This window comes from Cibotium barometz, chromosome 59 (assembly GCF_041138505.1).
Source record: "Cibotium barometz isolate CiBa-2024 chromosome 59, ASM4113850v1, whole genome shotgun sequence".
Taxonomy (NCBI): Eukaryota; Viridiplantae; Streptophyta; class Polypodiopsida; order Cyatheales; family Cibotiaceae; genus Cibotium; species Cibotium barometz.
This window is the reverse complement of record NC_141104.1, coordinates 11096593-11168681: the sequence shown is the minus strand read 5'-3', so window position 1 is coordinate 11168681 and position 72089 is coordinate 11096593. Positions and strand designations below refer to the sequence as shown.

Genomic DNA, 72089 nt, shown 5'->3' with positions numbered 1-72089 from the left:
TAGAAATTTGAAATAAATTCTCCAATGTGCATTAGGAATCAATTAAAAATGATAAAAGGGATCTTAGTCTAAGGGTCTAGATTTTCAGAAATTTCTAGATTCTAGTCCAATTAAGGTTCGTATGGACCAATAGGATTAATCCAAGTGTTGGGATGAGATAAATCCAATGAATAAAAGAAAATACCCAAAAATGAGTAAATGATCACATAAGATGAAGAGTTGACTGAGTACAAGGTTTATTAGTTAAAAATTAAGAGATATTACTTAAAAAAATGAGATATTTTGGAGAAATGATGAATTTTTGACACCTTGGTAAGGAGAGGGGACCTTTGAGGTAGGCGCCTCCTTCACATGTGTGGAAGGGTTTTTTAGTTCAAAAAAATTGTGATATTTTTATCTCTTCTCTCTCCTAGATCAAACTAAATAAAAAAGGGAGCCAAACTAGTCCAAATCTTGTCCAAATTCAATCAAACTGAAGCTGGAAAATTCTGGAACCTAGTTGGACTTAGTTAGTGACCTCTCTCACCTATAATTAGACCCTCATTCTTTTGTATTCTCATCTGTGAGCTATACCATGCCAATATTACATTAAAATAATCATATTTTCTATTATCCCTTAAAAATCCTCTACTTTTGGGGAGCTTGGAGCTTCTCTCTCTCTTCAACAACTCTTGGAGCTCTCTTCTCCACTTGCTAAACCAATTGATTAGTTGGGGGATTCAAAAGAAGCAAGCTCATCCTTGAGGTAAGAATGAATTTTATGGTTTTTTGTTAATATTCGCAAATGACTCCTCTTCTCAACCCCTCTCAAGCTTGAGAAATTTCTAATTGGTTGTTTTAAATTCAAATCAAGCTTTCCCTAAGACTTTTAATGTGTAATCAAGAAAAAGTTAATCTTTATGCTTATTTAGAATGCTTTCTTATGTATATCTCTCTCTCCAAAAAGAATAATCATTCCTATGGCTAATTCTTTTGCAAAAGAATTCTTCTCATTGATAAATTCTTAATTCAAAATCAAACTCTAAGCTTGTTAAGCTAGAGAATAAGAAAATGGTATTTCTATGCTTTTATGTTAACAAAATAATGGTAAATTCTTTTAGATTATTTATAAGTAGTTAAAAACTACTTTAATTGATTCTAAATGGGAAAGAGATAATCCTATCAATTTGGGAAAAGAGGAATAATAGAAATAGCTTAATCTAGTAGAATAATCATAATTAAGTTTATGATTATGGTTAAAATTATGATTTAAATTCATAGTTTAGATTTAAGTTTAAGAATAGATCTTCTATCATATTTGTACTACAATGTTTTATTCTTCTAAAGAAAATTAAAAATTATCAGTAATAGCAGAGAAGCTATGGTAAAATTTTCAGAAAATAATACATATCTTTTTTTTAATGCATAATGCTAAAAGAGGACTTCCTACCATATTCTAGGATTGGACATCCTATGCAAAATGAATTATTTTCATCATATTCATGGGAAATCAATTTTTAGTATTTATGCATAAATATTTATTTAAAAGAAAAGAGAAGTTTTTGGTAAATTTTTTTTATGTGAAAAGAGGAATTCCCATGATAATTGAGATCCAAGTAATTAAATAGCAAAAGAGGATTTTTGGCATATTTAAAACAATAGATAGTTTTATTTAATTTAAAAAAGAGAAATTTTAGATAAATTTATTTTATGCATAAGAAATTTTATAAATGATAAAAGAGGAATTCCCATGACATTTGGAATTAAATCATTTAAATGCAAAAAGAGGGATTTTAAGCATATTCAAAAAAATGAAAATTTATATTTAATTTAAAAGAAGAATTTTTATGATATTTTAAGTAGAGAAAGGTTTAAATTAAATTTTGGTGACAAAAGAGGAATTTTCACCATAAATCCAGGTAGAAAATTAGGGTTGATAATTAAATTGGTAGAAAGAATATTCTAAGATATTCTATGTGGATAAATCACCAAATTGATATTGACCCAAAATTAGATTAATGGAAGAAGAGTATTTTTATAAAAATCCAATATTCTCATATAGAACCATTTCTTTATCTATTACGGTTAGGAAGGAATGAAATTCATAAAGTTGGAATTTTTCTTACCGTTAGAAGTTGAGAAGATTTTTATTTGAAGAAAATCCTTAAGAATCAAAGTTAGAAGTAAACCGAATAATTTTGGTTAGACCACGACTGTGAGAATGGTGGCCAGTAAACTACTTGCCCATCTCTCGAATCTGAATCAAGCAAAAAACTCGTGACCAATTCCAGTTCTTGACACAAAGAATAGACTACCGTTGAATTAGCATAGTTTTCCCTTAACCGAAATCACCAAGAATCTAGTTGAAAATTCATTGAAATGATGGATAGATTACCTTGATGAGAGATCAATGATTCTCATTAAGAAAATATGGAAAAAGGGTTTTGTGGAACCAATCTCGAATCGGGAATTCTACTTGCATAGAACCTCTGTTTTCTTTTAAAGGATTGTTTTATACCAGAATAGTGGTGTGGAGGAAGCATTTGGTATGTGATTAACTAAGGAGAGACTCGTTGTTTGCAATAGCTAAGCGGGGAGTCGTCCAGGGACATCGCTCGCGGCAAAGCCTACTGAGGTCTTGACCAGCCTTGGTATGATTAAAATGGTACACTTTCGGTACGATGGGCGAGGGCTGATGAAGCGGTCTCCCTAAGTGAAGTGCTAGGACACCTAAGTAGGATCCTAGAGGGTTTTGACCAGGTGATGCACGGGCTCGTGGTTGCTAGGACACCCATGCATACATCGAGGACGATACGGATGAACCGAAAGAATGACTTTTGTGAATGGATTTTTGATATTGGATCTCGTTGGTTGACCAACTGGTCTTCAACAGAGAGTCCAGATGATATATTTTGTAAAAAAATGGACTCAATATTTTGGGGGATTATGATCAGTAATACTATGATTTCATTGAAAGATTGTTTTAAAGATAGCCAAATCTTTTAAAATGGCAATTTCATATTGGGTGTGTGGTATGACTACCTTGAATTTTGCTTGAAACTCCGGCCAGGGGACCTGGGAACTCTTTTCTTCGGTACCCGGGCAAAACAGAACCAAATTTTTATAAAGGAATCCCACCAATACAGTGGTTGGGCGGTTGGCTATAACCCATGGGCTGGTTGGGGTTAGGTTGGTGTGAGGTGAAAAAAAGAAGAAAGAACCTGCCTCTATAGCCCTTCCACCTCGCAAACTTGGAAACACTCACCCAAACGGGGGCACCACCAGCCACCGGCTGGAACACTCTCTCACCATTCGCCACCCACCCACACCATAAGACAGCTTAGAACCACAACGAACAGATGATCATTCAGCAAAACACCTATGGTGTGGTGTGGGTGGGTGGCGAATGGTGAGAGAGTGTTCCAGCCACCGGCTGGAACACTCTCTCACCATTCGCCACCCACCCACACCATAAGACAGCTTAGAACCACAACGAACAGATGATCATTCAGCAAAACACCTATACAGCACCATACACACTGTATAAACACAGCAAATACACCAAAGACCAGGACTCTGGCCAGGATTTACTGCCAAGGGAATACACCCTTGCGTCTGACGACCAAGCCGCTGTCTCTCGGTCTCTGCAATCTCTAGAGGGCGCCCACACCAGCAACCCTTCTTCACTTCCTCTGTAGCTCGGCTACTCTCTGTCTACTGCTACCTACCAATTGTCGTAGGCGAGCCCCACTAACTCCAGCCCACACATCAGCACCTCTACTGCAACCAACACACAAAAACCCAAGGCTCCCTCTCTGGTCAGCATCCACGCACTGCCTGCAATCATCGCCCACACAAGACCAGCTACTAATCTCCAGAAGGCGCCCACACCAGCTAACCTTCAACTCAGCAGCTCCCACTCTCTGTATGTTGTGACCAGCAGCTTCACCAACCACCAGAGCCTTGCAAAACCTCTTCACCACGAACCACTGCTCAACGCAGCATCACCAGATATCTAGCCCAAGCCACATCACACGTACACTATTCTCAGTCTCGCCACCACGGTTCCCTTCTCACGCGGTTACCTGCAGCTGCCTTCCATTCCAGAGCAACCTCCATGCATCAGCTTGTCTCTCGGCCTCCCCAGTCGCCAACTCTTGTACCTGGTGGCTGCCTCCTTCAGCATCTCCATGGTGCCTGCCTGCAGCTCCTCTCTCTGCTGCTCTCTGCCAATTGTCGTAGGCGAGCCCCTCTGTCTCCAGCCCACACATCAGCACCTCTACTGCAACCAACACACAAAAACCCAAGGCTCCCTCTCTGGTCAGCATCCACGCACTGCATGCAATCATCGCCCACACAAGACCAGCTACTAATCTCCAAAAGGTGCCCACACTAGCTAACCTTCAACTCAGCAGCTCCCACTCTCTGTATGTCGTGACCAGCAGCTTCACCAACCACCAGAGCCTTGCAAAACCTCTTCACCACGAACCACTGCTCAACGCAGCATCCTCAGATATCTAGCCCAAGCCACATCACACGTACACTGTTCTCAGTCTCGCCACCACGGCTCCCTTCTCACGCGGTTACTTGCAGCTGCCTTCCATTCCAGAGCAGCCTCCATGCATCAGTTTGTCTCTCGGCCTCCCCAGTCGCCAACTCTTGTACCTGGCGGCTGCCTCCTTTCAGACCCGCCAGTGCTTTCACTGGCTCTCACACGGCCAGCTCAACGCCTTCATCATTTTCTTTTGCCACTCCTCTGCGCATCCCTTGTCTGCGCTCTACTGGTCCCCCAGTCGTCACACAAGGTGGTCCACACTTGCCTTGCACCTTGACACCAGCAGCTCCCAGGCGGCTCCCTTTTCTTCACACGACTGTGCCGTCTCTTAACTTGCTGCTGCGCCCGACTCCTCTTTACATGGAGGCCCCCCCCAGTTCAACACAACGGCCACAGTTTCCACAGTGCTTCGCGAGTTGCTGCTCTACAGACTCTCGTCCATACAAGACCAGCTGCTCCTCTCCTGCGCAAGGCGACTACTCACTTTCTTCGCAGCGCCTCCTCTTAACGACCCTTGATATCTGCAACACCTCCGCCAGCCTTCACACACACAAGGCAGCAGCTCTCTGCTTTTCCTCCGCTCATGCTACCTTTGTCTCACCTCTTTGACGTCGCCTCACACTAGCAATGCCCTGCTTCACTTGCAGCACACGCCCAAGAGCCCCGACTCTCTAAGCAGCCCACGCTGCCTGCGCCTACAGCGTTCCAGCAAAGGTCTTCCTCTGTCTCGTTGTCTGCAGCGCCTCCCACACCAACACCTACGAGGCCCCCGGTTCTCTTTCATCAAAGCCGCCCACCTTTCTTTCGGTGACCTCCTTTTCCTCCGTGTGCCTTTGAAGCGCCACCTTCTAGAGCTTCAGGCTGGCGACCCATAACACCCCCCACGTGGCCTTTAATAAGGTGGCCACATATACATATGTATTTTTAATTTTTTTAAAAGCCTCAAAGCCACCAAATGATGACCACCATCCAAACCTTAATAACTTGCTTCTCAAGTTCAAGTGCAGCACCACGACTTTCCAAAATTATGCAACATCTGTCCACAATCTCGAATCATCAGCATCAACTTACCAAACCCGACAATTTCCAGTCGGCCGTGCCCTGCATTAGTAACCATCCGTACACCATATTGTTGCCATAAAGCTCCAGATCCCCAGCGTCTGCTCCGAAAAACAAAACACGTGCATAGACCAGCTCACGACCAAACCACTCGGCCTGTACACTTGCCAGGGCATTCAGGGCAAATTTTATTCACACGCCACACGCACCATATGTACACTGGCCAAAAAACCCTCTCAGATTTTAGCCTGACATACTTTGCCCAACCCTTAGCCTGCTGAATCATTTATGATCAGCAGAAAGCATATGACCAGGTTTCCCTCCATCAATCCTCTGAGCATCATACAGTGTAACTAGCACATCTCTGTTCCAGGTGATCCAAGAAACTCTGTCATCTTCCACAGGCATAATTTTCCATCCCATATCCCACAACATATCACAAGAACTTCTGGAGACAAAGCTCCTGACATACACACCATCCCGCCTCATCTCAACTCCAAAATCACTGATATGGTCAACACCAATATCGGAGAACCAGTGCAGCAACTCTTGCTGAGGGTAAAAATTGATGAAAATTTCATTAAAAAAAACCGGTTGTACCATAACATTTTCCTGTCCATCGATATGAGAAATATCACCATTAAAATCAGCCACCCCACAGGCAAAACAAACTCCCCTTCGAAAGGCACCATTGCCCAAGCATCCACCTCAGTTCCTGTATGCTCATCTTCATCAAGACCACCAAGAAATTCATCTATTACAGCATCCATAGTCTCATCTCTAGCAGCAGCATCATTCAAAGCCTTCTGGTGTTTCTCTTCCTTCAAAGCCTCAATTCTGGTCATGGCTTTCTTAACATTAATACACATCTGGTCATCCAGCTCCAACTCAGGCTCATCATCTTGTAGAGTGTCTATTTCCCACTCATCCCACACAGGTTCATTATCCAAAGACTTAAAAGCAAGCTCTTTCATATCACATGTATACCTTTGCTCATGATCCACTTGTACCTCCTCGCATTCCTCATGTATGGCTTCTTCCTGTTCAGCAACCTCATCACTAAGCACTTCTTCATCAATAACCACAGCATCCATCTCTGCATCCTCTTCACTGGATGAAATATCTTCTGTTCCCTCACTAGTAGTGGTGCTACTAGTCGTATCATCACTCGAATCAGCTTCACTTTCCTCTTCATCATTGACAGGCTTCTGGTTATCCATATTAAACTGCTTCTTATCCCCTCTCCTGTCATACAGAGTAATGACCCCTTTCCTCCAATCCTGAACAGCCTTCACCGTTCTCAGCCATGGTCTTCCCAAAATGATGGGGAATGCACCCATTCCTGCAGGCATAACATGACAATCCACAAACACCTTTACATCAAAAGCTTCCAATTCTAATTCCTTGATCATACCTAAGCATTTGACTTTCTGATGATTTGCCAGCCGAATACGAAATCCAGACGCTTCAGTAAAATTAAGGCCAAGCCTCTCCACAGCTGCTAATGTGATTACACAAATCTGTGCTCCACCATCTATGTATGCCTCTCCCAGATTCTTCCCTTTATACCACACATTCACCACAGGATATATGTCAGGCAACTCCTGGACAGATAGAACAGTCACTATCCCTTTGGCAGGCTCCTTCTCTCTCGGGTTCACAAGTCTTTTCCACTGACGCTTCAAATTGGGAGCTAACTCTATCAATTGCCCAAAAGTAATGTTAGCCTTCCTTCCAACCATGTCTTCCTGCAAACTGTAGCTATCCTGCCCACCCCCTAGTGGAAAATCAGTTACCTGAAACTTCCTACGAGGCTTCTGCTTCTGCTTTCACAACTTCTCCTTCCTTCACTTTACCTTTCTTCTTGCTGGGGGCCCTGCAGCATCCTTGCTTTCCCTTTCCTGTGGCATCCGTTTCCCCAAAGGCATCACATCTGCTTCTGCTTCCTTCGTCCTCTCAAGGGTGACCACATCTATCACCTTAGTTTTTCCTTTCTCCTCAGCTGTGATTCCACTGGGACCTGCTTGATCCCTGATATCAATACCATAATCATTTGACTTGTCAGGTAACTGTGAAGGTAGTGGGTACATATCACCACCCATACGTTGAGGCTTATCACAATCTGTACTCAGATGACCAAGTTCACCACAGTTCCAGCATGTAGGAATGAAATGACGGCCCCTACCGTGACCACGTCCATATCCTGCTTGTCCATCTCCCCCCTCATGATTATTGCCCCGGCCTCTACCACGTCCACCACCTGTACTTCCCATTAAATTTAAGCTCAAATTCTTCATAAGATCAACCATCTGTTTCATATCCTGTCGCAATCCCTCATCAGAACCTGCAAGAACCATAGGTACTCCTTGACTAGCTTGAGGCACCATCTGCATAGCTTGGGCTTCAGTGGGCTTCATCCTCTCGATCACAGCATTCATAGGTGTAGCCTCCACTCTACAAATCTCCGGTTGTGCTACAACTGGAATCATCCCCAGCTGATTCATCCATTTTGCAGTTTCCAGTCTTTTGATTTAGCAATTTCCACCGCATCCTCATAAGACGTGGGCTTCTTCAATTCCACTTTCCAGCGAATACTCCTCTTAAGCCCGGCTACAAATTTGTTTTTCTTCATCATGTCAGGCGGTACCTGATCTTCCCCTAAAGCCCTGCATAAAGTCTCCCATAGCAAAGAAAATTTCTTCATATAATCATCTAATGATTCAAACTCACCTTGTGTCAGAGCTTGCACCTCATGCCAAACCTTGTCGGGGTCTTCTACCTTCTTGAACCTGTTGCTAAGTGCTATCTTTAATCCATCCTCAGTCATCTCAATGCGTGGAACAGCATCCCTCAATGACTCCTCATAAGCCCTGTACCAGGTCCTTGCATCCCCTTTCAAACAGATGCTCAGAAGCCGCAACACCTGTACCGACTCATTAATATGGTTGCTTATGCATGCAACCTCCATCCTTTCCAAGAAGTCTGCCACATCCTCATTCGGACCACCATAAAACTCTGGATAAGACATCATCTTGATCCCAAAACTTCACTTCCAAACCCAAAAAACCAGAAACACCTTCCTTCAATCTCTCACTCTGGGGCATACACCCTCGTAAGAGAAATCCTTGAGCTATCCTCAGTCAAACAATGCCTGAGCAACTCCTCAGTGGGGGCACCAGAAGAATGTGAGGTGAAAAAAAGAAGAAAGAACCTGCCTCTATAGCCCTTCCACCTCGCAAACTTGGAAACACTCACCCGAACGGGGGCACCACCAGCCACCGACTGGAACACTCTCTCACCATTCGCCACCCACCCACACCATAAGACAGCTCAGAACCACAACGAACAGATGATCATTCAGCAAAACACCTATACAGCACCATACACACTGTATAAACACAGCAAATACACCAAAGACCAGGACTCTGGCCAGGATTTACTGCCAAGGGAATACACCCTTGCGTCTGACGACCAAGCCGCTGTCTCTCGGTCTCTGCAATCTCTAGAGGGCGCCCACACCAGCAACCCTTCTTCACTTCCTCTGTAGCTCGGCTACTCTCTGTCTGCTGCTACCTGCCAATTGTCGTAGGCGAGCCCCACTGTCTCTAGCCCACACATCAGCACCTCTACTGCAACCAACACACAAAAACCCAAGGCTCCCTCTCTGGTCAGCATCCGCGCACTGCCTGCAATCATCGCCCACACAAGACTAGCTACTAATCTCCAGAAGGCGCCCACACCAGCTAACCTTCAACTCAGCAGCTCCCACTCTCTGTATGTCATGACCAGCAGCTTCACCAACCACCAGAGCCTTGCAAAATCTCTTCACCACGAACCACTGCTCAACGCAGCATCACTAGATATCTTGCCCAAGCCACATCACAAGTACACTGTTCTCAGTCTCGCCACCACGGCTCCCTTCTCACGCGGTTACCTGCAGCTGCCTTCCATTCCAGAGCAGCCTCCATGCATCAGCTTGTCTCTCGGCCTCCCTAGTCGCCAACTCTTGTACCTGGCGGCTGCCTCCTTCAGCATCTCCATGGTGCCTGCCTGCAGCTTCTCTCTGTGCTGCTCTCTGCCAATTGTCGTAGGCGAGCCCCTCTGTCTCCAGCCCACACATCAGCACCTCTACTGCAACCAACACACAAAAACCCAAGGCTCCCTCTCTGGTCAGCATCCACGCACTGCATGCAATCATCGCCCACACAAGACCAGCTACTAATCTCCAAAAGGTGCCCACACTAGCTAACCTTCAACTCAGCAGCTCCCACTCTCTGTATGTCGTGACCAGCAGCTTCACCAACCACCAGAGCCTTGCAAAACCTCTTCACCACGAACCACTGCTCAACGCAGCATCCTCAGATATCTAGCCCAAGCCACATCACACGTACACTGTTCTCAGTCTCGCCACCACGGCTCCCTTCTCACGCGGTTACTTGCAGCTGCCTTCCATTCCAGAGCAGCCTCCATGCATCAGTTTGTCTCTCGGCCTCCCCAGTCGCCAACTCTTGTACCTGGCGGCTGCCTCCTTTCAGACCCGCCAGTGCTTTCACTGGCTCTCACACGGCCAGCTCAACGCCTTCATCATTTTCTTTTGCCACTCCTCTGCGCATCCCTTGTCTGCGCTCTACTGGTCCCCCAGTCGTCACAAGGTCGTCCACACTTGCCTTGCACCTTGACGCCAGCAGCTCCCAGGCGGCTCCCTTTTCTTCACACGACTGTGCCTTCTCTTAACCTGCTGCTGCTGGGCCCGACTCCTCTTTACATGGAGGCCCCCCCCAGTTCAACACAGCGGCCACAGTTTCCACAGTGCTTCGCTAGTTGCTGCTGCAGACTCTCGTCCATACAAGACCAGCTGCTCCTCTCCTACGCAAGGCGACTACTCACTTTCTTCGTAGTGCCTCCTCTTTACGACCCTTGATATCTGCAACACCTCCGCCAGCCTTCACACACACAAGGCAGCAGTTCTCTGCTTTTTCTTCGCTCATGCTACCTTTGTCTCACCTCTGTGACGTCGCCTCACACTAGCAATGCCCTGCTTCACTTGCAGCACACGCCCAAGAGCCCCGACTCTCTAAGCAGCCCACGCTGCCTGCGCCTACAGCGTTCCAGCAAAGGTCTTCCTCTGTCTCGTTGTCTGCAGCGCCTCCCACACCAACACCTACGAGGCCCCCGGTTCTCTTTCATCAAAGCCGCCCACCTTTCTTTCGGTGACCTCCTTTTCCTCCGTGTGCCTTTGAAGCGCCACCTTCTAGAGCTTCAGGCTGGCGACCCATAACACCCCCCACGTGGCCTTTAATAAGGTGGCCACATATACATATGTATTTTTAATTTTTTTAAAAGCCTCAAAGCCACCAAATGATGACCACCATCCAAACCTTAATAACTTGCTTCTCAAGTTCAAGTGCAGCACCACGACTTTCCAAAATTATGCAACATCTGTCCACAATCTCGAATCATCAGCATCAACTTACCAAACCCGACAATTTCCAGTCGGCCGTGCCCTGCATTAGTAACCATCCGTACACCATATTGTTGCCATAAAGCTCCAGATCCCCAGCGTCTGCTCCGAAAAACAAAACACGTGCATAGACCAGCTCACGACCAAACCACTCGGCCTGTACACTTGCCAGGGCATTCAGGGCAAATTTTATTCACACGCCACACGCACCATATGTACACTGGCCAAAAAACCCTCTCAGATTTTAGCCTGACATACTTTGCCCAACCCTTAGCCTGCTGAATCATTTATGATCAGCAGAAAGCATATGACTAGGTTTCCCTCCATCAATCCTCTGAGCATCATACAGTGTAACTAGCACATCTCTGTTCCAGGTGATCCAAGAAACTCTGTCATCTTCCACAGGCATAATTTTCCATCCCATATCCCACAACATATCACAAGAACTTCTGGAGACAAAGCTCCTGACATACACACCATCCCGCCTCATCTTAACTCCAAAATCACTGATATGGTCAACACCAATATCGGAGAACCAGTGCAGCAACTCTTGCTGAGGGTAAAAATTGATGAAAATTTCATTAAAAAAAACCGGTTGTACCATAACATTTTCCTGTCCATCGATATGAGAAATATCACCATTAAAATCAGCCACCCCACAGGCAAAACAAACTCCCCTTCGAAAGGCACCATTGCCCAAGCATCCACCTCAGTTCCTGTATGCTCATCTTCATCAAGACCACCAAGAAATTCATCTATTACAGCATCCATAGTCTCATCTCTAGCAGCAGCATCATTCAAAGCCTTCTGGTGTTTCTCTTCCTTCAAAGCCTCAATTCTGGTCATGGCTTTCTTAACATTAATACACATCTGGTCATCCAGCTCCAACTCAGGCTCATCATCTTGTAGACTGTCTATTTCCCACTCATCCCACACAGGTTCATTATCCAAAGACTTAAAAGCAAGCTCTTTCATATCACATGTATACCTTTGCTCATGATCCACTTGTACCTCCTCGCATTCCTCATGTATGGCTTCTTCCTGTTCAGCAACCTCATCACTAAGCACTTCTTCATCAATAACCACAGCATCCATCTCTGCATCCTCTTCACTGGATGAAATATCTTCTGTTCCCTCACTAGTAGTGGTGCTACTAGTCGTATCATCACTCGAATCAGCTTCACTTTCCTCTTCATCATTGACAGGCTTCTGGTTATCCATATTAAACTGCTTCTTATCCCCTCTCCTGTCATACAGAGTAATGACCCCTTTCCTCCAATCCTGAACAGCCTTCACCGTTCTCAGCCATGGTCTTCCCAAAATGATGGGGAATGCACCCATTCCTGCAGGCATAACATGACAATCCACAAGCACCTTTACATCAAAAGCTTCCAATTCTAATTCCTTGATCATACCTAAGCATTCGACTTTCTGATGATTTGCCAGCCGAATACGAAATCCAGACGCTTCAGTAAAATTAAGGCCAAGCCTCTCCACAGCTGCTAATGTGATTACACAAATCTGTGCTCCACCATCTATGTATGCCTCTCCCAGATTCTTCCCTTTATACCACACATTCACCACAGGACATATGTCAGGCAACTCCTGGACAGATAGAACAGTCACTATCCCTTTGGCAGGCTCCTTCTCTCTCGGGTTCACAAGTCTTTTCCACTGACGCTTCAAATTGGGAGCTAACTCTATCAATTGCCCAAAAGTAATGTTAGCCTTCCTTCCAACCATGTCTTCCTGCAAACTGTAGCTATCCTGCCCACCCCCTAGTGGAAAATCAGTTACCTGAAACTTCCTACGAGGCTTCTGCTTCTGCTTTCACAACTTCTCCTTCCTTCACTTTACCTTTCTTCTTGCTGGGCCCTGCAGCATCCTTGCTTTCCCTTTCCTATGGCATCCGTTTCCCCAAAGGCATCACATCTGCTTCTGCTTCCTTCGTCCTCTCAAGGGTGACCACATCTATCACCTTAGTTTTTCCTTTCTCCTCAGCTGTGATTCCACTGGGACCTGCTTGATCCCTGATATCAATACCATAATCATTTGACCTGTCAGGTAACTGTGAAGGTAGTGGGTACATATCACCACCCATACGTTGAGGCTTATCACAATCTGTACTCAGATGACCAAGTTCACCACAGTTCCAGCATGTAGGAATGAAATGATGGCCCCTACCGTGACCACGTCCATATCCTGCTTGTCCATCTCCCCCCTCATGATTATTGCCCCGGCCTCTACCACGTCCACCACCTGTACTTCCCATTAAATTTAAGCTCAAATTCTTCATAAGATCAACCATCTGTTTCATATCCTGTCGCAATCCCTCATCAGAACCTGCAGGAACCATAGGTACTCCTTGACTAGCTTGAGGCACCATCTGCATAGCTTGGGCTTCAGTGGGCTTCATCCTCTCGATCACAGCATTCATAGGTGTAGCCTCCACTCTACGAATCTCCGGTTGTGCTACAACTGGAATCATCCCCAGCTGATTCATCCGTTGCAGTTTCCAGTCTTTTGATTTAGCAATTTCCACCGCATCCTCATAAGACGTGGGCTTCTTCAATTCCACTTTCCAGCGAATACTCCTCTTAAGCCCGGCTACAAATTTGTTTTTCTTCATCATGTCAGGCGGTACCTGATCTTCCCCTAAAGCCCCGCATAAAGTCTCCCATAGCAAAGAAAATTTCTTCATATAATCATCTAATGATTCAAACTCACCTTGTGTCAGAGCTTGCACCTCATGCCAAACCTTGTCGGGGTCTTCTACCTTCTTGAACCTGTTGCTAAGTGCTATCTTTAATCCATCCTCAGTCATCTCAATGCGTGGAACAGCATCCCTCAATGACTCCTCATAAGCCCTGTACCAGGTCCTTGCATCCCCTTTCAAACAGATGCTCAGAAGCCGCAACACCTGTACCGACTCATTAATATGGTTGCTTATGCATGCAACCTCCATCCTTTCCAAGAAGTCTGCCACATCCTCATTCGGACCACCATAAAACTCTGGATAAGACATCATCTTGATCCCAAAACTTCACTTCCAAACCCAAAAAACCAGAAACACCTTCCTTCAATCTCTCACTCTGGGGCATACACCCTCGTAAGAGAAATCCTTGAGCTATCCTCAGTCAAACAATGCCTGAGCAACTCCTCAGTGGGGGCATCAGAAGAATGTGAGGTGAAAAAAAGAAGAAAGAACCTGCCTCTATAGCCCTTCCACCTCGCAAACTTGGAAACACTCACCCGAACGGGGGCACCACCAGCCACCGACTGGAACACTCTCTCACCATTCGCCACCCACCCACACCATAAGACAGCTCAGAACCACAACGAACAGATGATCATTCAGCAAAACACCTATACAGCACCATACACACTGTATAAACACAGCAAATACACCAAAGACCAGGACTCTGGCCAGGATTTACTGCCAAGGGAATACACCCTTGCGTCTGACGACCAAGCCGCTGTCTCTCGGTCTCTGCAATCTCTAGAGGGCGCCCACACCAGCAACCCTTCTTCACTTCCTCTGTAGCTCGGCTACTCTCTGTCTGCTGCTACCTGCCAATTGTCGTAGGCGAGCTCCACTGTCTCCAGCCCACACATCAGCACCTCTACTGCAACCAACACACAAAAACCCAAGGCTCCCTCTCTGGTCAGCATCCACGCACTGCCTGCAATCATCGCCCACACAAGACCAGCTACTAATCTCCAGAAGGCGCCCACACCAGCTAACCTTCAACTCAGCAGCTCCCACTCTCTGTATGTCGTGACCAGCAGCTTCACCAACCACCAGAGCCTTGCAAAACCTCTTCACCACGAACCACTGCTCAACGCAGCATCACCAGATATCTAGCCCAAGCCACATCACACGTACACTATTCTCAGTCTCGCCACCACAGCTCCCTTCTCACGCGGTTACCTGCAGCAGCTGCCTTCCATTCCAGAGCAGCCTCCATGCATCAGCTTGTCTCTCGGCCTCCCCAGTCGCCAACTCTTGTACCTGGCGGCTGCCTCCTTCAGCATCTCCATGGTGCCTGCCTGCAGCTTCTCTCTGTGCTGCTCTCTGCCAATTGTCGTAGGCGAGCCCCTCTGTCTCCAGCCCACACATCAGCACCTCTACTGCAACCAACACACAAAAACCCAAGGCTCCCTCTCTGGTCAGCATCCACGCACTGCCTGCAATCATCGCCCACACAAGACCAGCTACTAATCTCCAGAAGGCGCCCACACCAGCTAACCTTCAACTCAGCAGCTCCCACTCTCTGTATGTCGTGACCAGCAGCTTCACCAACCACCAGAGCCTTGCAAAACCTCTTCACCACGAACCACTGCTCAACGCAGCATCCTCAGATATCTAGCCCAAGCCACATCACACGTACACTGTTCTCAGTCTCGCCACCACGGCTCCCTTCTCACGCGGTTACTTGCAGCTGCCTTCCATTCCAGAGTAGCCTCCATGCATCAGTTTGTCTCTCGGCCTCCCCAGTCGCCAACTCTTGTACCTGGCGGCTGCCTCCTTTCAGACCCGCCAGTGCTTTCACTGGCTCTCACACGGCCAGCTCAACGCCTTCATCATTTTCTTTTGCCACTCCTCTGCGCATCCCTTGTCTGCGCTCTACTGGTCCCCCAGTCGTCACAAGGTGGTCCACACTTGCCTTGCACATTGACGCCAGTAGCTCCCAGGCGGCTCCCTTTTCTTCACACGACTGTGCCTTCTCTTAACCTGCTGCTGCGCCCGACTCCTCTTTACATGGAGGCCCCCCCCAGTTCAACACAGCGGCCACAGTTTCCACAGTGCTTCGCTAGTTGCTGCTGCAGACTCTCGTCCATACAAGACCAGCTGCTCCTCTCCTGCGCAAGGCGACTACTCACTTTCTTCGTAGTGCCTCCTCTTTACGACCCTTGATATCTGCAGCACCTCCGCCAGCCTTCACACACACAAGGCAGCAACTCTCTGCTTTTCCTCCGCTCATGCTACCTTTGTCTCACCTCTGTGACGTCGCCTCACACTAGCAATGCCCTGCTTCACTTGCAGCACACGCCCAAGAGCCCCGACTCTCTAAGCAGCCCACGCTGCCTGCGCCTACAGCGTTCCAGCAAAGGTCTTCCTCTGTCTCGTTATCTGCAGCGCCTCCCACACCAACACCTACGAGGCCCCCGGTTCTCTTTCAAAGCCGCCCACCTTTCTTTCGGTGACCTCCTTTTCCTCCGTGTGCCTTCGAAGCGCCACCTTCTAGAGCTTCAGGCTGGCGACCCATAACACCCCCCACGTGGCCTTTAATAAGGTGGCCACATATACATATGTATTTTTAAATTTTTTTAAAGCCTCAAAGCCACCAAATGATGACCACCATCCAAACCTTAATAACTTGCTTCTCAAGTTCAAGTGCAGCACCACGACTTTCCAAAACTATGCAACATCTGTCCACAATCTCGAATCATCAGCATCAACTTACCAAACCCGACAATTTCCAATCGGCGGTGCCCTGCATTAGTAACCATCCGTACACCATATTGTTGCCATAAAGCTCCAGATCTCTAGCGTCTGCTCCGGAAAACAAAACACGTGCATAGACCAGCTCACGACCAAACCACTCGGCCTGTACACTTGCCAGGGCATTCAGGGCAAATTTTATTCACATGCCACACGCACCATATGTACACTGGCCAAAAAACCCTCTCAGATTTTAGCCTGACAGTTGGATCGGGGGATTTCTACGATACAAATAGTTATGTATAAGTTACATTAGTTAGAATAAGTCCTAGGAAGACCCTTGTTCTATGGGAGGAAAGTTTTTCTGGGTTCGGTTTTGGAGGAACTACCGGGCCACTCTCTTGTGCGCATATCCATTCGGTGAGGCCCCGAGTGTGGAATCCCTGCCCCGCGTGAGAGACTGACACTACTTCCGCCACCAGCACCTCTTCGGAGGGGGCATCATGGAGGGGGTGGGGGTTTCACATTGAGCATGGAATCATTCTCTATGAAAGGGTTGCTATGTGATGGGATCATGAATCCCATGATTCTTTGCATTGCGCAAAGAGGCTGAAGGTGCAGGCTGAAGGTGCACATACTTGTTCAAGTGGTATAGATGGTTATGGGCTAATTTGCAGTCCATGTTGGAGCTTGTCAATAAAATGGCATGGCTCATAGTCTGCTCAATGAAGGAGAAAAAATAAGGGGATGGAAACCTTGGTAGTTTCCACATGTTTCATGGTAATGAAACCTCAAAAGAAGAAGAACCCTTGAAGATTTGGCATGCTAGGAAGTAGCATGCACATGTGGAGCTCAATTGGGAACTCAAGGTAGCTAAGATGGAGGCTACGTTTTTTACAAGTTCAATGAGGAAAGTGTAGCAGCAAAAGAAGCTACACATGGAGCTCATTAGGTAGTTTAAGAGGCTCAATTTGGTGGCTACACATAACCTCATGGAGAAGGTTGTGGAGGAGAAGGCTGCAAGTTATTGTGGCAAACAAACTCATGAGAAGGAGGGCAATTTCATTTTGTTGGCAAAGCCACAAAACAAAGCTCTTGAAGTTGGTGTTTAAATTGCAGCTCAAAAAGGCAATGTGCTATCCGATGAAGAAAAGCAAACAATATTGGAAGGCTGTAGAAGGTAAAAAGTCCAAAGGAATCCAAAGTCAGCCCAAAAAAAGAAGACGACATGCATTCTCCTTTTTTGGCATATTGGTACATTTAGCAACAGTTATCGAAATAGCTACAGATCGAGTGGTACACAATCAACAACTGAGGCAAAGAAGGAAATGGAAAGAGATGATGAAGAAGGCAAGGCCAAATCTCAAGGGAAAGCTACGGAAAGTGGGCACATCAACGACAACTCAGAAGCGTAGAGAAAAAGCGCAGCAAGATAGATGAGCGGCTGGACCAGAGGAAGGGCCACAACAACAATGTGTGAAGAAGACCATTACATTAGAGCACAAGCATGCGGCAAAAGGCATTTGGCACCTACATACAAAAACACTACCCCTTGTAGATGTGATGCAAGAAAAAGATCTCCGTTTAGACCTGCTGTAATGATCTCCACAGCCAAAATGATAAGTTTTTTTTTTGGCTATTATTAAAAAACCAAGGATATTAGGGTAAGGATTTAAAAAATAAATAAAAGGACCCATTTAAGGGGTATTTCACACACACTTTCTACGAAGTCCCAAGTTTTATGTAAAGGCAGAACCATTAACACTTGTTCACATGGTTTAGAAGGCAAGATAATCATGTAAGGAAAATAACCACACACATAAATTTTCTAGTCAAAGCTTTCAAAAGCTTATTTTTTATGATGTAAAGGAAAATCTTCTATGTGTTCCCATGTGATGGGTACCCTGGTCCAAATGGAAGTTGTAAAACATTTCACCCATGTACCTAGAGGTAACCGTACCCGAGCCTGCGTGCTCAAAACAAGATGTGTATTCACCCATTGGTATAAGGGTTTCCCAAGCTCACCTAGAAGCTCAAAATGGTTGTTGTGATGTGTGCATGAGCAATGCATGTGCGAGGTGCATACGCAAGGGTTGGTTCCCACTTGAACTTCTATGTTCAAATTGGACTCAGTGGTTCCACTGTGAGCGAGTTAGCTCAAAATGGATTTCATGTCTAGGATGGTAGACACATGCACACACACTTGTTGAATACTCCAATTTGCATTTAGGGGGAGTGTTGAGATTGGCAATGCCAAATTGATGGGGTGAGAGATGAGTTGATCAAATTGATTGGATAGATTGCATGCACACACGCAAGTTTACATTAACGAGGGGTGTTGAAATGTGCAATGTAAAATGAATGGGTTATTTGGTTGAATGTGTGAATGCACCCTAGAGATGCAAGATATTATGGTAAGATAAGAATGCCACATGTGATATTGTATGGTGTAAGAGTGTTGACCAAAAGAGTGGAGAAGGGAATGCCACATGGATGATGATGTGTAAAGTGGGATAAGGCTAGAAGGCCTATATCATTGTATGGTTCATTGTGAATACAATAGAGTGTTGTGTTGAGTGTGCAATCTCTCTCTCTCTCTAGTCATGTAGTTTTTAGTGTGGTATAACCCACCTTAAGTTTCATGCTTAATCTTGTGTCCATCACCATGATCAATCCCATATTAGGATTGTTAATAGCGGCTTCCTGTTGTTGCTAGCTCCAGTTGGTGTGATAGGATGGACTAGCCAATGTCTGTTAAGTCCTTAAGTTGTTTGGTGCTTTTTGTTTTGGCCACCCCGCTGCTCCCATCCTTGGTCATTCTTTCATCCTTGGCCGTTCTCCCATTTTTGTTGGTCTTCTTTTCGCCAAATTCTGAGATTCTTTTATTCCCCAAGGTTGCCTGCTCCTTTTTGTGCCTGAAAAATTGTTCCTGGGGCTTCTCTTGCTCCTTCCTCACTTGGCCCTATGTGTTATTTATGTTCCACCACTTCTTTTTGGCCCTCCTCTTTCTTTTCAACTCATGATTATGCATTAAATAGAGTTGTCAACAATACGGGCCAATGTTTGTTCTAGTGTTTGAGCAGTTGATCTTATCGATTTGATCCTTTAGATTATTATATAGCACCTTAGCCCATGCCACTTTATCTCCTACCTCCGCCACTTTCACCATCCTATAGGCTTTCCTTGTTGACATGTAGTATGGCTTGTGGGTGAGATTATCATCTCCACCATAAAGCACATTTTCTCTTATCAATCTTCGTCTTCCGTGCTTGTGATTTTGAATTCTTTGGCCTTACCCTCTAGCGGGCCAAACTCCTTGATTAAGTCCTCCTCATTGGGGCTAGCTTTTTAACCTCAATCTAAAGACTTCAGCCACATAAAGGGGGTTGAATACCATTTTCTCAACTAGTGGGAGCATGATGGTATTCAATTTCTCTAAACTGCTCCATCTATGCTCCACGACTTTGAAGTTGTGTTGGAGCTCCTCCCGGGGCATCTTTGTGCAAAATCCTTCAACCCCATATTCTCCAGCCAACTAGGTGTGCTTTTCTACCTCCTTGTACAAGGTGGATCAGAGGAAATCAAATTCCATGATTTTCTCGGTGTCGGTTGTGTTGGGGTTGAGAGCATAAGTTGCCATGCTTATTTTCAAAAGTGATACTCCCCTAGTTACAGTGAATGCTAGCTTTTTTTGCAATTAACCAATTCATCCCAAGGATTCCATCATAAATTCCTAATGGCGAGACTCTAAAGTGGCCATGAGTTTTCTCATTACCCAGCTCAAAATCAAGAGTGGCGAGATACTACTTCTTTCCCATTGCTAACTCCACAGTCATTCTTCTAGCTGTTTTTTGACCCAAGTTTAATTTTTGCAAACACCTAGGAGAAAGAAATGAATGGGTACTACCACAATCAATCAAAAGCTGGAATGGCTTACCGTGATGAGTGGCTGGGGTTTGGATTACACCAAATTGTTTATTCGGACCTTGGTGTTCTACTACGGCATGGACAATGGCGCGCTCTTCTTCAGCCATTTCCAAGGTCGGTTCTTCACTTATATTACAGGCGGCAACTGCACCTCCATGGCCTCTGCCACGTCCTCGGTCTCTTGTACCTTGGTGGATAGGGGTTCCACGGCCTTGATTTCCTCTGCAACCTTGGGGAAATGATGTTGCCATCTTGGGACAGTTGACCCTAAAGTGTCCTAGCTCATTGCATTCAAAACACAGAGGGCCTTCTCTAGAAGAAGCAGCATACAAGCAGGGGAAAAAAGAGTTGCTTTGCCGCCCTCTGTTGTAGTAGGGGAAATTTTGTTGGGGTTTCTTGTAGGGTTGATCTTTAGGATTTGCCTCAGGGTAAGATCTCTTTTGAGGCTTAGGTTTGTTAGTCCTCATTTCTTTCACAAGGGGCTTTGCTCATACGAGAGCATCCTGTAATGTGCTTGGCCTCATTGCTTCAAGGTGGGAATCTAAGGGTTCATTTAACCCTTGGCAAAAACAAACCACTTGCTAGGAAGTAGTCATAGCTGGGGCATACTTTCGAAGAGGGATAAATTTGAAATAGTAGTCCTCTCTCAAGAGTTAAGCTGCACTGCCTAAGACTAAAAAACTCATTCATCTTTATGGATTCATGGGATGGGGGAAGATAACTTTCCTTCACGGCATGCTTGATGTCTTCCCACGTTTGTCGGTTACTCCTTTGTCACGGCACCACTGTTTCCATGAGAGTTTAGCATCTCTGATGAGGCAAAACCGTGCAAGCATAGACTGATTTTCTACTCCAATACCGGCAGCAGAGAAATAATCGTTCATCGCTTCAATCCAGACTTCAGCATCTTTCTCAATCTTTGAACCTTCTCCTTTAAAGGTGGGAGGTTGCATTTGCTTGAGCAGGAGATTCTTCTCCTAGATATCACTGTAAAGTGCATTGGGAAGTGGAGACTGATCGTCTTGGCCATCATTGTAAAAACAATTTTAAGATTACAAGATTCATACTTGCACAATGCTTATTTTGGAGAGTAAAACATTGAAATCATTTTATTTCCAAATATTTACAAGGACGAGTTTTATTACAAAGATCTGAGACTAATATAATTAGTCTTATTTGCCATCAAGGGAAATTCCTAAGCTTGACTATGACATAAGGGTAGAGCGATCCACATAGGTGAATTATGGGGGTTTCGTTGTAGTTTCTAAGACTCGAAAAAGTGATGGTAAGGGTGGTAGACTCTGGATTGGGGTAGGTCCCAACACAGCTACTATGTCAGAGCAAGTAAGATCTGCATCACTCAGTCAAACACCCAACAATCTCGAGGTATGCGAATCCCATCTATAGTCATAGAGGTGGTGGCCCTGGGAGTACCGACGAACCAAAATAAATGGATCATCTTCAACTTTTCAATCCAACGAATCCATTTTAGGTTGGTGGTAAGGTTCCCAATTGTATCCACTCAGATGAAGAAATATCTCGGCCCACGACTCCAGAAATCTCTACCCCATCCTCTTTCGATATGAGAGAAACGGGTGAGGGACATCTTCTCTAGTATTTGCACCATGGTGTCACGGAACTCAAAATTTGAGGAGTGACTAGCAGTCTCGAAGATGCATTGGAAAACTAGAAACTTCGAGTAGGCATCTTCTTCTTCCTACAATCATTCAAACATCAATTCAAATTGTTTTTAGTAAGATGTTTTTATTAATTAGCATTATGTTAGGTAAAACATACATTGTAAAATAGTCCTTAAATGGCAAGTCCTAGGAGTTAAGATTGGCTTTGATACCAATTGTAAGGTTCCCCCCTTCCAAAATAGAGGAAACACTTAAGATAGTCCACAGTCTTAACTTGGAGAAAATTTCATATTCTCGACAAGTTGACCATGCAGAGATTCAAGGATACGATTCATAGGTAAGACCTAGTCCTATCCCGCAGGGGGAGCGTGATCTTCTAAAAATCAAATCACCCATAGGGTAATTGATTATAAATTGGGCAACTACTAGTCTTGATTTCTAGAGACAACTCTTTTTTTCTCATCCATGCAAGGCACAGTCACGCTGGCCTAGTCTTGTAGAATAGAATTGCCCGAGAACCTGTTTATCTAACAGCGTAGGGCTTTCACTTAATCTGTTGGAAAGCTACCCAACTAATTGGGTCCACTCGTCCGTAGGATGGTGCCATGGGGGCATTCCACCCTCCCACTTTCCACCCTACTCACGTGTGAATTTTTTTTCCTAATTAATTCTACCACACTGTTTGACACAAATAAACATGTTCCTTGATTAAGGCCCTTTTCACAAGGTTTGTTTTAAAACGGCCTTTTTCCACAGTACAATAATGCCAAAGACAAGAATTATAAAAAAAGTTTATACATGAATCAATTCCATACAAGCCAAACTAGCTCTCTTATTCTTTTCCTTTATATTGCCGATGATCTAGAATTAGGCCTTCTAGCCTCTACATGCTAGGCAAAACCCTATGGGCGAGGACTCATGCCGGCCTGTCGCCCTCTCAGGCTGCTCCGTTGCTCAATCCTCTTGCCTCTCAGAGAGATTTCTGCACACTAGGGTGGGCTTATTTATCGCACTAGCCTGGGCTCTCAGAACTAGACAACATCATAATCTCTCACCTTAACACTAGTTTGGTACCAAAACAGGACACTTGAGTGTCCTTTTTTGGGGGTTGCGAAAAAAAATCAAACTCCTAATGTAGGCTTTAAAAACCAAAGTGCTTCATTGGGCATGTAGAACATAACTCTATGCTTATGTAAAAAATGCTAAACATATAAAATGCCTTTTTATTTGGAAGTACATAAGCAACAAAGTAGCATATGTTCTGAAAAATGAACATTTTTAAGGATTTTTCCAAATATGCAAGCATCATTCTCTCAAAAAAAAATCCAATGATATCAATAGCATTTTTCCCAAGATATTTTGACAGCATACATCAATCCAAGGAGGTAGAAGTTCACCAAAAAAATCATTTTCCTTTCCTAGAATTTTTTCCAAAAAAGTTGCATAAAATCAGCAAAAGTAACGCGTATTATCAAAACTCAATCACGCCACTAAAAAATAATGTAGCCCTATCAATGAGAATGTTGATTATTGGTTTTCATGCTTGAGATGAGATAAATAAGCCATAATTTGATGTGTATGACACTAGCTTAGCCTCCACTTAAGTAGGTTCTTATCGCCTAGTTCTAAAAAAACTGTAAAAAATAAAAATGCAAAATTTGATCATCTTTTATCAAAAACTAATCATAACTATGCTTGCACAAGTAGTCTACACCTATAGTTACAACAAATAATGCACTTACACAGCTTTCCCCTTTGATGAAAATCAAAATTAGGCTCATAATTAGACATTTTATGTATTAAAAACAGGTTGCGCAAAAGGCCATGTATGAGAAGAGGCCCAAAAAGTGGCTCTAAAGTTTTGGAAAATGCAAAACAAAGTAGTATTTACCCTATATAACATGGGTGCACCTCAAGTTTTACATTATTAGATTGCATATGGAAGGAGAAAAATTCATGCTCCACCTGTATAAAAAACGTCATTTCAATATTAGCGAGTCAAACATTTATCCAATAATTGTCGTTTGATGATTCCAAGATTTAGTTTACATCATGGGCTTTCCATCAAGCCAAGTTTCATGATCAAACTATGTCCCTTCTAAAAGTTATGTCCAAATTACTACTATTTTGAAAACAGCAAAAATCATGCGTTTTATCAGCATGTGTCGAAGAAAATTAAAATATTGCCTTGCAAAAGCTAAGAAAAGTGCAATTTAAAAAATCTCAAGGATTTTTTGGGTCTTGAGGAACATCTGTGGATGTTAAGCATTTCAAAACTCTTAATAGATTGCCCACAAAAATTCAAGAAAAATGCTAACTTTTCAGGACACTTTAGTGTCCAATTACAGAACTAGTGTTAATCGGCGAACCTTATTCTCCCAATGGTATGAGGGATACTTTAGGCCATTCCCAGGCTTTGCTACTAACGATGCCGCCCGGCTACACAAGCACGGAACGGAGTTAGCGTCGAAGCTAGGAAAAACTTGCACTCTTTCTTTCTCTTAAAGATAACAATTTCAATACAATTCATTGAATACAGCATCACTTCAAATCATAGCTTCATACAATTTTATTTCATTATTTTAAAAGAAAAAGAAACACATTTATTAACACTAATATTAAAAAAAACTTTCTTTAAAAGATAACCAAGCTAACCTCGCCACCATTTCCTTGAGGAGCTTGTAATAACGGGAGGGTTGGGGCCGCATTAGGAGCATCTTCTCTAATCTCATTGTTGTGCGCTCCTTTCGAGGCAATATTTTGGTGTTTCCGGGATGGGGCCATCTTGGACATCACCTTGTAGGGCTCACTGTCGCGGTGGAAATGCTCCAGTCAGAGATCTCAACTCCGAGATGGTTTGCTCACCGTATGAGTAAAAGACCAAAGCACATGAACTCTCTCTAAGGCCAAAACCTCTTGCTCTAAAGTCCACGCAAATGGGGGGGGATTTTTGAGATGTCCTTAACAAAAAATGTTTTACTGAAGGGGATAAGGGTGCTGCTATAAGTCTCTACACACGAGCGGGAGGAGGGGGAGGGGCAAGGGGGAAGAAGGGTTAAGGACACTGCCTTCTAACAAGGGGGGGTAGAGGAAAGTTGCCTTATCTGAAAAGTGGCAAATGAGGGGGTGTTGAGAGAGGCAGCAGCAAGGGGTGGCTGCACTGCAACAAGTACACTGTGCAGGGACAGATGGCAGTACGCACGGTGAAACCGTAGAAATGCGTGCTGCCCATGGAGCACCCTAGGGGTTTATATAGCTATGGGGTACGGGTGTGGGCGCTACGTAAAGCACGGTCAAAAGGATGGTGTGCCGGCAAGGACTGTGGATGAGTGGCCTGCATGGCTCTGGGGGAAAGATACGGTGGCAGTTAATAGGGAAAGGAGTGGTACGCATGTACCTTGTTTGGTCAGAGAGCAGCATGGGTGTCCACGTAGCGGTCCACACAGTAGGTGGTTGACCTTTGGTTCTTGTGAGGCCATCGTACGGGCACCCTGGTAAGTGTGTACGGTCCCTTTTTGGGAAGGGTCTCCAAATTTGGGGCGCTGGCCTCGATTTGCGTGTCGGACCAGGTCGATGGGATGAAAATGTTTTTTGTCCGGGATGTTTCCTTGGTCGTTGGGGTGTAGACCGTTCGTCGATCGGACACTCGATCGTGCATTTATTAAGGTTTAAAGGTCATCGCTTTTTAACTAAAAATAAAAAAAATTACATATAAGCTTCATCTGGTGTCTGTTTTGGATGCAAACGCTGCCACCGCAGCTCCTCTATACTCTGCCTTTGTACTCGACAAGGCAACTGTGGGCTGCTTCTTGCTGCTCCATGTCACAACAGCACTCCCCAATGAAAACATAAATCCACAGGTAGATCTCCTGTCTGAGATGTTACCTACCCAATCTGCATTTGTGTACCCAGATAGCTCCAATGGTACACCTGCTACATAAAACAATGCATAATCATAGTGGCCCTCAAATACCAAAGTGTGCGTCGCACACTGTCAAGATGTGGCTTGCGTGGAACCTACATAAATTGACTCTCTAAGCCAACAGTGTAACTCAAATGTGGCCTGCTGATCATGACATAGATCAAACTCCCCACAATCTTCATGTACATAGTGGGATCCTCCAACACATAACCAGCATCCACACACTAAGCTTGCCATTTTGATCTAATGGCACCGAGATTGACTTACAATCAGCCATCCCATACTTGAATAACATGTCCAATACATACTGTCTCTGTGATAGCCAAATACCATCACGTGTGCGAATGACCTCAATTCCAAAAAAGTAGACAGATCTCGTAGATCCTTTATCTCAAATTTCCTTTTGAGAAGACTTTTCACATGCTCAATCTCATCCAAGTTGTCACCCCCAGCAGTAAGATCATCTACATAGATGGTGATGATCACAATACCCTTATCACTCTTGCACACATACAAAGCATGATCTGCATCTACTACATGAAAACCAATAGTGACAAGATACTCAACAATCTGGTCATGCCATGCTCGTGGAGCTTGTTTCAGCCCATACAAAGCCTTATAAAGCTTACATACATACTTCATGTGACATGTATCCTCAAAACTAGGGCTGATCCATATACACTTCTTCTTGTAAGTCACCATGTAAGAACACATTTTTTACATCCATCTGATGTAAAAACCAACCTTTAACTGCATCATCCACCGCAATCAGAGCTCTCACAGTTGCCATCTTTTCAACCGGGGGGAAAATGTCTCCTCACTCATAATCAATCCCATGTTTCTGCGCATATCCTTTGGCTACCAATCTAGCCTTGTACCTGCTTATGCTACCATCATTGTTATGTTTCACCTTATACACCCACTTACAACCAATAGCTTTCTTGCCTTCTTCAGGCAATGGCACCAAATCCCAAGTATCATTTCCCATAAAATGGATCCATCTCCTCATCCATAGCTTTCTCCCAACACACATTTCCAATAGCCTCATCAAAACATGTGGATTCTACAACTTGCACAACTTTTGCCATATAAGCATAGTGATGTGCCACATAACCATAATAAGTCAATCTCTGCACAGGGTTTTTTACTCTTCCAGATCTTTGTAACTTTGCATTCATGGCTTCCACAACCTTGTTCACCACGAGGTCTCCTCATTGCTGGACTCTCAAGCTCCTCATCAAGGTTCATCTCTGAGCCGCTATAATCTCCATCAACAAGAGAATGCCCTGTAAAAATATTAGGCATACAAAGGGGCTCAACCACTCTCTTTGCCTTTATGTGATGTACATTTCCAGGGATGGTATTATGACATACCCTGCCACTCCATGGTCTATCAACATAACCATTGGATGAGGACTCTCCTGGTCCACTCAATGACTATGATTGCTGACTTGCATTCTATGCAACCACATTTCCACTTACATCAGCCCCAATAGCATCTTTTTAGCAGCATACCAGCTACTCATCTCATCAAATGCAACATCCCTGCTTACCCTCAATTCACGTGTAGCAAGATTATAGCATCTATATCCCTTTTGCTTTAAGGGAATACCTAATAAACACACATTTTTTTGCCTTTGGATCCAGTTTGGTACGCAACTCATCTAGCACATGCACATATGCAATACATCCAAAAAAATTCAAGTGAGACAAATCAGGTTTCTTGCCAATAAACTTCTCCTCTGGTGTTACATCATGTATGGCTACTGTAGGAGTCCTGTTCATGATATAAACTGTTGTAGACACATCCTCATCCCAATAGCTATGCGGCAAATTCTTCTCTACCATCAATGCCTGTGCTATCTCTATATAATGTGCCTGTTTTTTTGCTCACATCATTAGCAACTCCATTTTGTTGCGGAGTGTATCTACATGTAAGTTCTCTCTAAATGCCATTCTTTTGCAAGAATTCAGAGAACTCATTGAAGAAGTATTCCCCCCCTCCATTTGACCTTAGGCACTTCACATGCTTTCCTGTCTATTTTTTAGCCATCACTCTGAAATTCAAAAAATGAGTGAACACTTCACTCTTCTCCTTCATGAAATACACCCACACTTTCCTCGTGTGGTGAATGTTACGTTGTACCTGCACAGTCACCCATAGACATAGTCTTCACACAGAGGACCCCATACATCTGAATGCACAACATCTAGTATATTCCTGCTCACATTTCTATCATGTGAAAATACATGCTTTGTTTACTCTCCAAATTGACATGCTTCACATACTTTCTACATACCTTCAACTTTAAACTTAGGCAGCACTGTCACAATTTCTTTAGTCTGCATAGACTTCATTCTTTGCACATTTACATGCCCAATTCTCTTATGCCAAATGTCTGTATATGCAACAACTCATGAACCATTTGCAAACATTACAGTACTCACTTTAGGTGTATTTACATTCAATGTAAACATTCTGCCCACTCTGTTGCCTTTTGCAACCAACTTGCACTTATCTTTAAAGTCTTCTACATAACAGCCACCATCAGGGTTAAACCAGACCTGCAAACCCTACTCAATCATCTGGCCAAAAGAAACTAGATTCTTTGTAATGTTTGGAACATGAAGTACATCTACAAGAAGGTACTTCACTTACCATCATGCATAGACAATGGCACATCTCCAGCATGGGAAATCGGATGAGCAGTGTCATCCCCTATTTTGAAAAAAAAACTTGGTCTTTCAAGACTCTTCATTTCCTTGAACCACTCACCATGACTTGTCATGTCGTTTGAAGCACTTGAATTAACATACCATACATCATCCTTACATGCTAATACATCATTTCCAGACATAGCATTAACCACATGTTGTATATCAAACAACCTCTCATTATCCTCATTATTTCTGCTAGAGGATGCATAATTATTTTTGTGCACTTTTTCATTTCGCATGTCACTTTGCTTCTTATAGCAATCTTCCTGCACATGTCCAGGCTTACCATAGTAAAAATAACCTTGTGTATCATTATGCTGCCTTTGCCAATCACCACAACCTCTTTGACTCTCCCTCCCTCTCTGAACTAGCCTCTTCCACCTGTATATTATTGTTTGTTCGAATCCTAGGATTGTTGCTGTTTTGTTGACCATAATTCTAATTACCTGTTTGGCCACCATCTTGGCCATGTCCACAACCTCTACCTCATCCTCTACCTGAACGTGTGTAGAAGGTTTGCTGCTCTAAACTATTTTTATTTTGTAAAGACTGTTGATCTTCACCCAAATTCTTCTCTTCAATAATTAGCATTGACACCAAATCTGTGAAGTTGGGAATGTTATCCCAAGTCTGAATAGATGTCTTGATCGCCTTGTATTGTGGCCCAAGACCATGTCGACACACTTCCACCTTATCATCACATCATCAACAGAAACACCAATAGATGCAAGGGTTTCCACAATGCCCTTGATCTTCAAGGCATAATCATTTACATACACATTTTTCTTCTCCACAGATGAAGTTCATTCTTCAATTGAATCTTTCGTGCCTTGGTGTTAGTTTCATACAGCTTCACCAAGGTATCTCATGCCTCCTTAGGTGACTTGGCATCATGTATGCCCAATTATAATGTCTTTATACTGATTTAAAGCCAGTACATGAATTTCCTTACTTCTTGATTCCATTCCTTGAATTCTTTTACATATGTAGTAGTTGGATTAATCTCCGGTATCTCTGGTGCCTCCTCATGTTCACCTTCAATGTAGTCCCAGTAACCTTTTCCCATCAGGAAAAGGTTAATCTCCGGTAGTTGGATTAATCTCCGGTATCTCTGGTGCCTCCTCACCTTCAATGTAGTCCCAGTAACCTTTTCCCATCAGGAAATTTATCAATCTAAACCTCCAAGCATGGAAGTTGTTCTTGTCAAGCTTCTCTGCAGCAACAATCTGGTTTATTCCATCATTTGACATCTTGTCTACAACATAGATTTACCAAAAACAACTCTCTTGTCTGACCTGTACACAAACTGTTGTATTCTCTGTAGCGGTACTATACTGCACCCAAACTGTGATAACCAGTGACCTAAATTTTCATACATATACCCAATGGAAATTTTAAGATCTCTTTGCAGTCACATAGTGTCTACATAGCCAATCACCCCAGTTCCAAAAACAGAGTTCTACAAAGAATCGAAACTTACCCGCAGTGCACGTGAACACTTGGGAACTGAAAAACGGAGGTCTAGATGTGTCCCAAATGTTTTTTCAGCCCAAAAAATGTTGTCCAAAAAATAATATAGTTGCCTTGTAGTTCTCCTCCCACGAAGAAAGCTCCTCAATCGAAGTTTGTATGCCAGCGCCTCCCAAAGAGCTCCTGACATGAGTGTAATAGCCAACACAAAGGGAGAAGAGTAGATGAATCTCTTACCCTCGTATCGCTTCTTGTTTTTCTATTGCTTACCACTCATTAGGAAGTGAATGGGGTCTTCTTGGGCCCTTTTATTTGCCCAAGCCTAATCAAGGTGATTAAGGAATAGCCAAATGGGGGGTTGCCATGTGGACTGAAATGTTGGGTTTGTAAGAGAGGTGTAAGAGTGGTCAAAGGGTGCACTTTTTCTCCCAAAAAGGGGGGGAGGCAATTTTACAATTTTCGGACCTCCATAACTTCTACATACAAGCTCCGATTTGAGCGGAGATTATAGATCCGTGATCTACGCAACAAGAGCTTTCCATAGATATGTTACATGATATGGTTTTGTCCGCTAGATTTTAAATTCCATTTTTCTCCCAAAATTCAAATTCGAATAAAGTAGCCGTTTTGAAGCTTCTAATTAGAAAACGTTTCTTCTTAAGAGAAAAGGTTTGACTCCTTAAACTGCCAAATAAAAGGGCCCAAGAAGCCTTCCATTGAGGTCCTAATGTAGCCCTTAGCATGAACTAGGCTCTGATACCATGAAAAGATGTAGTGGAGAAGAGAGCTTGAGCTCTTGCAAGCACACACACACTCACACAAACCCTAGAAGAGAATACACAAGGTGAGAGGCTGAAATTTCTTCTTCTTCTTCACACAACAAAAGAGGTATACAAAGAAGATATAATTACTAACACACATAATTGAGTATATATAAGCGATCTATAATGTGAACACGCTAAGAGGAGTGGGTAGGTGTGGACTAGTTGGTGTAGTCCAGCTGTAGAATCTCTAGCAAAGATATGTCGGTGCCAACTACCAAAACCGCCAGTGATGTAAATGTCGAACGGTGATGCAGGCACCTGTGATGCAAGCACCTACATCAACGGTGATGTAGGTGCCTGTGATGCAGGCGCCTTGTGAGTGTCAGCTCATGTTGAGCTTGACATCTCAACACATTTTACCCTAGGGGTCATATGATTCATGTATGGGTGTTTTGCTACATCGACATTCAGTCATGGATGTGATTTTTTGCTTTTGTACATAGCCACTTGTATATGTTGTTTCTTTGCACACACAACCACCCTTTGATTTCGAGGATGAAATCATTGTAGGAGGGGATGGTTTGTAATGAAGTAGATTTGGTTGCAAATGCACATGGGGAATGGGGCCTAGGCACTTGGGCTTAGGGACATTGTTCCTTTTTTATCATATTCACGTTATAACCAAGCTTTCATGGCCTTCTTGGCTATTGCCCTAGGATGATGACCCACACCCATGTTGTCACTCCATGCTTTAAGTGGGGCTAACCCTAGTCTCTTGCAGAGATAAAAAAACTTCCAAGAATGAAAAACCGTAAATTGGTTTTGAACTTAATTTTATGGGTTCAAATCTTGTTATTACCTTCTTATATGATGTGGTTTGAGACTGATAACAATAGCTAAAGTAATGAAACTTTTAGCACACATCAAACAATATATTAATTTTTATGTTTTTATGATTTTTTCAAAAAGAAAAAAAGGCCAACATATTAGTTTTTCATGTGAAAAATAAAAATGCTAAAAAATTTAAAAAATTAAACAAAAATGGATTGGAATGCTTCCCTCCAAGTTACCCAAGTATCACACACCAATCTTCCCACCAAAAATAGCAAAAAATAACACTTGCACTACAATTTTCTCTACTTTATAGCAACCTTACCCCCTTGTTGGTTATCCAAGCCCAAACCCCATTGGTTGCCCTAGAGTTACCCATGCAAATAGATAAGCTATAGTGCACATATTTTGGTAAGCCTATTATTAGGTTAGATTATGGGATGAACAAGTCTATAGGGTGTGTGGACCACACAAGGCAAGATAGAGTGCTAAAGTGGTGGTGCATGATGGTGAAGATACTAAAGCCACAAGGAGGGCATGTGCAATACATTGTGAGAGATATCTTTTAAAAGTGGATGGTAGTATGTGAGAAAGTTTTAGAAATTTAAGTGTATTGATTGGTAGATAGAACAACATATCTACTCAAAATACGTATTATGTGTGATGGCAATCCCTAAACACCATGATTTTTTCATTTATTCCTTAATCTCAACATTGTTGTGCTCTAATGGGTTATAAGGAACTACTTTGATGGATGCTCAAGAACAAGTGTAAGGAAATCTTGTATATAAGACTAGCCTAGTTCTAACAACATTAGTATACACTTAGATTACAAGTGGGAGTGGATCTTCTTCACAACATAGAGAGGTGAGTAGATGTATAAACTTAGATGAGAATACCTCCTCAAAGTCCTATATCCTGAATGCTTCCAGAAATTGGATGTGCATGAATAGCCCATAGATCTAGCGGCCTAAACTTTGATGGCAACGTCAATGTCTTGCACATGACATTTGTCGTACTTGTGCCATTGCATGGGACCCTTGTCTTCTATAAGATGTATAAGCTCTCCTCTCATCCCCCTGTAATCATTCCCTATTTCAAAATTCAAGAAAACATTGTTTTCCTTGTTTTTGGTCTAGAGAGAGAAAATATTCTAGAGAGAGATAATATAGTTTTGAGATATTTTTCGATATAAAGTTACCCCTTATATTTAAGATGAATTCCCCTGAAATGGAAGTTCAAAAATAATTTTCCAATGTGCATTAGAAATTAATTGAATATGTGTATTAGAGACCTTAGTTCGCCTAGGGGTCCAGATTTTGAGAAATTTTTGATTAAGGTCCAAAGAGTGTTCTAAAGGGCCAATAGGATTAATCCAAGTGTTTTGATAAAAGAAAAATGTAAAGAATAAAATAAAATCTCCCAAAAATGAGTGAATTCTCACATAAGATGAAGAGTTGACTAAGTATTGGGTTTATTAGTTTAAAAAATGAGGTTTATTAGTTAAAAATAAATTTTTGACACCTCAGTAAGGAGGGAGGGGGCTCATGAAGGAGGCATCTATTTCACATCATTACTCCATATTTTTAATTCAAAAAAATGAGATATTCTCATCTCTCCTCTCCTCTTTCAAACTGGATCAAAAAGTGAGCCAAACTGGTCCAAAATTTGTCCAAAATGGATCAAACTAAAGCTGGAAGCCTCTAGATCCTAGTTGGATGTGGTTGGTGGCCTTCCTCACCTATAATTAGACCCTTATTCCTTTGTGTTTTCATCTTTGTGTATTTACATCCCATTATAATCTTCAAATCCCCCTAGCCGGTGTGAGGTGAAAAAAAGAAAGAAAGACCATTGCCTCTATAGCCCTTCACCTCCCAAACTTGGAAAATACAACACAACGCGGAGGCACCACCAGCCACCGGCTGGAAAACTTCTCTCTCAGTTCACCACACCACCCATGCCAGAAAGACAGAACAAAACAGGGGCACCATAGACAAAGCAAACACCCAGCAATATATTCCCAGTCACACAACACTTCATACAAGCTTCTCCCGACACAGAAGCCTTACTCACACAACTCACTCAGGCCTAGATTTACTGCCAAGGGAATTCCGCCACCACGGCCACACCACCTCTGGGATTCAACCTTGCATCATCTGACGACCAAGCCTCTTCAACCACACGACATCAACCATCCACCAAGCCTCTTCCGGACAGGCCTCAAAACAAAACCATCCACCACCTACCCCTGCCAACGCATTCAAAGCCAAACTCTTCACACATGCCATGCATCCATATGTACACAAGCCCAAAATACCTTTCAAAAAAACGCCTGACATACTTTGCCAACCCTCCCATCTGCTAGAGCATTCATGCTCAGCAGCAAAAGATAAAGTCCACAGTAGCTATCCACCAGGATCAAAAGGAAACAGCTCCAACTCACCATCCCATTTCCCAACATCTTTGAAACACCATGGCTACATCACCACATACCAAACATCCACCATATGCATCAGAAAATCATCCACGTCCACTTCACCCACAACAAACCTCCTCGTCTTCAAAACCTGTGTCGTTGCAGCATTTAGCATCTCATTCATCAATACCAGTGAAGGCCAGGTTTCAACATTTTGACCTTTCTGCACACCAAAATCCACATCCTTTCCAGCAACAACAGTGTCTACAAGCACTTCCAACTCTTGTACTTCAGGCATCTCAACCATACAGCTCAACTGGTTCAGAACCCTTGTCATCCATGGACTTTGCTTTTAGCATCTCAACAACACGCAAAGAAGCCTTAGTTACACTCTCAACCATATCTGCATCCATCTCCATCTCTGGCTCCTGTTCATCAAGGCTAGCAACTTCCCATATATCATCCTCAAGCACACTATTCACATCACAACGCTCTTCATCAGCCAAATCTACATGCATACCTTCTTGAGTGTTGCCAACCCACCTGGTATCATCGTCCAAAGACTCCCCAGCACCTAATGCATCAAATGAAAAAACATCCATACCATTCACCGTCGCAGGTACCATATCACCATCAAGCTGTCCAAGAAAATCCATAATAATAGGATGTTCCTCCATGCTCTCCACATCCGCATCACAAACCATCTTCACTTCACCACAAGTCTCTACCCCATCCTCCTCCCTTGTAGAATCTGGCAAAGAATCATCCTCAAAGCATCCTGTATCCAGCTCCTCTTCCTTCTTATCATCAGCCAATCCCAAGGTATCATCCTCTTTGCTTCCATGTGCATGCATGTCATCCAAATCATTGTCATGTATAGCCATGATATCCAAATCCAAAGAAGAATCCACTGGCAACTCCTCATCTGTAAAAGTCTCAAACCTTGACCCAGATTCCTCATCCTGCTTCTCATCCACCACCTTAGCTTCAATCGCATCATCAATCTTCTCATCCACCTTCACCTGCTTCTCATCCACCTGCACATGCTTAAAAGACTTTGGAAAAAAATCAGAAGGCATATAAAACATCCCCCTTTGCACCTGTATAGGCCTTTGAGGCTCCTATCTAATCAAACTTTGCATAGGACTCTTATCCACCTCAACCAAATTTACCTGCATATCCCTTGCAGATACAACACCTTCATACGGATAAATACCCATCTCCATTTGCTTCAAAATCTTGCCTTCCTTTTCCCTAGCAACCCTAACTGCATCATCAAATGACTTGGGATTCTTCAACTCAACCCTGACCCTCAAATGGGGTAACAAACCATCAATAAACAAGCTCTTCTTCAGAAACATAGGAGGAACTTCTTGCTTCAATGTCATACACCACTTACTCCACAAACATGTAAATACCTTCACAAAATTATCCAGTGATTGCCCATGTACCTGCTTCAAGATGCTTAATTCATGCCAAAGCACACTAGAATCCTCCGCTTTCTGAAAACGCTCCAAAAGACCTTCTTTCAACCTGTCTAAGGTCAAAACACCAGCATCCTGTGCTTCAAAATCCTTAAGCCAGCTTCGGGCATCTCCCTTCAAGAAAATCTTTATTAGCTTCAGAACCTGCTCTTCATCTGTCACATGATTGCTAATGCATGCCAACTCCATTTGCTCCAAAAAGTCACACACATCTTCACCCTTCCTGCCATGAAATTCAGGATAAGACCACATCCTGAAAACCTGTAATAACAATCCCTGAGCTCTCCTCAGTGGGACATACGCCCTTCTAGGCAAAGAACAACACCAGCGTTATCCTCTGTTTGGAGGCACCAGAAGAATGTGAGGTGAAAAAAAGAAAGAAAGACCATTGCCTATATAGCCCTTCACCTCCCAAACTTGGAAAATACAACACAACGGAGGCACCACCAGCCACCGGCTAGAACACTTCTTTCTCAGTTCACCACACCACCCACGCCCCAGAAAGAAAGCACAAAACAGGGGCACCATAGACAAAGCAAACACCCAGCAATATATTCCCAGTCACAACACTTCATACAAGCTTCTCCCGACACAAAAGCCTTACTCACACAACTCACAAACACTCAGGCCTGGATTTACTGCCAAGGGAATTCCGCCACGGCCACACCACCTCTGGGATTCAACCTTGCGTCTGACGACCAAGCCTCTTCAACCACACGACATCAACACTCTGACCTGTCTGCGCACTACCAGCAGCCACCTTTGCAGCAGCTGCTTTACGTGCCCGTGACACTTGAGACGGCTTCCAACTCTGCACTGTGCTCTAGGCTCTCTCTCGTCAGCACCACTCTCTGCCTGCAATCATCGCCCACATAAAACCAACCACTTCTCTTTCCTCAGCAGCTCCCACTCTCTGTGTGTCGTGATGACCAGCAGCTTCGCCAACCACAAAACCAGCCACTTCTCTTTCCAGAGGGCGCCCACACCAGCTAACCCTCAACTCAGCAGCTCCCACTCTCTGTGTGTCGTGATGACCAGCAGGTTTGCCAACCACAGAGCCTTGCAGCTTCTCTTCAGCACCACGAACCAACTTCTCAACGCAGCATCAACAAAAAACCACCTTCCCACGCGTCTCCTCTCTGCACTCCAGAGCCACAGCTCTCACACTTCACACAGGCGGCTCCCTTACTCTTCGCCCACCTGCACTTGTTGCCCTTGATCCAGCAGCTACACCCTGCGCATCCTCTTCACAAAACCAGCCACTACAAGGCCACCCCTCGTGCTGTCAACCATCTTGCCCTCCCGGCTCTCTCCCACAGGCAGCGCCCATACTTATGTAGCCAACCGCAGCTTTCCTCGACTATCGCCAATCCGACCTGCGCACCCTGAAGCCCCCAGCTAGCTCAAGGTGGCTCCTCCACGCCTCTGCTCTTCGGAATGACCCGCCAAGTCTCGAACCAAAGGCAGCAACACTTCTCCCACGCATCTGGGTCTGCGCAATCACCCGCCAACCTTGCTATACAAGGCGACCACCTTTTCCAGCGCTTTCACCTCTGGTCCCGCCGAATCCCACCACTCGGCTCTGCCCACACCAGCCCACGCTTTGCCAGCCTGTCACCTTTCTTTGTCTTGCATCCAGCTGCACCTGCACAACTGCACATCCAGCTCTTCCTCTGTTGTGCCAACACCTCAAAGGCAGCCTCCCAACAGCTCTACGCCAGCCTTTCTTTGGCGACTCCCCTCTAAATGTGTGCCCGTCAGCCCAGTCGACCAGCAGCTTCAGTAGCTCTCACCCCAAGGTGGCTCCTCTGCACGCCTTCGCCATCTCAACACCAAGAAAAAATAGCCACCTTCCCTGTCCTTGCTGACCACCAGCTTTTGACGCTAGACAGCTCTCACCAGCCTCACACGAAACCCAGGGGGACCCCTTGCTCTCACCTACACAGCAGCGCTATCTGCTCTTCATCCGAGAAGCGCCCAGCCTTTGCACCAACCCACAGTGTGTTGGCTCTGTCCTCGCTACCCGCATCAACCAAGCCTATCGTTGGTGTCTCCAATCACCCGCAGCATCACCAGCCACTGTTTCACGTACCCAAGGCAGCCACCCTTACAGTCGTGAGCTCTCCACAATTCGCCAGAGCGCCTTGCGCCTGCACAAACACCCGAGAGCCCCAGCGCTTCCCTTGGCTCTGTCCTGTGGCTACGCCAGAGAGCAAAAATAAACAAGGCGACCTCCACTTTTTGTCTGCAGGCAGCTGCGCCGACTCGCCGACTCTCCACGCTCTCTCGCGATCCTTCCTTCACGTGCTGGCCAACCTTCCTGAGACCCGCTGCAGCGCTGGCATCTAAGTAAACAGCCAAGTGGCGGGCCACGTTAATATCATTTTTTTTATTTCTTAAAACTTCAATGATGGCCACCCTTCGCCTTCATTTCACACCATGATTTTGTGCCATCCCTATCCACATGTAGCCGCTCTCTCTCTTCCATTTCACCAATTTAAAGGCAACATTGGCTCCATAATCTTTTAACTGCTCCCATGCTTCCATACCTCTTCAAATGCAATCTATGAGTGCCTAATGTACTTGGGACATGCACACATACAAGCCATCGAACGGCTAATATCATCTCCAACAGACTACGTTCCAGACAGGCCTCAAAACAAAACCATCCACCACCTACCCCTGCCAACGCATTCAAAGCCAAACTCTTCACACATGCCATGCATCCATATGTACACAAGCCCAAAATACCTTTCAAAAAAACGCTTGACACCGGCACTCATGCAAAAATATCAATTAGACACACCACTTACGCACCCAATAAGAAATTTGCCTTTTTCTCAGACTCAACTATTTTCAAAATAGAACTCCAATAAAACCACAGTGTTTCCATCGTAATCCTCAGTATTCCAATTCCATTGTTTTATAATCAAGTGTTATTTGGACTCTCCATTTGTTGAAGATGAGCTAGTCAACCAACGAGATCCAATTTCATAGTTTCCAGTTCACTTAAATAAATCTCTCACCAATCCATGAATATCTCCCTTCACATACGCATGGGTGTCCTAGCACCCGTGCGAGCCCGTGCATCACCTGGTTAGAGCCCTCTAGGATCCTCCTTAGGTGTCCTAGCACTTCACTCAGGGACCGCTTGGTCGGCCCTCGCCCATCGTATCGGAAATGCACCATTTTTAACCGTACCGAGGTTGGTCAAGACCTTGGCAGGCTTTGCTCGCTGAGAGACATCCTTCGATGACTCCAACTGTTGCAAAGTAAGATCTCCTTATATTAAACAATAATCCAAATTCTTCCTCCACCATTCTTGCGTAAGACAGTCTTTTACAAAAATAGAGTTTCTATGAAAATAATAATTTTCCATTGATTTTAATTTCCTCACACGAAAAGCCATTTCACAATCTAAAACATCTCTAGTGTTGATTTCACAGGACCCTTTTTTCAAACCCAGACTTCCTCAATGAAAATCACGAATCTCGTATCTCGAGTGATCCACCCATCAATTACAATTTAAAACGAATTTCTAACTTATTTCTAGACAATTTCAGGTCTTAGGAAGTGAATGGATGTGATGTGATGTAAATGAGGATGTGAATGAATGATATAGGATGTGAATGAATGATAAGGGATGTGAATGGATGTGATGTGATGTGAATCGAGATGTGAATGAATAATATAGGATGTGAATAAATGATAAGGGAAGTGAATGGATGTGATGTGATGTGAATCGGGATGTGAATGAATGATATAGGATGTGAATGAATGATAAGGGATGTGATAGATGTGATTTAATTTAATCGAGATGTGAATGAATGATAAGGGATGTGAATGGATGTAATGTGATGTGAATCAGGATGTGAATGAATGATATAGGATGTGAATGAATGACAAGGGATGTGAATGGATGAGATGTGATGTGAATCGGGATGTGAATGAATGATAAGGGACATGAAGGAATGTGTTAGCATGTGAATCAGGATGTGAATGAATTAGATGTGATGAGAAATGAATGTGATAAGATGCGATGTAAACTGGATAGATGTTAATGTATGTGAAGTGATGAGATATATGGGTAGATGCAAGTGGGTGAGATCTGATGAGGATAAATGAGGAAATAAGTGATGAGATAGAAAAAGATGTGACTAGATGAGAATGAGAATGCTTATGAAATGAGGTGGATTGATGTGTGGATAATGTGGATTGATGTGCATGATGTGGATTGGTCTATGTATGATGAGTGAAGGATTGATGTGTGGATAATGTGGATTGATGTGCATGGTGTGGATTGGTCTATGTATGATGAGTGAAGGATGTGGATTGATGTGGATGGATGTATAGATGATGTGGATTGATGTGTGGATGATGCGATTGGATGTGATTTGATATAGGAATGATGTGGATTGATGTGTGGATGATGTGATTGGATGTGATTTGATATAGGAATGATGTGATGTGTGATAGGGATCGATGATGAAAATAAAATTGTGGTAAGATGAAAAAAGATGGGGTCTAACGTGAAAGGATGCGGAGTAATGAGAAAAGATGGAAATATTGTTGGAATTGTAATTGTTTGTGAAATCTATTTTTAAATGATTGTTTTATGTCAAGAATGCTGGGGAAGTATTTTGACCGTCTTGTGAATGAGGTCGTGGAGACCTATCTGTTAAAGTTGTAATTGCTGAATGGAGAGTCATCGGAGGATGTCTCACGTGTAGCAAGGCCGACCGAGGTCTTGACCAGCCTCGGTTTGATTAAATGGTGAGCTTCCGGTATAGTGGATGAGGGACCAAGGAAGAGGCCTATGAGTGAAGCGCTAGGAGACTTGCGAACGATCCTAGAGGGTGCTGATCATACGGTGCTCGGGCTTTGGGTCGCCGAAGATACCCATGAGTATGTCGGGGAAGATATTGGAACAAGGAGTAAGAGATGTTTTCTGAATTCGGGCATGGATCTAGTTGATTGACTTTGCTGGTCCTCAACGGATGAGTCCAGGGCTCTTTTATATGGATCTGTTGGTTGATCTTGCTGATCTTCAACGGAGATTCCATATGGATATTTTTATGTGATTATATTGTCGGGTACTATGAGCTAGGAACTATTGAAAAGGCCCCTGAGTGAAGAGGTGGTAAGCGTTTTGGTTGTTGCCAATGATGCCATAGGTACACCGATGAAGGAAGGAATTGGAAATTAGGATTCAATTGGATCATTAGAGGATTATGAGATCAATAACACTATGGTTTCATTAAATGATTGTTTTAAAGATTGTTGACTCTGTGGTGAAAAGGGCAAGTTCATATTGGGTGTGTAAGTGGTGTGACTAGTTTTATGTTTGCATGAATATCCGGCTAGGGGGCCTGGGAACTCTTTTCCCTGGTACCCAGGACAAAACCTAACCAAATTCCAAATTGGATCCCATCACTACAGTGGTTGGGCGGTTGGCTAACTCATGGGACTGGATGAGGTTAGGCTGGACTGATGGATCCGTAAATTGAGACTCAATTTCTGTATAGTACGATAGATGAGGTAAATCCTGGAAAAAAATTGTTCTATGGAAAAGAATCAACGGCTGTGCCTCTCAATGAGGAAAAAGGCGTTGGTCTCTACGATCCAAGTACAATCTTTTCCTTGATCTGATTATGGGACTTACAGGTTTGGTTAGATCATTTCAGTTGGTTCAGGCTTTTGACTATGTTAGAAAAGTTATCCTGGAGTAATCGCCCGTGCTTTACGGGCAAGGGAAGTTTTTTCGAGTTCAGTTTTGGAAGAATCGATGGATTAGTCTCTTGTTTGGATATCCGTGGGTGAGGCCCCGAGTGTGGGACCCTGCCCCGTGCAAGAAGTGCTACTTCCGCTGCTAGCACCCCTAAATTCATTGCGCAGTGGGGTCAGGGATCTTACAGCTGGTATTAGAGAAAATTGGCTAATGAGGATCAACTGAGAAGCCAAAAATGTCAAAAATTTATGTAGAAACAGTAAAAGGTTGTAATTGTGTGATAAAATTCATACAAATTAATATTCAAACTGAAATTCGTAAACTCGTAATTGAGTCTTCAGATGGAAGTACCGCAATTGTATGGAATCCCTGACTTGCTTGAGGCCTGGACATGATGGTATTTACCTTATAGTTCCAAGGACCGTGACTACTCGTATATAACGAGGGTATAACTGCAGCTCTTTACTGCTGGCAGTATATACGAGTAAATCTAAGACTTGAAATTGTAAGCATTAATACTATCTAGATGATGAATTCGAATGTGGTTGATATGATTTTAAATTCTGATTGAGAAATAATGAGTTGATTTGCATTCTGATTGAAAAATGAAGATTTCTGAATTTTGGCTGAATTGTTGGCTGAATTGTAATAACTAAGCAAAACCACAATAAGGATGAATGGGACGAGTCCCTGTGATAATGTTCGTAGCTAGAATGACGTTAATGACTTCAGCAAATCACTATGAGATTAGTGGATTGTGCTGCAAGATTACTGCTATTAACACTTGACCCAGTGGATCAAGTTAAGGGGTGTCAAATTAAAACTCTGCAAAATTGAAAATTTCCATGGCGAATTGTTCAGATAGAAATCTTGGTCTAATGGATCATTATTGTGATAAGGATTGAATGTTACGATGTGAGTGAGTTATTATCTGATGATTAGTTTTATATAAGGGATCTTTATCCCAAGATTCTGTTGGGTTATCCAGACTATAAGGAACCCATAATCAGTTCGATCTTAAGGATTATTGGTCAAATGGAAGTTCTATCCTTTTGAAGATGCCACTTGGGAGAAAGAAGCCAAACTGTTGCGGGATTACCCCCAGTTTGCGAGATGAGGACATCTCGCGTTTTTCAAGTGGGAGAGAATGTAAGATTCCTCCCCAGCCTCTCAAGATGTCCAGCATCTTCCCTTGTAATCAAATCCCTCTTCAAAAATATAAAAGATCTTGTTTCTACCTGTTTTGGTCTAGAGAGAGAAAATGTTCTAGAGAGAGGTTATTCAGATTTTGAATATTTTTGGATGGAAAAATATCTCTTCTTATTAAAATAAGTTCTCCCGAAACAAAAGTTCAAAAAGATATTTAGAAGGTGCATTAGAAATCAAGTATAATCTGTTCAAGAGGCCTTATCCTAGGGGTCCAGATTTTTGAAAATTTTTAAATTAAGGTTTTGAAGGGCCAATTAGATTCATCCAAATGTGTGGAGAAGATAAATAGAAGAAATAAATAAAATCCTCCCACAAATGAATAAATACTCACATAAGATGAAGAGTGGACTAAGGACCAGAGGAATTACTAAAAAAATGGAATTTTGACACCTCACAATGGGAATTCCCCCCTCATGAAGGAGGCGCCTACTTCACATGTATGGTGGAGTTTAAAATTTTCAAAAATTGAGATATTTTATCTCTCCTCTCTCCTAATTCAATTCTAGTTCCAAAAAGTAAGCTAAATTGACCTAAAGATGGTCAAAAATTGATCAAATTGATCTGGAAAATTCTAGAATCAATTTTCTTGGTTAGAAGCTCACTTTTTTCTTTAAATAGAAGCCTCCCCCTTTGTTGAAGCTTAATAGTGTTTTATGCACTGTTACTCTGCTTCTCCCAAGAGCCAAGAACTGTAAATTTCTTAATAAATCAATAGTTTTTGGCCATTCCCTCTTCTAAAGAATTGGTGGCCACTCTTGTTGCAAACAAGAGTAGATCCCTCAAACCATCAAGCCAAAGGAAAGCTCCCAGAATTTCATGTAAGTAAGAAATCTTACTTTTTCTTATTCTTTTAATGGTTTTCTAAATTGTTTGTTATCTTAAAATGATAAACAGATGCTATGCCTTCTTGGAAAGGCTTTCCCCCTCTCTCATCCTTAAAATCAGCCCTTCTTTATCCTAGTTAAGTGATATAATTGTTGGAATTAAACTTTTCATATTGTTTCTCTCTTGAAACTGAAAATTGATTAGTTTAGAGTGCTTAAAACCAATTGGGGATAATTTTTAAGTAATTTTAAGTTAAGAAAATTTGAAAAATGATCAGCCATACAAAGAAGGTTATGGCAAAATTTTCTAAAAATTGGTGAAATAAGTTTTATCTTTTATTATTCAAAAAGAGTAATCCCCACCAATTGTGTATTCTGAAAGTGTAGTTTTCATTTTATGCATAGAAAGATGCATAAAGAATTTTTTTTTCAAAAGAGTTATTCTCATCAATTTTCATTTTATGCATAGAAAGATGCATAAAGAAATTTATTTTTATTTCAAAAGAGTTATTCTCTCATCAATTTTCATTTTATGCATAGGAAGATGCATAAAGAAATTTATTTTTATTCCAAAAGAGTTATTCTCATCAATTTTCATTTTATGCATAGGAAGATGCATAAAGAATTTATTTTTATTCCAAAAGAGTTATTCTCATCAATTTTGATTTTATGCATAGAAAGATGCATAAAGAAATTCATTTTTAATTCAAAAGAGTTATTCTCCTTAAAATTGAAATTATGCATAAATAGATGTGTAAAGAATCTTTATATAAACAATAAGGATTCTCTTGCATTCTAAAAATAGATGTGATGAGATGTGATGCGAATCAAATAGATGAGAATGAATGGATGGATAGATGTGATGAGAATGAATGGATGGATAGATGTGATGAGAATGAGAGGTAAATAGATGTGATGCGAATCAAATAGATGAGAATGAATGGATGGATAGATGTGATGAGAATGAGAGGTAAATAGATGTGATGAGATGGGATGCGAATCAGATAGATGTGAATGAATGGAGGGATGGATGTGATGAGAATAGGAGTGACGAGAATGTGAGGTGAATAGATGTGATGAGAAGTAATGTGAATCTGATAGATGGGAATGATGGATGAATGGATGTGGATGTATGTGAAGAATAGAAGTGGATGTATATTAAAGAATGTGTGATGTGGATGCAATGGATGTGTATGTGATAAGTATGGATGTGGATGTATGTGGGAGAATATATGTGGATGCAATGGATGTGAAGAATAGAAGTGGATGTATGTTAAAGAATGTGTGATGTGGATGAATGGATGTGTATGTGATAAGTATGGATGTGGATGTATGTGGGAGAATATATGTGGATGCAAATGTGATGAATATGAACGAGAATTGAAGCGATGAGATGTGATGTAAATTGGATAGATATGAATGATATAGGATGTGAATGAATGATAAGGGATGTGATGTGATGTGAATGAATGATATAGGATGTGAATGAATGATAAGGGATGTGAATGGATGTGATGTGATGTGAATGAATGATATAGGATGTGAATGAATGATAAGGGATGTGAATGAATGATATAGGATGTGAATGAATGATAAGGGATGTGAATGGATGTGATGTGATGTGAATCATGATGTGAATGAATGATAAGGGATGTGAATGGATGTGATGTGATGTGAATCGGGATGTGATTGAATGATATAGGATGTGAATGAATGATAAGGGAAGTGAATGTATGTGATGTGATGTGAATCGGTTGTAAATGAATGATATAGGATGTGAATGAATGATAAGGGATGTGATGTGAATGAATGATATAGGATGTGAATGAATGATAAGGGAAGTGAATGGATGTGATGTGACGTGACGTGAATGGAAGTGAATGGATGTGATGTGACGTGAATGAATGATATAGGATGTGAACGGATGTGAATGATATAGGATGTGAATGAATGATAAGGGATGTGAACGGATGTAATGTGATGTGAATCGAGATGTGATTTGAATCGAGATGTGAATGAATGATATGGGATGTGAATGAATGATAAGGGATATGAATGGATGTGATGTGATGTGAATCAGGATGTGAATGAATGATAAGGGATGTGAATGGTTGTGATGTGATGTGACTCAGGATGTGAATAAATGATATAAGATGTGAATGATAAGGGATGTGATGTGATGTGAATCAGGATGTGAATGAATGATAAGGGATGTGAATGGACATAATGTGATGTGAATCGGGATGTGAATGAATGATAAGGGACATGAAGGAATGTGTTAGCATATGAACCAGGATGTGAATGAATGAGATGTGATGAGAAATGAATGTGATAAGATGTGATGTAAACTGGATAGATGTTAATGTATGTGAAGTGATGAGATATATGGGTAGATATATGGGACATGAAGGAATGTGTTAGCATGTGAATCAGGATGTGAATGAATGAGATGTGATGAGAAACGAATGTGATAAGATGTGATGTAAACTGGATAGATGTTAATGTCTGTGAAGTGATGTGGGTAGATGCAAGTGGGTGAGATCTGATGAGGATAAATGAGGAAATAAGTGATGAGATAGAAAAAGATGTGATAAGATGAGAATGAGAATGCTTATGAAATGAGGTGGATTGATGTGTGGATGGAATGAAGGGATGTAATGCATGAAAAAATGAGTAATCACCATGTAAACATGATGCCTAAGTGTGTTTAGTCTCTCACCAAGAGAATGGAAATAGCCTTCCACAAGCTAAGAGAGAAGCCATGAGCTCCAAGAAACATAAGTTTCCATTTCTAAAAATGATCATCAAAAGTTACAACCATGGTCCAAGTCCCCTCTTTTATACATGGACTTGTCCCATTATTAACCCTATTGAATAAAGTTCCTACTTTATTACAAACCATCCCTTCCCAAAGATTTTGTCCTCAAAATCAATAACATGTACAATCTCAAAGTATGAGACTCTAATGTAATCAATGGGAAGTGGTTAAGAGTTCTCAAGTACATCCAAAGCACATATACAATGAAAATCCGGATGTATACAAGTCCACAAAGCTTCAAGCCCAAAGTGTATGAGTGGGACTATTATGACAGCCCTTCTAGTCGATGAAGACCCTTGAAAATCCTTCATTTAGACTCCATATATTGGGCTGAAAATGATATGTACACTCAGCCATATGTAGCCCACATCATAATATTTCATTAGGATACGCCATGAAGCTTGTTGGAGTAGAAAAATAGGCCCAATAGTAGACCTTCCCAAAGCTGTCCAGAAATTACAGCATGTATACTTCTTTGTGTTGAGTTTGAGAGAGTTGATGGATTTAGAGTTGATGAAGCTATGAGTGCTCCCGGAATCCACAAGAATATGTGCAACCCTCCCATTGATGGTCCCCACCAACCTTAGTGTGCTTGGGTTCTTGCAACCCACCAACAACTCTTGTGAGATAGAGCATATGCAAGCTGAAATTTCCGCATTGGTAGGCATGTCTCCGTCCACAAGGCTTTCCTTAACTCCACCTCTCGGATCAAACGGAAACTCACCATCCTCGGTGATGAAAGAATGGTCTTCAAGTGACTCCTCATGTGCTTCTTCATTGCAATCCTCCCATTTCTCAATGTCATGAGAGTCATCCTTGTTCTCTTCCTCATCCATGAGGATCATGGTGGCCACAATCTTCTTTGATTTGTACACATGCCCGGGTGACCACCTCTCTATGCACTTGAAACATAGCCCTTTGCTTCTCAACTCCTCAATCTTTGGATCATCCATTCTTTGAGTCTTCTTGAAGGGTTGAAAGGGCTTCTTCTTCATGAAGTCACTACTCTTTTTGGCATCAAATTGATGTATCCCATTCTTTGGCTGTCCACCCGCAAATGATGTAGGAGTTCTTGGATTAGAGGATGGTAATGTAGAGGTAGGACCTTTCCCAAAATTGTAAGAAGTAGTGGTTGGTTTGAGTGTGTCTTTGGTTAAGGTCATGGGCTGAGACCTCTTGTACTTTGGCTCATAGAGTTTGGCTAACCTCATAGCTTCTTTGAGAGAGCTAGGCCTTTGAGCCGACACATCCGCCTTGATGAAGTGTTCAAGCCCATGCACAAACTTTTTCATCTTCATGTCTTCACTCAAGCCTTCCACGTACATTGAAAGCTTCAAAAATCTCTTGATGTAACCTCTCACCATCATCCCCTTTTGAGAAAGCTCATACCATTCTTCATGGTATCGGTCGAGCACTAAGGGTGAAATGAAGGCCAAGTTCATCTCCCGCTTCAATCCTTCCCAAGTTGATGGCGTGTTCCCTTGTTTGACCAAGTGCCTCCACCATTGATGAGCATAATCTTCAAGATGTAAGGAGGAAAATTGTACCATATCACGCTCACTTTTTGGGTAAAGTTGGAAATAGGTGTCAAGCTTGGTAGCCCACTCCTCCAACTCTTGCGGAGATGACCCGTCACCTTTGAACTTTGATAGTGAGATTTTGTCTTTGACATCCTTGGAAGATATGTGGGATGGGTTATCATGTTGGGTAGAGGGCTTGAATCTTTGCATCTTCGAGTATGACTCCATAAATTGTGCAAAGTCTTTGTAATCCCTCTTGATGATATTCGACAATTCCATCCACTTCTCGTGAGCATCCCTTTGTCTTTGGGCAAAGGACATTTGATTCCAATCGAGTGCAATCTCCTCATCATTCACAAACACCTCATCCTCTTCCCTTGAATGCATTGCCCTAGAAAAGGTAGGACCCTTTGATGCATTGAGGTGAGACAAACCCGAATGAAAAGAAGGAGGAAACATGTCCTTGACAAGAGGTCTCCGTGCATCCGCCATGAATCCCCGAGTGGATGCTCCCAATGGATCCTCTTGTACGGCCTTCATGGAATCCTCATTCAAGATGCCCTTGCCTTTTCTTTGCTCATAGTCACCATAATTCCCATGCTTTTCTTGTGCTTGAGACTTCCCAAACTTGTCCTCCATCACACCAATCCGTGAGGATAATGTTTCAAAATGAGAATCAAGCTTGGAGTCTAAGGTCTCCAACCGTTGTACAAGCATTTGCATGAGGGTGTCATGGTTAACCGCCGCTTGTGTCCCTTGAGAAATTTGATTATGTACATTGCCCCCATTGTCTTCATTGATGAATGCATCCCTTGCATCCATATTACCTTCCATGTCCTCATCACCAATGATCATTTCTTGCACAACATCCCCACCCTTGCGTGGTCTTCCCTTCGGCATAGTGAAGAAATGCAAGATGTTGGTAGAATGCCCAAATGATGTCGGAATTGGACAAAAGAAGGTTATATGGGTAGGTAATGGTGTCTACTATCCTCCCAAATGAACACAGTAAGAATTAGGTGTGGGCAAGTACTCTCTGTTTTAGGGTTTGTGCGGGACAGCTGAAAGTAGTAATTTGGCTCTAAAACGCAAAATATATGTCGGAATTAGGATTTTGACGGCTCTATAGAAAGCTAACGGAAGATAGAACCTACCCCTAAAAGCATTTTGATTCAATCAAAGTGGAAGTATATTCTGTTTGACTTTGACCAGAAAGTCAACATGATTACTTTGACCGAGATTGTGATATCCGATTAAGGGGTTCTATGGCTCATTTGAAAACTCTCAAGGAGTAGAATAGAGTCGTGTAATCACTCGGACCTAATCCCAAAAACCCTAGGACTGAATTAGGGTTTTGTAAAATCCCAGAAATTCCCAAAATTCGGTCCTAGAGCTCAATCCGGCTACAAATGATTGGTGTTTCTCCCCTTGGTAGTTGTGAATAACTCTTCAAGTGTATCCATGGGGTAAATCTCCAATCAATAAGCTTGTTTGGCTCCCTTGTTGGAAAAATTCCGCTAGAGTCTCCTTTGTAATTGGAACCAAATCTCAAATGAAAATGCAACTTCTCAAATCACAATGCAATACTCTTTGTATCCCACAATGTCATGAAAGATCATATGCACTCTTTGTCCATCAAAGCATTTGCAATATCCACACAATATGACGGAAAAGGGGCCCCATTGCCCAAATGCATCCACAAAGTCGATGGTGAGGATTGTTGAGGACGCGCGTTGAAGCTTGCCGATCTCCCGGCCAAGCTCTTCTCACCCCTTTACCGAGTTTTCCTCCCCAAGGTGAAGGTTGAGGCCATTTCTTCACACCGGTGTACCTAATCCCCCTTTGTACCGCTTTACCAAGCAATCACGGCACAAAGAGTTCAAGCCATTCTCCCCTTGGCCTCTCCAACCAATGCCAAGGTACCCTCACACATTGCTAGATTCTATAGAAACTTGAAGTGGTAGCAATGGTGAGTGTAGGTACAAAATGATGTGGATAATATCAAATGATAGAACAAGTTTGTTGGCTTACAAGTATTGAGCATGACTCATGCCCTTTTACAATTTAGAACTCATCAATAAAGCATGGACTCATGCCTCAATCCATCATCCAAAAGCTCCAACACAAACCAACAATTCACAATGCCCTCACCATGGCATTTGCATAAGCATTTGTTAACCACAATCAAGGCATTTGCAATTGCATTCCAACAATCCCTTTCACATCATATTGACAAATGCATGCTTCCAAAACTTATGCTCTCTTATGCCCATGTGTAAAACATAGCATTGGCATGGCTATGTATAGCATCCATAGTGTCCATAAGGCATCAAGATGAGCATGAGGGACTCCAAAAACATTGCATAAGCTTACTATTCCATCAATGGCATGCCAAATGAGACATAATGAAGAAAATCCCCCAAAATGTGATCTATGAATTGGCCAAGCTCATGTGGAATCAATTCCTTTCACCATTGCCATCAATAATGCATGGAGAAGCAATATTGGCATGTGAATGGTCAAGCTTTAATGGTTAATTTCTGAAAATTAGGGGAGTTTGAATGTGTCCAACCCTAATCCATTCCCAAGCTCCACCAAATGCTTCAAACTTGCAAGAAATTGATCAAACCACTCACCAATGTCATCCGGAAAGCTTCAATGGTAGAAAATGTTGAAGAAGCCTCTTGTTGAAGAAAAACGTAGCCTCTTTTTGCTCTGAAATTTGCAGCCAAAGAACACCTCCCATGTGCTTGAACATAGCTTGAAAATGTGCTCCAAACAATGGCTAAGAATCCTCTTGAATGGCTTCCATCTCATGAGGTAGTAGAGCTAGGCTTCACCTAGCTCTCCCTCACACGAATTCAGCGATTTTGAGGCGGCAGCCTGCTGCAGCCCGCCGTTTTCTCTCTCTTGCTTTCCTCATGAAGTGAATAAGCTACCAATGATGCCTATCAAGTGTGTAAGAGCTTAGCAATGCAAGATTTCTCACAGCCATGGAAGAATGAACAAAAGCTCTCCAATCTTGAGAAAAAAATGTGAGTAAAGAGGTTCAAAAGATAGATCTCAGTGAGCTCTACAAAAACCCTAAGGTTTGGCATCAAAACGGATAAAGGAAGAGCATCCCATGGCTATGGAAAGCTTGAGGAAGAAGAAGATGATTACTAAACATGATTAGCAGAAAAGTTAATTGCAATTAGTCACTTGCCCTAAGTTTTGGCCCGACTGCCCCAAATTTTTGGTCCAGAGGCCCAAAATTTGGTCCAAAAATGGTAAAATTGGCCAAAATCACTCAAAATTCAAGCAATTTCCATGAAATGCTCACCATCTCCATGAGATTAAGCAAGATTAGAGAAGATTTGTCAAGAATCACTCAAGGATTACAAGAAAATGAGAAAAAAAAAAAGAAAGAAACTCAAATTTTCAAGCAAATTTTCCCAACAACCCATGCATGCCCATGATCAAAATCAAGAGCTCTGATACCAATTGGAATGAAGGGATGTAATGCATGAAAAATATGAGTAATCACCATGTAAACATGATGCCTAAGTGTGTTTAGTCTCTCACCAAGAGAATGGAAATAGCCTTCCACAAGCCAAGAGAGAAGCAATGAGCTCCAAGAAACATAAGTTTCCATTTCTAAAAATGATCATCAAAAGTTACAACCATGGTCCAAGTCCCCTCTTTTATACATGGACTTGTCCCATTATTAACCCTATTGAATAAAGTTCCTACTTTATTACAGTGGATAATGTGGATTGATGTGCATGGATGTTTGGATGATGTGGATTGACGTGTGGATTGATGTGGATGGATGTATGGAAGCTATGGATGGATGTGTGGATAATGTGGATTGATTTGGATGATGTGGATTGGTGTGTATATGATGAGAAAGATGTAGATTGATGTGGATGGATGTATGGATGATGTGGATTGATGTGTGGATGATGCGATTGGATGTGATTTGATATAAGAATGATGTGATGTGATAGGGATCGATGATGAAAATAAAGCTATGATAAGATAAAAAAAGATGGGGTCTAATGTGAAAGGATGCGGAGTAATGAGAAAAGATGGAAATATTGTTGGAATTGTAATTGTTTGTGAAATCTATTTTTAAATGACTGTTTTATGTCAAGAATGCTGGGGAAGTATTTTGACCGTCTTGTGAATGAGGTCGTGGAGACCTATCTAATAAAGTTGCAACTGCTCATGCAGAGTCATCGGCGGAGGACGTCTCCCATAGCAAGGACGGCCGAGGTCTTGACTAGCCTCGGTTTGATTAAATGGTGAGCTTCCAGTACAGTGGATGAGGGACCAAGGAAGCGGCCTATGAGTGAAGCGCTAGGAGACTTGCGAAGGATCCTAGAGGGTGCTGACCATACGGTGCTCGGGCTCTGGGTCGCCAAAGATACCCATGAGTACGTCGGGGAAGATATTAGAACAAGGAGTAAGAGTTGTTTTCTGAATTCGGGCATGGATCTAGTTGATTGACTTTGCTGGTCTTCAACGGATGAGTCCAGGGCTCTTTTATATGGATCTTTTGGTTGATCTTGCTGATCTTCAACGGAGATTCCATATGGATATTTTTATGTGATTATATTGTCGGGTACTATGAGCTAGGAACTATTGAAAAGGCCCCTGAGTGAAGGTGGTAAGCGTTTTGGTTGTTGCCAATGATGCCATAGGTACACCGATGAAGGAAGGAATTGGAAATTAGGATTCAATTGGATCATTAGAGGATTATGAGATCAATAACACTATGGTTTCATTAAATGATTGTTTTAAAGATTGTGACTCTGTGAAAAGGGCAAGTTCATATTTGGTGTGTAAGTGGTGTGACTAGTTTTATGTTTGCATGAATATCCGGCTAGGGGGCCTCAGAACTCTTTTCCCTGGTACCCGGGACAAAACCTAACCAAATTCCAAATTGGATCCCATCACTACAGTGGTTGGAACCCATGGGACTGGATGGGGTTAGGCTGGACTGATGGATCCGTAAATCGAGACTCAATTTCTGTATAGTACGATAGATGAGGTAAATCTTGGATAAAAATTGTTCTATGAAAAAGAATCAATGACTGTGCCTCTCAATGAGGAAAAAAGCGTTGGTCTCTATGATCCAAGTACAATCTTTTCCCTGATCTGATTATGGGACATACGGGTTCGGTCAGATCAGTTCAGTTAGTTCAAGCTTTTGACTACGTTAGAGAAACGTTATCCTGGAGGAATCGCCCGTGCTTTTCGGGCAAGGGAAGTTTTTCTGAGTTCGGTTTTGGAAGAACCGATGGATTAGTCTCTTGTCTGGATATCCGTGGGGTGAGGCCTCGAGTAGTGTGGGACCCTGCCCCGTGCAAGAAGTGCTACTTCCACTGCTAGCACCCCCAAATTCGTTGCGCAGTGGGGTGAGGGATCTTACAACGACTTGGAGCTACTTTCAGTAGTCTATGCCCTGAAGTTGTGGAGACATTACCTACTGGGTTAAAGATTCACTTTGATGACAGATCATGAGAGCTTAAAGTGGATCTTCACTCAAAAGGATCTCAACATGTGCCAAAGAAGGTGGATGCAGACTCTACAAGAATTTGAGTTTGAAATCAAGTACCACCCAGGCAAAGAAAATGTGGTAGAAGCAGATGCCCTCAGCAGAAAAGCCTCCTTGCTTGCAATCACAGTGGTGTCAAATCCATTGATTAATGAAGCAAGAGAGAAGATCATGCACGATAGATTCTTTGGCCCTATTGCTACCCTACTTATGCAGGAAAGCAAAACTCCTCAAGAGTTGAACCGAGTTCAAGGGTATAGCCTGGATGAAGGAATTATGTATTATAATAGTAGGCTATACATTCCCAATGATGAGAGAACTAAGGGTCAAATTCTGAATGAAGCCCATGATAGCCTTATAGCACGACATCCAGGTTTCATCAAGACCTACATGTCTATAAAGAAAAGCTTCTTTTGGCCTGGACTAAAAAAGGATGTACTTCATCATGTACGTCAATGCCGGATATGTTAGAAAGTCAAAGCTGAAAGAGTAAAAATGCGTGGGAAGTTACATCCATTAGACATCCCCTAGATGAAGTGGGAATGTATCAGTATGGATTTTATTACTAGACTACCTTCAGTGCAATCAGGTTACAACTCCATCTTCGTGGTAGTTGACAGACTAACCAAAGTTGCCCATCTAATTCCAGTAAAAGAAACCTACACTTCAGTGGATGTGGCCAGAGTGTTCCTCAAGAAAATCTTCAGATTGCATGGCCTAACCAGGAGAATAGTAAGTGATCGAGATCCCAAATTCACGTCAAGATTTTGGACTGCATTCTTCAAAGCAGTAGGAACTTTCTTGGATCTCAGCATAGCTTACCACCTCAGACGACCGATTAACAGAGAGGGTGAACCAAGTAATCGAAGATATACTTCGGTCATGTTGTGGCAGGGAACCCAAGAAGTGGCTAAGCTATCTACACCTAGTCGAATTCGCCTACAATGCTTCTTATCACCTAAATATTGGGATGAGCCCTTTCAAAGCCCTGTATGGACAAGACTGCCTAACACCATTAACTTGGTCCGACCCATTGATTAGGGTCGAGATGTCTAGAGAGATGCGTGATGACATGGAGCAGTAGATGCAATCAATCCGCAAGGATATAAAAGCTGCCCAAGATAGACAGAAGCAGTACGCAGATAAGAAGAGGTCAGGCAAAAATAAGAAGCATACATGGTCTTCATTCCAGTACGCCCCAAAAGAAGTTCTCTATCTCTTGGGAAGTACAAGAAGTTATCCCCTAGATACTATGGGCTGATTACAAGAAAAGTAGGTGATTTAGCCTATGAACTTCTTCTGCCTCCTCATCTCAAAGTGCATAATGTATTTCATATCAGCCTTCTTAAGAAGTATGTACCGAGCCCGAATCATGTCCTTAATGATGAATTCTTAACTTCTTCAACCCAAGGACGGATGGAACTCGAACCTGCAGAAATCCTTGATGTTCGAGAGAAGGCTCTCAGGAATAGGATTCTGAGAGAATTATTATTCAAATGGAAGTTCTATCCTTTTGAAGACGCCACCTGGGAGAAAGAAGCCGAACTGATGCGGAATTACCCCTAGTTTGCGAGATGAGGACATCTCGCGTTTTTCAAGTGGAAGAGGATTTAAGATTCCTCTCCATCCCCTCAAGATGTCCAGTTTCTTCCCTTGTAATCAATACCCTTTTCAGAATAATAAAAGATCTTGTTTCTATCTGTTTTGGCCTAGAGAGAGAAAATATTCTAGAGAAAGATAATTCAATTTTTAGATATCTTTAGATGTAAAAATATCCCTTCTCATTAAAATAAATTCCCTCGAAACAAAAGTCTAAAAAGAAATTCCTAAGGTGCATTAGAAATAAATTATAATGTGCACAAAAGACCTTATGCTAAGGGTCAACATTTTCTAAAAATTTTGGATTAAGGTTCCTATGGACCAATAAGATTAATCCAAATGTAGGGAGGAGATAAATTGAAGAATAAAAGAAAAACCCCCAAAATGAGTAAATGCTTACATAAGTTGAAAAGTGGACTAAGGACCAAAGAAAATAATTAAAAAACTGAATTTTGACACCTGAGAGTGGAGATCTCCCCTCATGAAGTAGGTGCCTTTTTCTCATCATTGCCTCCAATTTTTAATCAATAAAATGAGATATTTTCATCTCTCCTCTCTCCTATTTCAAAACTAGATCCAAAAAGTAAGCTGAACCGATCCAAAAATGGTCAAAATTTGACCAAATTGATCTGGAAAATTCTAGAATCAGTTTGCTTGGTTAGAGGCTCACTTTTTCTCATAAATAGAAGCCTCCACCTTTGTAAAAGCTTAATGGTGTTTATGCACTGTTACTCTACTCCTGCCCTGAGCCATTTACATTGAATTTTTTATTAATAATTCAATTGTTTTTGGCCTAATCCTCTCCAAAGTGAATTGGTGGCCACTCTTGCTTCAAACAAGAGTAGAACCCTCAATCCCTCAAGCTAAAGGAGAGCTTACAAGCTCCATGTAAGCAAATTTTCTTACTTGTTTAATAAAAAATCTATGGTTTTCTTAAATTTTATGTTTTGCAAATGTTTGAATTAAATTCAAATGCTATGCCTTTGATAAAAAGGCCACCCCCTTCTCTTCTTTACATTCCAACCTTTCTCAATCCTAGAAAGATTAACTAAGGGATTAATTAAACTCTTCTTATTGTTTACTCTCTTGAATTTAGAAAATTGTGTAGATTAGAGTTCTATGAATCTAATTAGGGTTAATTTAAGTTAAATAAAGAATGATAAAAATGAGAAATGGTTAGCTATACAAAGGAGGTTATGGCAAAATTTTCCATAATTTTTTGGAAAAGAAAGTTGTTTTTATGTTATTCCAAAAGAGTAATTCCCAACATTTTTGCATCTAAAAGAAATATTCTAGTTACTCCATGTACATATTCACCTATGAATATGCATGGATATCACTGATATTAATTATTAAAATTGATTTCTATGCATAGAAAGATGCATAATGGAAATTTTTTTTATTATAAAATTGTTATTCTTCTTCAATTAATTTCTATGCATAGAAAGATGCATAATGGATTTTTTTTAATTATAAAAGCGTTATTCTTATTAAATTTAATTTCTATGCATAGAAAGATGCATAATGAAAAATTTTTTATTATAAAAGTGTTATTCTTAATAAATTTAATTTCTATGCATAGAAAGATGCATAATGGAAATTTTTTTATTATAAAAGTATTATTCTAATTAAATTTGATTTTTATATATCGAAAGATGCATAATGAAAATATTTTTAATTACAAAAGTTTATTCTTATTAAATTTGATTTCTATGCATAGAAAGATGCATAATGGAAATTTTTTTATTATAAAAGTGTTACTCTCATTAAATTTGATTTTTATGCATAGAAAGATGCATAAAGGGAATTTTTTATTACAAAAGTGTTATTCCTATTAAATTTGATTTTTATGCATAAAGAATTTTTTTTATTACAAAAGTGTTATTCTTATTAAATTTGATTTTTATGCATAGAAAGATGCATAAAGGATATTTTTTTAATTATAAAAGTGTTATTCTTATTAAATTTTAATTTTTATGCATAGAAAGATGCATAAAGAAATTTTTTTATTATAAAAGCGTTATTCTTATAAAAATTGATTTTTATGCATAAATAGATGCATAAAGAAATTCTTTTTATTTTAAAAGTGTTATTCCTATTAAATTTGATTCTATGCATAAATAGATGCATAAAAGGATTTTTTTTAATAAAGTGTTATTTCCATTGAAGTTGATTTTTATGCATAAATAGATGCATAACAAATTTTTATATCAAAATTAGAATTCTCTTAAATTCTATGTTTAAATTCTATAAGTAATTGATAAATGAATAATTAAATACTCTAAGAGAGAAATTTCTATCGTTTTATATTCACACGAATTGTAAAAAGAAAATTCAAGAAACTTATCGAGATCAAATGATTAATTTATTCCTCATTGGAATTTGTAACTAATTTACAAATCAGATAAATGGTTAATTTATTCCTCATTGGAATTCATAACTAATTTATAAATCACTTAAGTGTATATTCAAAGAAAGAAATTCCGTAAAATAGTAACTGAATTATCAAACCTTTTTGAGAAAGATAGTTCAGGAAAAATCTTATCCAACTCGAACCTTGAATCAGACTATGACCAAGACCAAACACTTTTGTCTGTCTCGAGGAAAGAAGATATGACCAGTTTAGAAAAATACACTCAAAACTCTCGCCAAATCTAAAACTAAGTTTGAGACCCTTCAAATTTATCTGTGGATCAAGGTTACAGAAAGGAATTCTGGTATGAAATTTAGAATTCCGTTCCAAGAAGTTTTGGGGATACTGATTCAAGAAATACTCATTGTATTCAAAAGAAAATCAAACTGAAAACTTGCATAGAAACCTTGTTTTCTTAAAGGGCTGTCTTACGCCAGAATGCTGGTGGAGGGAGCATTTGGTATATGTTTTTCTAAGGGAAGTTCAGTTGCAATAGCTGGTGGGGAGTGTTCAAAGGACAGCTCACATGGCAAAGCCTACCCAGGTCTTGACCAGCCTTGGTATGGTTGAAAAATGGTGAGCTTTCGGTACGATGGGCGAGGGCCGACGAAGCGGTCCCTGAGTGAAGCCTTGAGTGAAGTGCCAGGACACCTAAGGAGGATCCTAGAGCATTTTGACCAGGCGATGCACGGGCTCGCAGTGCCTAGGACACCCATGCGTATGTCGTGGAAGATATGTATGATGGACGAAATGATTATTGTAATCTGTTACTGGATCTCGTTTGCTGACGAGCTGGTCTCAATCGAGAGTCCAGAGTGATACTATTTTTTTGAGAAACAAGGGACTGGATGGAAATTTTGAGTTATGATATCTATAAACCAATAACTGTTTGTCAATAGATTATTTTATATATTAAAGTTTTAAAGAGGAGTGTGTGTGTATCTGTATTCGAAAGCAAAAGTTAAGAAAGGCATTCAATTATGGGTGGGTGAGTAATTGTCTAGTTCTACCGATTCCAGTGGTTGGGTGGTGCCTAACCCATGGACTGGATGGGGTTAAGCTAGAATTAGTGGAGTTTTAATAATTAAATTGAAATAATAGGAATACTCTTAGAATTTGAGTAGTTAAATAAAACCCTAAAGAATTTCTTAAATGAGTAGATCAATGGCTGTGCTTGACTTCGGTTAAGAAAAAAGCGTTGATTTTCTCAAATGATTAGATCGACGACTGTGCCTGATTTTGGTCAGGAAAAAAGCGTTGATTTCTTAAAATTAAGTTAGTGATAGTTTTCCTTCTATCTGGTTCAATCTGATGAAGGATAGTTTAGTCTCTCGACCTGTTAGAAAATTCATTAAGAAAATAAAAAAGGTGGAATCGTCCTCGTTTTTCGGGCAAGAGAAATTCTCCCGGTTTTGGTTTCGGAATGACCACCAGATTAGTCTCGTGTCCGGACATTCGAGGGCAAGGCCCTGAGTGGGAAACCCTGCCCCGCGCAAGAGGAAGCTACTTCCGCTGCTGCTAGCAACCGGGAGTGCGGTGCACTGGAGGGGACAGAGGGGTCTGACATGAGAGGTTTAATGGGGAGTTCTGTACTATGCTGACAAAGTGTCTTGAAGAGCATCCTAAGTAGTTAGACTTACATGTATCATTTGTTTTATGGGCTTCCCGAACAACCATGAAGACAGCAACTGATTTTCTCCCTATCACTTGGCTTTTGGAAAACAAGCTTTGATGCCTACTGAAGTGGAAATCCCTAGTCTTCAATTTATGCTGAAACATCAAGAGAGGAATAGAGATGAGTATGAAGAAAGGATGTTGGACCTTCAGGAGCTACAACTAGCTAAGGGGGAGGCCTTGTATATAGGTTATGCAAAGCCTTATATGGCTTGAAACAGGCACCCAGAGCATGGTCAAACAAGATCGGGGAGTATCTTATTACCATTGGATTTCAAATATCTAATGCAGATTTTTCACTATATGTTAAAAGGACAGAGAGATCATGCTATTAGTCATCTATGTGGATGACTTGATTGTCACACTGGTGATAGTAATGCAGACATACACGATGTCAGGATGCTTTTTCAGCACAAGTTTGAGATGAAGGATTTGGGTGAGCTGTGGTATCTCAACATGAGCAGTATACAGTTGGCCATTAACCCAATATATCATGCTAGAATGAAGCACATTGAGGTGCATTGCCACTTTGTGAGAGATAAGGTTCTAGTAAGAGATGTAGATCTGGTATATGTCATTACCGAGGATTAGGTGGCTGACATATTCACGAAGGCATTGGTCACAGAGAAGCTCCATAGGTTTAGAAACTTACTTGGAGTGTAGTGTGTGGAGTTGAGATCGAGGGGGAGTGTTGAGATATTGACCTCAACTAGTGCTACGATGGACATTGATGATCCGCTTGGGTGATAGCTTCTGCATCTACACCACTGGCATGGTTGGTGAAATTATGGGTGATTTGCGGCTAGTGGGATGATAGGCTGTGCGACAGCCATTTTGGATTACTAGAGACTGGCATAGTTATAGCGCCAACTCCTTTAGTCGGGTTCACATTATGGACCGACCCTTGTATGTTGTAGTAGTTGAGTACTAACCCATATAGTGTGTACTCTTATCTTTATGTTATGTTGGTTGAGTAAAGAAGAAGAAGTTAGAAGAAAATTCAGCTATCCATCTCTCTCTTGTGTCTTGCTCTCGCTTGTGTGTGTGTGTTTGCTTGCTAGGGTTTGAAGCTCTCCCTCTCCCCCACATTCTCTTTATTGTTTTTTTGCTAGGGAGTGTTGTTTGTGATAGACTCCTCTCACAGTGGTGTGCTTCAGATAGAGCTATAGAGACAGTGTCTCTCCTGAGGCCATTACTGCCGATACGTAATATGAACAAGAATTGTACACTCATTTGTATGCCAATGCATGGATTGTATCTCATTTTTCTCTTTGAATGAGTAGTTCTCAGAAAAATCAACTTTTGATATTGGGACGTTCACCTAAAAATATTTAAGTGTAGCACATGAGTTCATCAAGAGTGGTATATTATTCAAAAGAGTTACATAATTAAATTTATAGGAGGGGGTGTTTTTACCAATTTTGAAAAAAAAAACCGTGAGTTTATGAAGAAAAAGGGGTCATTTATTCACAAAATTATTTAAGTGTAAGGGGTTTTTTTAATTCTCCTTGAATGCATGTGATACATAGGATTTCTTCATAGTGCACCCCTCGAGGTACTGATACAATGACATCTAAAGGAAAGATCTTTAAACACTCTCTGTATTGATCGACCTACCATATATAAATGAAATTGTGCTTGATGATGCGGTCTTGTATTATCTTCATCAGCTGACTAAAAGCCACATGATTGAGGAACAACACTTTTCGTTTACTTTGACCATGCTTGTTTGGAACTTGAATGTCCTCAAAGAGTTGAACTGGAACTGTCTTTGTTGTGTCCTCTTATTTGCATGGATTGAAGCAAAGCTTTTTCACACCACATTCATCTCACTTGCCCATAAGACACTTGTATTGGTGAAATCTTGAATCTCGCTCCTTTGTACATACACACACAACTATGTGATCCATGAGAAAGAGTGCTCAACAGCAAGAAATTTGGCCCCACAACCACAGATGATTTACCATGCATTACACTCACATGTACATGAATTCCCATGAAAACCAAAAGCATCTGAACACATAATATTAAATGCATCTTTTAAAAACATTAGTTGTATGTGGTACACACAACAACATGTGTTCCGATCTTTCAACTTTCGTACAAACCACGGCTTGAGCTTCTCAAAGGACCTTTGCCCAATTTGCACACGTGGGTGGGTGTCTCTAAACTTCAAAAAATACTCTGTTTGAAAAAGCCAAGAGTCCAGTAAAAAACTTATAATCATAGATTTAAAAGACACAAACAAAATCATTAAAAATACCTCACAAATTTATTCATAGGTATGAACTGCAGAAAGATAACTATCCATATATACAAAGCATAAGAAGACACACATAGCTATATATCATAGATTGTGCTATATAGTAGAGATAGAGTAAGTTAGATATATTTTTGAATATTTGTGCACTAATTATATAGCACAGAGAAGAGATGCCATTAAAGCTTGGATTAAGAGCATTGATGGTCCATTAGTAAGAAGAAGAGAGGCCATTAAAGCTTGGATTAAGAGCATTGATGCTCATTCATCGTGGTTTTCATGTATTGAAGATGCTTTTGTGTGTGCCTCAAGCAAGCAGGCATGATGGTTGCCTCATTTATAAAACACTTGTTAGTAGTTTCACCCATCCTTAATGTGCTTTTATTTTGAGAAAATTACTCTAATTGTGCGCTTTCCATGGCATCACTTTTTGGTAATGTGTGTGATACATACACACTTAGTTTCCACATTTTATCTCACCTTTTTTCACATTTATTGTACTATAAATAAGCACAACATTTGAGATCTTTATCCATTTAAATACTGTTTCTCAATATTTACAATGTTCTTCATTTTTATGAAGTGTTTTTTTGGGTTACATGGGTATTGGGGGGATTGGTTGCTGGGAAGATTGTCTCAAGCCGACGGGGTTGTTAATTGTATGAAGTATTGGCATGGCTATAATGGTTGTAGTGGTGTATGCTCAACATTTTTGACATTTTCCTATATAAAAATTATATCTCCTAAATGGAAATCTCATGTAGGAAACACCAAGTAGATTGTAGGCTAGTATGTACATACTAGGACCCTTCATAACCAATAAATATTTTAGTTAATAATTGATGATATAAGGACTTTAAGTGTACTTTCTTACTCTTGAATTTATCCATAATTAGAGTTCCAATGATCTCTTAAAAACTTATAATATGTGGTTCACAAATCCACAAAAGGTGCATTGCACATAAGGCTAACTCATTAGAAAAAACAAAAGGCATTATTAGAAAAGGATATGGAACATCTATGAATAAGAAGCTTGCCTATGAATGCATGCATAATCCTAAATGCATAAATATATAAGTCTATGCGGCACACACAAGAAGGCCTTTGCATTTTTCATAGGTCTTATGCCATAACAAATAAGGCCTATGCATAGGTCTTATCACCATATAACATGCATGATTACTATAAAGCAAGAGACTTCTATTTGAATGTCATAAAGCAATCACTTATGTATAAGGGTGAAAGCATGGAATGGTGGTGCTATCACTAGAAACATAGTTAAAATATTAGTGTGTCACAAAGGACTTGAAAAAGTAGTAAAGTCAAAGAAAAATGGGGAAAAAGAAATGAACTGAAACCATTAGGGAAAATTTGGACTCACTTTTGGGCCTTTTAAGCTCTTTGAGATTCTAGGGAATATTCCATAAGGACCAATGAGGGTGAGGCTTCCGTTTTACGGAACTTTTGAGGTTACTTTTTGATGGGGAGGCCATAACTTGAGCATAAAAACTCCAAATTTGTCGGAGGTTGGTGCGTTAGAATCCTCTCATCAAGATCTTTCCAATGATATGTTACATGATATAGTTTTGAGGTACTATGGATAGAGTTATCCAGTGATCCCCCTTTTCGTAATAGAATGATGACTTGGCATTTCTTAGAGGGCCCAAAAATGAGTCCACATTTTCCCTAATGCGGTCTCACTACTCCACCACTTTGAGAAGTGGTTACCGGACTCTCTCTCTCTCTCTCTCTCTCTCTCTCTCTCTCTCTCTTTCATTTAGTTTCATCTATGGAAGGACTACATTCAGTGGAAGCTAACAACTCACAAAAAGGGATGTACATTATGGAAGTTGATTATTCACAACATATCCATGCTATTGAAGCAACTTCATTTACTAGAACAAGAATTGGATAATTATTCACAAGGACACATTTTTGGACACTTTCCAAATTAGCCATTGGTCAGGGAAGGATGTTCTACTGAGCCGCATGGGAACACAGGTCTTTGAGGCAACCCTTGTGCAAGCACAGGTGAATTCCAAAAGAAAGAAATATCTTAATGAGGACGAAGTTAGCTCACTGAGGAAGGATGAAGTACATGTCAAGCAAGAGTATGGATAGTGATGTTGCAAACAGAAACAAGTAGAAATTAGAAGTACTGAAGATAAAGACATTCAAGGAGAAGACATTGAAGAAAGGAAGAGGCATACTGTTGAGAGAACATTTTGACAAAGTTGAGTCATAATGGGAAGGATGACAAGAATGAAATAATGGAGGAAATTCTAAATGATGAGCGCATTTTGCAATGCACAAATGATATACTTTTAGAGTCTATGGGCCTTGTTTCTGCATATAGAAGCTCCTAACATGTGTTTAAGAATCCAAAATCTAATGAAGAGATTTTCTTGAAACTCAGTGCACTAAGCATGCTTATCAATGGGTTAATGCATGTTAATGAGACCCCTGGGAGAGAACTTGGTCTTTCTCAAGTTGCAAGACTTCTTAATATTCATCCAAGGAATATTTATTCTACTTTGGGTAGAGTTAAGAGTGATGCTACATCTTCAAGCATGTTGGCATCGGACTTATGTAAGACAAAGTCCACTTCTAGGCACTTTATCTCATGAAGTGAAGGAGATAGTTGTCTGATTCTAGACAAAGCACACCAGGGTGTCTCCAAATAAGAAAGACATCTGTCAGAAGTGACTTTGCTACAAGCAATACATCGAGCATCCAGTGCACTTACTTGATGAATATCAGGTATAAACACATCTCAAACCATATCGTCAGTGTTATGATCTATCACATACCACATAGTATTGCCTATACTATGTGTTTATACCTGATGAATATCAGGTATAAACACATCTCAAACCATATCGTCAGTGTTATGATCTATCACATACTACATAGTATTGCCTATACTGTACATACCACATAGTATTGCCTATGATCTATCAAGCTCTTCTTCTGCTATCTAGCTCTATCTGTCATATATAGCATTGTTGGTGCTATATAGCATTGAGGAATAGTGCTATTGGTGCATGTCTCTGTGCCATATAGCGCATACAATTTTGCTAATACATGCTATGAACTACACATAATACATACAGCATGCATATTTGCTTCATTGCACAACCTTTATGGTGTCTATGTTTTTGTGATATATAGTAGAGATAGTCTCCTATATATAGCTATGCTGTTGAAGCTCTCTAGGCTATACAGTACACAAACTAACTATATAGCATATTGACTATGAATATATAGGTGTTATAACTTATAATTACTACTAATAATGAGCTAATAACTTAGTATGTGCTATATGGCATTATTTGTTCTATATTGCACAACTATATATATTCATGGCACAGTAACTCGGTCTATGCTATATTGCACAACTATAAATATTAATAGCATAGTAACTCAGTCTATGCTATATTGCACAACTGTAAATATTATTAGCACAATAACTCAACCTGTGCGGCATTATCTATGCTATGTAGCACAATTGTATATATTAATAACATAGTAATAGATAATTATATGTGATATGAAATACACCTCAAAAATATAGCATGTATATGTATGTGCTATATAGCTATTAATATTTAATAATACCTTGTCTATGCTATATAGTTCTGTCTCTACTATACAGCTATGTGTATGCTATATAGTTAGTCCACAAACACTTACATGTCCCTCTGCTATATGGCATAAGAATAGACAAAATAGCACATTTACATGTACACTTATGTGTGCTATGAACTACACATTAGAAATATAGCATGCATGTGTATTTGCTATTATATATAGCTCTTAGTATTTTAATCTAATGATGGAAAGTCAATGCTCTTAATCCAAGCTTTAATGTCATCTCTTCTTCTTAGTGGTGGATTAATAATACTTCTGATAGCCAAATACCACTCTCACAGTCTACTTATAACGCAATCGTGGTGATCCTTCTCTTCATTCCCGAGCTCTTGCATCTCTTCTTCTTAATGATGGAAAGTCAATGCTCTTAATCCAAGCTTTAATGTCATCTCTTCTTCTTAGTGGTGGATTAATAATACTTCTGATAGCCAAATACCACTCTCACAGTCTACTTATAATGCAATCGTGGTGATCCTTCTCTTCATTCCCGAGCTCCTTTTGCACACAATAGCGCACATAGCTATGGTATCTTCTATTAACCTTCTACTTGGAAGGGTAGTGCTCCTCTCTATATAGTGTCGCATTTTCTTCACCTCTACAAGATCCACTGCATCACAAACTTAAAGCAAGATAGAAATTATAATACTCCTTCCTCTCTTTATTAACAAGCAATTAACATCTTTGATCTCTCTTAAACTCCTTATGGATACTATATTACCAACAATGATGGGGAGCCTCGGAGGGGTTGTGATTCTTAAGTGTCAATTCTCAAGTGTCACCCCTCTTCACAATACTTAAACTTTAATTACATTTTAATTAATCACTCCTTAATCTCCTCACCTATGGCACTAGGTCAACCTTCACACTTGGTCATTGAGTATCCCCAATAGGTCCATTTCATTCTTACTTATAAACATCCGATCTTTATATTGTAATGTTATCCACATGTGCATGCCACCTAATCGTGCATGTGCCACATGACCGCATTTAAATGAGACATCTCATTTAAATGACCGCATTTAAATGAGACATCTCATTGGCTTCCCTTAAAACAAGAGCCCACTTAATGATAGGGCCACATCTTAGGGATCTTGCTTTGAGAATAAATGTGTCTTCTTCTCATTTTTGGTTATATATGTTCTTTGCTTGAACCTACATACATAAAACCAAGATGTTTCAGCCACCTCCATGATCTACATCTGATGCCACCAACATAACTCTATGTGGAGTGTAATTCCTCATATATCATGCTACCTTCTTTCATTGATCATGGGATCATAAGTACACAAGTCATGCCAATAAAGAACTTGCATACACACCAGAGCCCATGCATACTCTTTGGGGTGGCAATCTTGCTTGAAAGTCGAGGCAAGCTTGCTTTAGTACCAGGTCATACTCTACAATGTGCGTCTTTAAGTTCTAGACTCTACTCCAAGAAATCATTTGACATTTGCAATTTCCAAGGCAATCCTTTTGGTCACTATCTCGAGATAATAATGATTGATAATCTCGTTAAAATTTGATGCCACCTACCTTAAAAGCTACACACGACCCACACATGCCTTTAAACAATCATTGATCAAACTCCACATGAGGTTGTGAAATTTTGCATAGCATGCATAATCAATGCCAACTCGATTTGTATGCGCATGTAGTTATGGCTTTGATATCATTGTAACAAGGGCATGACTTCACCCCAAAGTTGATTCCATGTGAATGGATTCCTCAACTCATTTATTCATTAATCAATTATTATATACCATAGTAATCTTTTTTAGACCTTCAATGTGGAAGGCTTTAAAGACCTTAGAGTTAGCAAACTAAAGTTAATTATTTTTTTATCTTCAAAATGTGAAAGTCAAAATGCAGTGTCCACAACTACCATGATGATGATAAGCATCAATGCTTTTCCAAGCTTGACCTCTTGTCTTCTTAGCAATGGACTAGTAATACCTCTGCTACCCAAACAACACTCGCACAATAATTTACTTAGAACTTAATGATGTCAATCAACATCTTTTATCTCTCTTTGAAATAAGTGCTAAGATCAAATCTCTCTTTAACTCCATTTGGATACTTCATTCTCCACCAATTTTCTTGTGGCTTGGCCCTAGTTATATTAAGGTGAGGAGGGGGAAGGATTCTCAAGTGCCACCCATCCCCTCCTCATTATGTCACTAATTAGTCTCCTTCACCTTCATGTTTTCTCATTGACCATGCTCAATAGGTCCATTCTTGTACTCTCTTTCAAGCATTTAACCTTCATACCATGTTGCACTTGTCTCCTCAACTTCATATGCATGTTCACATGACCATGGCACCTAAGCATGGCCAACCTTTATACCCTCTTGCAATTTGTCTCATCTTCATATGCCCATCCACATGACCGTGGCATGTGGCCATGCTCATGTGCTGTGTGGCCTCATCCAAATGAGCCATGTCAACGGCTTGTTGGGAGGGAGGAGGTGGTTTTCTACAACAAAGTTAACATATGACCTCTCTTTTAACTTGAACTACTAGGGTTATAGCCATGGGAGCTATTGTATTGATGTTGCCTTATTTATGTGCTATCATGAACGACTCATGTACGTCACAGAATTTCATCAAACTTAGTAAATGCTATGTTTGATGTCTCTTGACATACTATGAACACAACCAATTCTAGTTTCAAAATCAAATAACTCTAGCAAAAATTCCATGTATAATACTTATAAACATATATGTTTTTTTTCCGAGAGGTTGGAGCAATCATTAGGCCTCTTTATTTATTGCTATATAAATCTTTTCATTAAACTTCGCGTGCTAAAATTTAGATTAAAATCCACTTAAATTGGGGATCTTACAACATTGCACGAGAGAGAGAGAGAGAGAGAGAGAGAGAGAGAGAGAGAGAGAGAGAGAGAGAGCTTGCTTATATTGATACTAGCAAATAAGTGAGAGTGCTAAATGTTCCATTATGAAGTTTAATTGAAACCAATTAAAACATGTGTGTGGATAACACAATCTTATTTGTGAGAAATTTTGATGAATTGGCTATGTGTCATATGTGATTAATGTGGGTCATGACAACCTGCATCCACATCAGAGGATCTTTACAATGTAGTATACACAAATGAAGCATATGAGAGAGCCAATCTCACACAGGGATGCAAGGAGCAGATATCGGAGGTGCTAGGGAGGAGGACAGGGCCTTGGAAGGGGCGGAATCTGCCTCGGTCTGCTGGTTTGTGGCCGGCGCATCTCCATGACCAAGGGAAAGAAAGCTTCCTATGGCAGTCTTGGCGTCGAGCTGCTGCACATCTCCCTTGTGGCTGGGAGCTGTCGTGAAGGTGGCTTGAGCATTTGATGCATGGTGGTGCTCCCGGTCCTCCTCCTCAAGGGGCGCTGGGAGGTTGAGGTCAAGGAGGAGCTGCTTGTCTTCCGGCGGCCTTGTGAAGAATGTAGACTTCGTTAGCGGTGGCGCCGCCGCCACACATGCCAGAGTGGACATGGTGGTATGCGACGCTGTGATCTCCGACAACGCCAGCACCTTGTCCGCCGCCCAATGGCACCTCTTGTGGCCGCCCAGTGCCTGCCCACTAGAGAAAACACGAAGACAAATTGAGCATTGGTGGCACTTACTATTTTGGAGGTGTCTCAGCTTGCTTGAAGCAGCGTCGCTCTCCTCCAGCAGCAGTTGTTGGTGGCGATGGTGGGTAGTGTCAATGATGGTGGCCGCCAGGTTTGAGGTGCATGCCTCGAAATCGGAGGTGGTTTTGGCGAAGCAGCCCTTGACCTTCTTATGGCTGGCGCGGTGGCCACCCAAAGCCTGGTGGGTTTTAAAGCTGCGTTTGCATGTGGCGCACTCAAATTTGGTGGCGCTGGCGGCGCCGCCAGATGACTTGGCGTCGCCGCCAAAGTAGTGCTCCTCCTCCTCTGCTAATTTGCTGCTCCAATTTAGCCCCGACTCTTCACCATCATCATCATCAGTGGTTTCCCCTTCTTGCTGCTCAGCGACTGATCCTGCTAAAGCGAGCATCACCAGGCAGTCGGCCATCTCCAACTCTTCTTGCTTTATCATTTGAGGTGATGGGTGGCTCGCCGCCGCCTTAGTTGGAGATAATTCTGCCAATTCAACGGCTTTAAGAGATTTAACAGTGAAATGAGATCTTCTAGAGCGTTTGCCTCTGTGTAAGAAAGATGAATTGGGCGCTTCTTCGTTGTCTTTGTTGCTGATGTAGGCTGCTTCAATGCTTTCTGTCTCACTTTCCTCCTCCTCTTCCAGCATTACCTCCTTAGCACTCCATCGAAGCTCCCCTTTGAAGCAATCTGCCACTGTATTAGCTGATAATCCACCTTCCTTTGTTTCACTAACCAGATGATTATCATCATTAGTGTGGTAGATCTGGCTAGATTTGAAGTGATTGATTAGCTTCTTCCTTCTCATTAATGCATAATTACTGGATTGTACAGGCCTGGCATGGTAGCTATTAAGCTCCATAGTGGTGGTGGCTATGGCGTCTCTGTTCGCTCTCATGCTGCGGTACTCAGCAGGTGGCTGAATTCCCCTCCACTCTCTCTCTGGATGGCATCTCATGTGACCAAACAGTGCTTTCCATGAATTGAAATCCTTCCCACATTCAGAACACACTGCAGGAACTGCTTTCTCTTGCAAATTGCTAAACATGGGTTTCTTACAACTAACTGACATTAATCCTTCTGCATAATCAGGAGGAGACAAATCAGTATTATCATTATTGTTGTTAATTACCATATTCTCCTCCTCGCTACTGTAATCTTGATCAGAGAAACGCCTGCTTCTTTTAGGGTTGCGCCGGAGGGCATAGATCAACTGCTGGTTGTGCCCTAATTCTTCATCATCTTCTTCTCCTACTTGGCTGTCTTGTCCAGATTGGTAGTTAATTGCTAATCTGCAGTTAGTGCCTTCTTGCTGTAGCTGTTCGTCATTAAGCTGTGACGTATCAGAGATATCGATGGAAGGATCAGAGGTGAGCTGGTGATGAACAGTGATAATCTTTCTGTTAATATCCTGGTGATCATTAGCCATATCTACAGTGGCGACCTCTTCCCAATGAACAGAGAAGGATCCATGTGCACGCATGTGGCCACCTAGGGCTCTGCCAGAGGTGAAGGTTTTGCTGCAGTATTTACAAGAATGAGAAGATATAAGGCGCTGCTGGGCGCCTTCTGCTACAACTATAGCTAGCTGTGATGCAGGGGGGCTATTAGGGTTAGGGTTAAAAGATGGGGAGCTTTCATTGATATTAGGGATGGGGTAACAAGGTGGGGAGCTTGCATTGATATTGGGTTTAGGGTTACAAGATGGGGAGCTTTCACCAACAGTAATATTAGGGTTTGATAGCATGCCTGCCAGCTGCATCTCAACCTGCACACTTGATGATGGGTTTGCAGTCAGTTGAAGCAATACTGCAGGAGGAAGCGTACCACGCACGCTAGCGCCGGCGCTACTCGACTTATACGTGGGCGTGCCGTATGGGATTATACTGTCTTGTTCTTGTTTATCTTCTCCTAATTGCTTAGCATCTAATACTGCAGAAGAATTATCTTGCTTTGAGTAGAAGCCAATCCCTGAAACTTCACATAACGATGATCCAATGCTTTTCTGCATCCCATTACTCATAATTGCAGCACCCTCTTCTCCATTAATCAAGCTATCCATCTTAACCCTAATTGGCATGCCAAAATAATCCAATTATTAACCCATATATATGTATGATTCTAGCCCCTTTTTGCCTTGTAATACACATGCCTTTACAGCCATTCTTTTGTTCATTCAATTGTTTGATTCACCTGCTAAAGCAAAGGTGCTCAAAATTGCACTCATTGAGTAATCACTAGGCTACTAGAAGAAAGGGACAGTGTTAAAGATTAATTGCATGGGTTAAAAAAAAAGTACTCTATGGGAGTATTAAAAGAGAAGCGTAAAGGCAAGCCATTGAGCATCTAAATTGATACAGCAGGGATAAGCAAGCCCATGTTTTGAAAAGGTATACGACAGGGAGAAGCAAAGAAGATGGAGGTTACATAACTACGCACGTATAGGATATACATACATACACATACACATACATATCCATATCCACATACACATACACACACACAGACTAAGAGATGGAGAGAGAGATGGCTACCCCACACGCGTACCCGGGCAGCCCCTCTGCCTGCCCGCTCTTGCGGTTGCGCTCCGCTGGTCTCAAGTTTAACTACCCTAGCTTTAGGACATCCCCCTCTTTTGATGATGATGCGATGATAATGGCATGATCCCCCCCCCCCCCCCCACACACACATACCCACCACCTTTATACCCCCAAACACACCTCAACATGAAAAGAAAAGACAAAACCTCTCTCTCTCTCTCTCTCTCTCTCTCTCCATGTGGGCACCTACCATACTCTCTCCACATCTCAAGCCCACATCACATCAACACCCTTTCAGAAAGGAAACCTTCCCTAACCCTTTGAGTATTTTCTTCTTTAGTAATTCTCTAGTAATTCCAATCCCTTGAGTGCTCTCTATAGTAATTCTCCATTCATTCCCAATCCCTTGAGTGCTCTCTAGTGACTCCTCAATCTTCCTTCACCCCTTGAGTGCTCCCCAGTGATTCCTCATTCCCTCACTAAAAGGTAGTTCTAGGTAATTTGATTGACGCATTTCATCTAACATGCTTCAAGATGGCTTGAAGATCGTTTGCAAGTGGAGGGATGTGTGTGGGAAGCTTGTATGCTTGAAAAGAACCACACTCAAGTGTTTGATAATGATAGCTTATAAACCATCACAAGCTAGAAAGCTTTAAGGACTCAAGGAAGCTAAAGAAGCAAAATAATATTCTACCACAACTACTATAATCATAACATGCCAAGAAAATACATGTCAACTTTCTGCTATCATGTCAACTTTTACATTTTTTTTCTTGCAACTTATTAGTATGAGTCTAAATGAGCTTGTCATTGAACATTCAAATGTCGATCTTCAAAAAAATACTCAAACATCAACAAAAATAGTGTGAGAATATGTATTGCATGGGCAAACCAAGCACTTGTGCATGAATAAATAAAGTTATTATTTTTTCAATAAACTCGACTTTATTCCATTATCAACATTACAAAATCTTTACTTGCTTTCAACCTTCCAAATCAATTGGCATTTATACATGTGCAT

General features: G+C 41.6%; 1 protein-coding gene across 1 annotated transcript; it reads right to left on the bottom strand.

Annotated features, from left to right (window-relative positions):
• Positions 1-67906: 67906 nt before the first annotated feature.
• Positions 67907-70795, bottom strand: LOC147605481 (uncharacterized). Its single transcript, XM_086793221.1, has one exon. It carries the CDS (start codon positions 70606-70608, stop codon positions 68047-68049), a length of 2562 nt encoding a protein of 853 aa, XP_086649347.1. The 5' UTR covers positions 70609-70795; the 3' UTR covers positions 67907-68046.
• Positions 70796-72089: the final 1294 nt, after the last annotated feature.

Coding starts and splice junctions, on each gene's coding strand:
- LOC147605481 (XM_086793221.1), bottom strand. CDS start 70,608: ATGCCAATTAGGGTTAAGATGGATAGCTTGATTAATGGAGAAGAGGGT.